The sequence below is a fragment of the Bombina bombina genome, chromosome 4 (genome assembly GCF_027579735.1).
Source record: "Bombina bombina isolate aBomBom1 chromosome 4, aBomBom1.pri, whole genome shotgun sequence".
NCBI classification, from domain to species: domain Eukaryota; kingdom Metazoa; phylum Chordata; class Amphibia; order Anura; family Bombinatoridae; genus Bombina; species Bombina bombina.
In genome coordinates this window covers 995,950,413-996,022,501 of record NC_069502.1, presented here as the reverse complement: position 1 = coordinate 996,022,501, position 72,089 = coordinate 995,950,413, and positions in this window count along the sequence as shown.

Below are 72,089 nucleotides of genomic sequence, written 5' to 3'. Positions count from 1 at the left end.
GACTATAATAGTAGCCACAAGCTGGGTAAATCTCTCCATGATTAAGTTACCAACACTCACCTAGATTACGAGTTTTGAGCGGTATAGACAAATTAACGAACGCAACAAAAGTTACGTTATTTAATTTCCTATAGCGCTGCCATTACAAGTGTTACAGAAGCATTAGTTATTTTGTTGTGAAGAGCTTATTTCCCAGCAGCAATGCCTGAACCAGCAAGCCAGCGCCTAAGAAGGGCTCCAAGAAAACCGTAACAAGTATCATTTCATAAAGAGTTAACTCTTTTTTTTCAGCTTTTAGAAACTATTGCCTAAATACACATTTTTGCTGGCCTCAGCTCTAAGTTTAGGGATAACCAATCCCATTGTCTAATCACCTCTGGAGCCAGACTGCTAATTGATAAGATGAACTTGTAAACTTGTTATCTTAAGTACTGTAATCCTATTGTGGCCTGTCAAAGGACAGTGCTCTCTATCTAAATGTGTGATGGGGGATTTTGTGCTTCCCCCCCCTCTCCCCCTGGGAGTGCCCTGTGTGCATGTAACCTTAATAAAAAGCAGGCTGGGCATCCCAGTGCTGAGTTCTTGTTTGACCCTCAATCGCAGCGTTGACTCGTTTTTGTGGGCAGAAGGGTATCCTAGCTGTACTACAGCTAAGGGAGATTATTCTATATTTGCGAGACTCATATAGAATACTATGGAAAGCAGCTTCTCCCCTCTTTAGCAATAGGGATCCAGGCTACTAAGCGGTCCATCTCTCAGCGAGACTAAGGGTAACCGTAACATTTGGCGGCAGCGGCGGGATTTTCCTGGATTTCCTAGGAGAGGTACAGAACGGATGGAGAGCGCTTACGAAAAATTGAAGCGTACAACCCTAAAGGATTTACTTGAAAGCAGAGGGGGGTACGCCAGCAACCGGCCGAGGAGAGAGCTGATCGCAGAATTGAACGAACTGGATCAGAGCTTCACAATGGCGGTAACACCGACCACGATTAGTGACGAAAAAACCAGGATTGTTCGGGAAAGGCTCTCATTATACGGGCCGAACCCCTCAATGGAATTGGTACAGCAGTTGATGGCGGAGGCGGACGAGGATATACGAGAGACTCGAGCCCACAAACTCAACCTAGCGAACGCACACCGCAATGCTGTAGCCCCGCAGGTAATCATCCCTGTCGAAAATGCTGGGAGGCCCAAGATACCCTATACGGCATTTCGACCCTTTCTAGAGAGCGAGACAGGGATTGATGAATATTTGGCGGACTTCGAAAGGCAATGTGCCCTGCACCAGATTCCCAACAGAGAGTGGCCCACGATATTGTCTGGGAAACTATCCGGGCGAGCCCTGGAAGCCTTTCGTACTCTGGGTGCTAAGGAAGTGACACAGTATGAGCTAGTTAAGGAGACACTGTTGCGACGGTACGCTGTAACTCCGGACACGTATCGCCGACAGTTTCGGGGCACGGAAAAGAAGCCTAACGATACCCATATGGAATGGGCGCACCGAATGCGGAGAGCGGCAAATCACTGGCTGAGCGGAAGTAAAGCGGTGACTGGGGAGGAAATTTTACAATTGTTTCTCTTAGAACATTTTTATAATGGCATGGAACAGCAAGGGAAGGAATGGCTGCGAGACAGGCGGCCTTCTACCTTAGAAGAAGCAGCCAAATTGGCCGATGAACATTATGACTCCCGTCTTCACGAACCCATGAACTACCGAGCTCCAGCACGGGTCGAACCCAGAGAGGTTTACCGTGCACCCCCTCGTGCTGAATTCCGAGCCCCGGTGCCCACAGGGCCCGTCCGACACTCAGGACCACCCAATAACAGCTCTGAGCGTCACAGACCGACTTGCCACCGATGCAAGCAACCAGGGCATTTCATGGCTAGCTGCCCCCTTAATACGCACCAGACACCCAGGAATTACAATTACCCCTCTGGGTCCTATCGTCCGGCCCGGGCCCTCTGTGTTAACCAAGAGGCCCCTATGGAGGGATATGTGGGGCCGCTTCACGAGGCAGACCCTGTATATGCTGCCTCAGATAACCGCCAGCACCATCGGCAGAGGGTATGGCTCGAGGGGCGATCTACCGAGGGATTGCGAGACACAGGGGCTACTATCACGCTGGTACAGAGTCATTTGGTGCCAGAGCACAAGCGATCCGGACAGACTGTGGCCGTTAGAGTGGCGGGGGGGGATGTGTACAAAATTCCAACAGCTAAAGTGCATCTTGATTGGGGAGCGGGAAAGGGGGCTGTGAACGTGGGCCTAATGGATAATTTACCTGCCGAAGTACTACTGGGCAACGATTTGGGCCCCATGACTTCTGCCTATGCTCCAGTATGCAACAACGAGGCGGACCCAGTGACTACACGGGCCCAAGCCCGGACGGAGCGAGAGCTCTCACCAGTGCGGGAGACACAGGTAAGACCTACCCCGACCTTGCCTGACAGGTTAGGCCCCATACCCTGGGACACCCCAGATGCTTTCGAGGCAGAGTCTAAGACTGACCCGACCTTACAAAAGTACCGGGAACGAGCAGAGACCGGAGGGGGCGGGGCAGATAACGAAACATTCTTATGGGAAAAAGGGAAACTATACCGCTGGACAGAGAAAAGGGGACAGCGTAGGCGACAGCTGGTAGTGCCCCACAAATACCGTCAAGAAATCCTCAAAATAGGCCACGACATCCCCTTAGCAGGCCACCTAGCCGTTACCCGTACCCTACACCGCATTACTCACACGTTCTTTTGGCCAGGGGTGCACGCTGACGTTAGAACTTACTGTAACACCTGCGATGTGTGTCAACGAGTAGGAAGGCGAGGCGATCACCCTAAAGCCCAGCTAGTAAATATGCCCATTGTAGAGGAACCCTTCAGCCGGGTTGCTATTGACCTAGTGGGACCACTGGCTACCCCTAGTCCCTCCGGTAAGCGCTACATTCTTACCGTAGTGGACTACGCTACCAGGTACCCAGAGGCTGTCGCCCTATCCAACATACAAGCGGATACGGTAGCGAATGCACTAGTACAGGTGTTCTCCCGGGTAGGATTTCCAAAAGAAATCCTATCCGACCGAGGCACCCAATTTACGGCTGAATTAACCCAACAACTCTGGCAGGTTTGCAAAATTAAGTCCCTCCTGAGCTCCCCATACCACCCCCAGACGAACGGGCTGTGTGAGAGGTTCAATGGGACCCTCAAGCAAATGCTCAAGACGTTCACTCAGGAATACCGAGACTGGGAACGCTTCCTGCCGCACCTCCTATTTGCTTATCGGGAGGTGCCCCAGGAAACGACAGGGTTCTCTCCCTTCGAGTTGCTCTACGGAAGAAAGGTACGGGGACCCCTAAACCTGATCCGGGAGCACTGGGAGGGAGAGATGGAGGCTGACGGTGTCCCCATTGTGCCATACGTGCTGGAACTCAGGGACCGAATGGAGCAATTAGCCAAATCCGTGCGGGCTAATCTCCAGTTGGCCCAGAGAAGACAGAAAGTATGGTACGATCGGGGGGGCCCGAAAGAGAATCTTCACCATAGGACAAAAGGTGTTAGTACTTAAGCCGGTGAAGACAGACAAATTGCAGGCGTCCTGGCAGGGTCCCTACCAGATCGTAGAGAAAAGGGGAGACACCACTTATGTGATAGCTAGCTGCCATGACAACAATCTTAGAAAGACATTCCATGTAAACATGCTCAAGGAATATTTTGAGCGACCAGAGAACGTGACGGCCGTATGTTGTTCCCCTCAGGAAGACCCCGACAGTTTACCCATTCCAGACCTATTAGAAAAGAGTCTCCCCACAGGTATAGTGGCGCAGGTTCAGATAGGGGACCGACTTAGCCCCACTGAAAGGGAGCAGCTCAACCAACTCCTCCAGTCCAAACACCTCACCTTCTCCCCGAAGCCAGGGTACACTACTTTAACCACCCACCAGGTAGATACTCCGGGACAAGCTCCCTTGCGCCAGGCTCCGTACCGAATCCCCAAAGCAGTTAGGACAGGAATGAAGAAGGAGATCGATGAGATGCTCCAGCTCAGGGTAATTGAGCCCTCCGATAGTCCATGGGCCTCCCCAGTTGTCTTGGTGCCCAAGAAAGATGGGACCACCCGGTTCTGTGTAGACTATCGGAGGCTCAATGAAAATACTGTGACGGACGCTTACCCTATGCCCAGGGTAGACGAGCTACTCGATCGTATAGCCAGGGGAAATTACCTGACCACTATTGACCTCTGCAAAGGTTACTGGCAGATTCCCCTGGCCCCGGAGGCTATCCCCAAGTCGGCATTCGTCACCCCATTCGGCTTATATCAGTTTAGGGTAATGCCGTTTGGGATGAAGAATGCCCCAGCTACATTCCAGCGCTTGGTGGATAGGCTCCTGGATGGCTTCCAGAGTTTTGCTTGCGCCTACCTGGACGACATAGCAATCCACAGTGAGTCCTGGGAGGACCACTTAGCTCATGTGGGAATGGTTCTGGATCAGATCCGGGCTGCTGGCCTGACTCTGAAGCCAGAAAAATGCCACTTTGGGATGGCCGAGGTACAGTACCTGGGTCACCGGGTGGGGTGTGGAAAGCAGCGACCAGAGCCGGCCAAAATAGAAGCTGTCGCCAATTGGCCCACCCCCATCACTAAGACTCAGGTCCTAGCCTTCCTGGGCACGGCAGGGTACTATAGACGGTTCGTACCAGACTACAGCACACTTGCCAAACCCCTGACTGACTTGACCAAGAAGAACTTACCTCGACAGGTCCTGTGGTCTCCCCACTGTGAAACGGCTTTCCAGGCTCTCAAAAATGCTCTAATTAACGCTCCTGTCTTGGCGGCCCCAGCCCTTAACAAACGTTTTATCGTCCATACAGACGCTTCCATGTTCGGGCTGGGAGCTGTCCTTAGCCAAGTAGGCGAAGATGGAGGGGAGCATCCAGTTGCCTACATCAGCCGGAAGCTCCTGCCCCGCGAAGTCAGCTATGCAGCGGTCGAAAAGGAGTGTTTGGCTTTGGTGTGGGCATTAAAGAAATTGACTCCCTATTTATATGGTCAGGAGTTCACTCTGGTCACCGACCATAACCCGTTGGTGTGGCTGAACCGGGTCTCTGGAGATAACGGCAGGCTATTACGTTGGAGCTTATCGTTGCAACCCTTCAATTTCACCATTACTTACAGACCTGGGAAACAGAATGGCAACGCCGACGGGTTGTCCAGACAAACAGACCTCAGCCCTGCATAACCAGCGGTCTGGACAGCCTTAGTCTGCCCCGAAAAGGGGTCAGACCGTGTCTGCCAGAGTGTTCCACAGAAAGGGAGCACTGTTACAGAAGCATTAGTTATTTTGTTGTGAAGAGCTTATTTCCCAGCAGCAATGCCTGAACCAGCAAGCCAGCGCCTAAGAAGGGCTCCAAGAAAACCGTAACAAGTATCATTTCATAAAGAGTTAACTCTTTTTTTTCAGCTTTTAGAAACTATTGCCTAAATACACATTTTTGCTGGCCTCAGCTCTAAGTTTAGGGATAACCAATCCCATTGTCTAATCACCTCTGGAGCCAGACTGCTAATTGATAAGATGAACTTGTAAACTTGTTATCTTAAGTACTGTAATCCTATTGTGGCCTGTCAAAGGACAGTGCTCTCTATCTAAATGTGTGATGGGGGATTTTGTGCTTCCCCCCCCTCTCCCCCTGGGAGTGCCCTGTGTGCATGTAACCTTAATAAAAAGCAGGCTGGGCATCCCAGTGCTGAGTTCTTGTTTGACCCTCAATCGCAGCGTTGACTCGTTTTTGTGGGCAGAAGGGTATCCTAGCTGTACTACAGCTAAGGGAGATTATTCTATATTTGCGAGACTCATATAGAATACTATGGAAAGCAGCTTCTCCCCTCTTTAGCAATAGGGATCCAGGCTACTAAGCGGTCCATCTCTCAGCGAGACTAAGGGTAACCGTAACAACAAGTTTTCAAACATACGCCTTTTGCCACTTTGGGTACAGACTATTCTTGTAACTAGTGTACTTATATGCACAAGCACTCGAGCTCATCAGTGATATATTTATTTATATATCGATAAAGAATACAGAAATTACATAAACTTGTATGAGCATCCAAATAAATTTGTATAGAAGGATACTATAATTAAAAAGAATCTGAATATTTTCTGTATATATTTAAACACGAAATTGAGCGTTCCTTTTCTATTAGTGTAGTGCTCTTGCTATTTTGTGCTAAATCATCTCTAATTAGTCTTGACTATAATAGTAGCCACAAGCTGGGTAAATCTCTCCATGATTAAGTTACCAACACTCACCTAGATTACGAGTTTTGAGCGGTATAGACAAATTAACGAACGCAACAAAAGTTACGTTATTTAATTTCCTATAGCGCTGCCATTACAAGTTTTCAAACATACGCCTTTTGCGTGCGATATGGTTGCGTTAAGCTCCATAACGCCCACAATCAGAGCGCAGCTGAGGCGTGCTCGTGCATGATTTCCCCATAGACATCAATGGGAGAGCCGGCAAAAAAAAAAACCTAACACCTGCCATTGCGGAAACAAAAGTTCCGTAATGCAGCCCCATTGATGTCTATGTGGAAGTAAAAATATTGTATAAACCTAACACCCTAATATAAACCCTAAATCTAAACACCCCTAATCTGCTGCCCCCAACATCGCTGACACCTGCCTACAGTTATAAACCCCTAATCTGCCGCTCCCAATATCGCCGCTACCTAAATAAAATTATTAAACCCTAATCTGCTGCTCCCGATATCGCCGCCACTATACTACATTTATTAACCCCTAAACTGCCAGCCCCCCACATCACAACAAGCTAAATTAAACTATATTAAACCCTAACCCTAACGTAACCCTAACCCTAACGTAACCCTAAACCTAACTCTGACACCCCCTAACTTTAACATAATAAAAATATAGCTAAATAAAATTTACAATTATTAACTAAATAAACCTATTAACCCCTAAACCACCACCCCACCCCCAGATCGCAACAAGCTAAATTAAACTATATTTACCCCTAAACCTAACCCTAAACCTAAGCCACCCCCCTAACTTTAACATAATTAAATTAGATCTAAATTAAATTTACAATTATTAACTAAATAATTCCTATTTAAAACTAAATACATACTTACCTGTGAAATAAAACCTAAGATAGCTACAATATAACTAATAGTTATATTGTAGCTAGCTTAGGTTTTATTTTTATTTCTCAGGTAAGTTTGTATTTATTTTAACTAGGTAACTAGCCTAACCTGTCTTACACTAAAACCTACCATTACAAAAAATAAAAACCTACCATTACAAACAATAAAAAACCTACCATTACAAAAAATAAAAAAAAACTATCATTACAAAAAATAAACAAACAAAATTATCCAAAAAATAAAGATTAATCCTATTCTAATACCCTTAAAAAAAAAAACTAAAATAAAAAACCCTACTCTAGAATAAACTACCAAGGGCCCTTAAAAGGGCCTTTTGGGGGGCCCTTAAAAGGGCCTTTTGTAGGGCATTGCCCTGAATTAAACAGCTCTTTTGCTACAAAAAAAGAATACAAACACCCCCTAACACTATACAAACCCCCACACCCCAAACTACCAGGGGCCCTTAAAAGGGCCTTTTGGGGGGCCTTAAAAGAGCCTTTAGTAGGACATTGCCCTGAGTTAAACAGCTCTTTTGCTAAAGAAAAAAGAATACAAACACTCCCTAACACTATACAAACCCCCACGCCCCAAACTACCAGGGTCCCTTAAAAGGGCCTTTTGTAGGGCATTGCCCTAAGTTAAACAGCTCTTTTGCTAAAAAAAAAAAAAAAAAAATACATTACACAAAATAACAAACAAATTATCAAAAATAAAAAAAAATATTCCTATTCTAATACCCAGCAAGAAGCTGAGGTGTGGGCGGACGACAGATTAGGGTTAATAATATTTAAATAGTGTTTGTGATGTGGGAGGGCAGGGTTTAGGGGTTAATAAGTTTATTATAGTGGCGACAATGTCAGGGAGTGGCGTAATAGGGGTTAATACATTTTTTCGTGGCGGTGATGTCTGGAGCGGCAGATTAGTGGTTAATAAATTTTTTATAGTGTTTGCGATGTGGGAGGGCCTTGGTTTAGAGGTTAATAGGTAGTTTATGGGTGTTCAGTGTACTTTGTAACACTTTAGTTATGAGTTTTATGTAACAGCTTTGTAACGTAAAACTTATAACTACTGACTTTAGATGGCAGTACATATCTTGTTGTTTTAGGCTGTAACGCTCACTTTTTAGTCGTACCGCAAAACTCATAATACCGGCGCTATGGGAATCCCATGAAAAAACGTAATTTTTACATGTGCAGGACTGACGTTGCATTACAGGCTAAAAGGTGTGCAGTACACCTATACCGACAACACTTGTAATAGCTGCAGTGCTGTTTTAACGCTGAAAATGCCATATTTTCAGCGTTACAAGCCGCAATGCAAAATTTGTAATTTAGGTGACTGTTATTCCTTTTACTCTGCAACAGATCTTAACGAACCAGGAAGTTGTGTTACATCACATTCACAAAGGCTCAATCCCATTAGAAGCTCGTAATGTAGACACAAGCACTGCAAAACGCACTGTTTTGAAGTAGCAATGCACTCCTGATCCAGATCAGAAAAAAAACTAGTGGATTACAGGAGTTAAATACACAGGTCCTGATTCTAAAAGGTTTGCTTGGTCAGATGTGAAAAATCATGCAGACACTTACAAGGGCTATAAAAAGGGCCTGTGGGGTGCAGGATGTCTCCTATAGAAAGTAATGGAGCTCACTGGAAGGGGAAACTTCACTGGGAAGAGCGAGGTTAGCAGGGAGCAGGGGTTCACTTTAAAAATGTAATTCTGCTGCCAATACAATTCAGATTACTCCGCTTTCTATTAGGTTAACAAGTGTTTTTTGCTTATGTTGACACAATCTCACCACCTTTTAGAAGAAAAAGCAACGAGAACTGCAGGGGGAAAATGTTTACAGAATACACCAGACCTTGCAGAGAAATTTCATCGACACCCATGGGATGCCCCTGTTCAGCCCACTAGGAGAGGCAGGAAAACTCATTTTACAATATGAAAAATAATATGCTTTGAATTTTGTATTATTAATACAAATTTCACACATTTATTGCATGTGCAGTGTAGTTTTATTACAGTTTCTACTGTGCACCTTAAATTGTTTCTTTCCTGCACAATTTCAATACAAATTTAAATTATTTTACAATGTGATGAAACAATACAATTTTACTGTTTATATTTATTTCAATATATAATTTATTCATTTTCTATGATTTTTAAATTACGTTGTTTTTGTGAGTCCTGTTGTAAGCACCACCTTTACTTTTTGGGAACACTCTTTGTGAGACTTTAGAGAATTAAGACAGGGGCTTTATAGTACTGGTAAGATGTCTTATAGAATCTCACATGCCAAGAGAGTTGTATAGATTTGGTCCCATAATTATTTACAAGCAATTATGTAATTAGAAAATCTTCTAATGCGTTAGAGTTTTTTGTTACTGCACTTTGCATATGTCTCTCAGTCGAATACATGAATAATTGTCAGAGCATACCAATTTTATCAGGAGCTATTTACATTCCCACTAAGGTTATTAGGAATGTTTTTTGTATAGCACTTTAGAGACATAAAGAAGTTTCAGACGTTTCTATTTTTGGGCTTTGGCCTGTCTTAAGAACACTTCTTCCTGCCAATTCACCTTCTTGTTATAGTTTCCCAATCAGCTTTTCCTTGAAACAGATTGGCTAGTCCTTCTAGTGCAATGATAATATTAAGCAGTGTTTAAAATCACCTACACTCTGTTTATCAGAAATGTGTTCCCAGGAAGTCACGCTATTCATTGTAGCAGGATGGGGTTAATACTTCAGAATATGCAGAATTTGACCTTGACATTCTGAAAGTTGCTAAGATATTTTTAGCCCAGTCTTACAAGTAAGGAGGTGCTGTTTAACAACATCAATAAACTATATCATCATTTGTAGGGTTTGAAAATTGCATATTTTCTTATTACTACACATGCGTGTTGCTTTCTGTTAGATAATAAAAATGATAACATTCAACATTTGACAGACATCTTGCTAGGATCTTTGATACACCCACTACTTTATTTATTATTACTGTATATATATTTTATATAAATATAATGTATTATTATAATAATATTTATATATGTATTAATATATAATATACTAAAACAACTGCACTCGCTCACACAATCCTGAAACTGCTTCATATCAAATACACCGAAGAGATTGACGGGGGAAGAGGGTTGTACGAGGGGAATCAGTGGAAGATTTAAAGGGGTTAACTGTGTTTCTAAGCTTAAACACTTTACAGGTACACAAATTAATTAATATTTTTTACAGATGCCTTATTATCTCATGTTGTCTTATGGCCCTATAAGTGTTTAAAGAAAGAATTTTTTTTTGGGCCTCTTGACCATCTTAAGATAATGATCTACTGTTGCCAAAGCAAATTGTTATTTTGTTTCTATTTTATCTTTTTATATAATTACCTAATTATCTCTCAATACATAGTTTACTATATATAAATTAGTATGTGATTTTGGTCACTTATTCTACCTCTCTTGCTATTCAAAAAACACATAAATTATATTCCGTTTACATTCATATATTATGCATCACATCAACAAAATTTGTGAAATATTATTTTTTCTGACATTATGGTTAACTTAAACCAAGTATAAGGGGCCTATCTATCAAGCCGTCAACTTTGTTGCATTCAACAGCACCAATACGCTCGCCTAACATCGCGGCCGCGGACCTGAATACGCTCTCCATATTTATTAAAAAAAGCCGGCAAAAAGCCACGCACCAAGTACGGGACGATGAGCAGCGGACTGTTGCTAACTAACAGTCATCGATCTCGCTGCTATTCAACTTTTTTCCAACTTTATTTATATCCTGTCATTAAATGCCGCCACTATACTAAAATGTTTAACCCCTATCCCACCGCTCCCGGACCCCATCACTACCTACATAATGTTATTAACCCCTAACTTACCTGTAGAATTAAATTAAAATATACTAAACTATTAATTAACCTACCCTAACTATTATACTACAATTACATTAAACTACCAATTAAATTAACTATATTACATATTTAAAAAAAACCTAACCCTACTCAAATTATTTAAATCTACAATAAAAATTACTAAGTTACAAAAAAAACTAAGTTACAAAAACAAACAAACACTGTTACAAACCCCCCCCCCACTAAGTTACAAAAACAAACAAACAAACAAACAAACCCCAGTATAAAAAATAAAAATGAATTACACCTAATCTAATAGCCCTATCAAAATAAAAAAGCCCTCCCAAAATAAAAAAATCCCTAGCCTACAACAAACTACCAATGGCCCTTAAAAGGGCCTTTTGCGGGGCATTGCCCCAAAGAAATCAGCTCTTTTACCTGTAAAGAAAAATACAAACACCCCCCCCCAACAGTAAAACCCACACAACCAACCCCCCCAAATAAAAAGCCTATCTAAAAAACCTAAGTTCCCCATTGACCTGAAAAGGGCATTTGTATGGGCATTGCCCTTAAAAGGGCATTTAGCTCTTTTACTGCCCAGACCCTACTCTAAAAATAAAACCCATCCAAAAAACCCTTAAATAAACCTAACACTAACCCCCGACGATCCACTTACAGTTCGTGAAGTTGCGCTTGAAGAATCCATCCAGCCGGGCAAGAAGTCTTCATCCGGGAGGCAAGAAGTCTTCATCCGGGAGGCAAGAAGTCTTCATCCAGACGGCCTCTTCCATCTTCATCCAGACGGCCTCTTCCATCTTCATCCATCCGGCGCGGAGCGGGTCCATCCTGAAGACATCCGATGAAGGAGCTCCTCTTCAATATGGTCTCTGCCGTAAACTGGATCTTGAATGCAAGTGACATCATCCAAGACGGCGTCCCTTGCATTCCTATTGGCTGAAAGGTTCCAATCAGCCAATAGGATTAGAGCCGCTAAAATCCTATTGGCTGTTCCAATCAGCCAATAGGATGTGAGCTCTCATCCTGTTGGCTGATTGGAACAGCCAATAGGATGAGAGATGCTCAAATCCTATTGGCTGATTGGAACAGCCAATAGGATTTTAGCAGCTCTAATCCTAATGGCTGATTGGAACCTTTCAGCCAATAGGAATGCAAGGGATGCCATCTTGGATGATGTCACTTGCATTCAAGATCCAGTTTACGGCGGAGACCGTATTGAAGAGGAGCTCCTCGTCGGATGTCTTCAGGATGGACCCGCTCCGGATGGATGAAGATGGAAGAGGCCGCCCGGATGAAGACTTCTTGCCGGCTGGATGGATCCTTGAAGCAGAACTTCAAGAACTGTAAGTGGATCGTCGGGGTTAGTGTTAGTTTTTTTTGGGTGGGTTTAATTTTTAGAGAAGGGTCTGGGCGGTAAATTAGTTAAATGTCCTTTTAAGGGCAATGCCCATACAAATGCCCTTTTCAGGGCAATGGGGAGGCTTTTTATTTGGGGGGGTTAGTTGTGTGGGTGGTGGGTTTTACTGTTGGGGGGTGTTTGTATTTTTCTTTACAGGTAAAAGAGCTGATTTTTTGGGGGGCAATGCCCCGCAAAAGGCCCTTTTAAGGGCCATTGGTAGTTTGTTGTAGGCTATGTTTTTTTATTTTGGGGGGCTTTTTTATTTTGATAGGGCTATTAGATTAGGTGTAATTCGTTTTTATTTTTATTGTAGTTTTAAATAATTTGAGTAGGGTTAGTTTTTTTTTTAATATGTAATATAGTTAATTTAATTGGTAGTTTAATGCAATTGTAGTATAATAGTTAGGGTAGGTTAATTAATAGTTTAATATAGTTTAATTTAAGTTTTGATTTATTATAAGATAGGGATGTTGTAATTTTAAGGTAAAGTTAGCAGGTTGTTAGGTTTAGGGGTTAATAGCTTAATTTAGTTTATGGCGATGTGGGGGGCTGGCGGTTTAGGGGTTAATAGGTTTAGTTAGTGGTAGTGATGTGGGAGGCCAGGGGTTTAGGGGTTAATACTTTTATTTAGTTGCGGTGGGGTCCAGGAGCGGCAGGATAGGGGTTAATACTTTTATTTAATTGCGGCGGGGTCGGGCGGCAGATTAGGGGTGTTTTGACTCGGGGTTTATGTTAGGGTGTTAGGTGTGTTACTTTACTGGTTTTCTACCTTAGAAATCAATGGGATATCTGGCAGCATCGAACATAAGCTTTTGCTGCTTTCAGACTCTTATTGATTCCTATGGCATCCGCGGCCTCCAGGGGGGCGGATTGAAAACCAGGAACATGGGGCCGGAAATGCCGCGAGCGTACCGGTTAACTATTTGATAACTTTGAAAAAGTGTCAAATAGAGCAGAATATGTATTTGGAACATCTGTAATGATGTAAGCATCGATCTGTGTCGTATTGAGACTAGCAGATCGTATGTTACGTCACAGATTTCAACTTTTGCCGGTCTGTAGGCTTTGATAACTAGGTCGAATCAAGCTCGCCACAATTACGCTGCGGAATTCCAGCGTATTTGCGGTTGACGGCTTGATAAATAGGAGCCTAAGTGTCTTCATTGGTCTTATAGGGCCTCGAAAAAAAAGTTCAATAAAAAAAGTTGCCTGATTGTACAAGCAGGAACCAGTATTCAGGGAATGGTTCAATGGTGTGTGCTCTTCTAACAAAAAATACCTGGAGTAATATAGGTCCTCCAAAATAGTGCATAGTTGTTGAACGACTTTACTGTATGCAGTACCAAGGAATCACACAAAAGAGTAACCAGGCTATATTCCATAGCCAGTAACAGGAAGACAGTAAGATCAATCTTCACTGCCAATGGATTTAAACAGAAAGGTCAACTAGTTGAGGAAACAGACCAGGAGGCAGAATGTCACAGAAGCGGCATAGGAGAAACACAGAAATGAGGGTTGAAGGGAAGATCGTCACTATCGGAAACTGATTTTTCTGGTAAATATCAAATAGAATATAAGAGCACATATGACAGGGCATCCTGGGTACTTATAAGGGAAGCTTCTTCAAGGATGAAGACACCATGCTGGAAAATCTGTATAATTTCTTATACACATGCTAGTAGTCGTGATGCCATTACCATGATTAGGAGTCTTTCCATTTTACACTTGTAAATTAAATATGATGGGCGTCCTCAGGGTAGGGCAAGGGGGGGGCAATTGCCCCCCCCCCCGGGTTTTTTAGCAGAGCTGCACCTCTTCCTCTGTCCTGCAAAAATATCACTACAGCAAAGTTCTACAATTTTAGAGGCAAGAACTGCTACTTTTTAGCAAGTGCAAATGGACTTCCTGCACTGGTTGATTGGCGGCAGTGGCACAGAGGACAGCATGTTATGTGTGAGCTGCTGTCCTAAGCTAGCGTTTGTGTCACCTCTCAAGGAGTCAGATCCTGCAGTTATAGCAACTGCTTGTGTGTATAGGGTCTAATGTATACATTTATCAAAGGGGTTCAGTGTTTTAACATGCAGCACCACTTCTTTAGCAGATGTGGGTCATTCGTATTTATGAAACTGTAGTAAAGTTTGTTAATAGTGATCGTCAGTTACATTAACTTATTGTCTGTTACATCTGAAACTGTGGTTTTAATCTGTACTGTGCTGTGGTGTTTTTGTGCATTAAATGCCCACTTGTATGTTAAATATGTTATATGGCTGTGTTTAAAACTTTTGTTTTATACTTGCGTGATAATAGAAACCGGGAATTTATTCTTTTTTTTTTACTAGCAAACAGCTGATGCTCACTTCTTTACTCCCCCTCATTAATATACAGCAGCAAGCCAGGAAGTTAACCAGGGTGAGTGACAGTTTATCCCTGGCCCCTCCCCTTGACCTAATGAGTCATTGAGTAATGAGTCATTGAGTTCCGGGCCTCCCTTAACACCACAACACATTTATAACCAATTCCCTCATTTAACAATTACTTGAATAAAAACACAAGGCTTCTTTCTTGGCATAAAATCTTTGGCCGCAACAAACTTTATTAAATAATTAAAACTCTTTTATAACCATATAAATAACAGTATAACAACAATATACATTAAACACACTCACCTAGATTACAAGTTTTGCGTTACGGCTTGTAACGCTGAAAATATGGCATTTTCAGCGTTAGAACAGCACCGCAGCTATTACAAGTATTGTCGGTATTTTTGTACCGCACACCTTTTAGCTTGTAACGCAACATCAGTCCCGCACACGTAAAAATGACGTTTTTTCATGGGATTCCCAAAGCCGGTATTATGAGTTTTGTGTTCTGGCTAAAAAGTGAGCGTTACAGCCTAAAATTACAAGATCCGTACCGCCATGTAAAGTCAGTAGTTATGAGTTTTACGCTACAAAGCTGTTACATAAAACTCATGACTAAAGTGTTAAAAAGTACACTAAACACGCATAAACTACCTATTAACCCATAAACCGAGGCCCTCCCGCATCACAAACACTATAATAAATGTATTAAACCCTAATCTGCCGCTCCCGACATCGCCGCCACTAAAAAATGTATTAACCCCTATTCCGCCGCTCCCCGACATTGTCGCCACTATAATAAACTTGCAATCGAAAGATTAGGAGCAAAACACAAATGAGTTGTTGTTGTATTCTTGACTTTGGGGACTTATTTTCTACTGAGGTACCTTGTCTTGTTATTTTAACGATAAATGGGTGGCCTATAGGAGCAGTGCTTAAGCATAAAAATGCAAATTAATACTTGAATGACATAAGTCACTAGTGTGTGAATTATGTCGGAAAAGGTTATGCTTTTATACACTGTAATAAAGTATATTAAATGTCAAAAATTGAATAAATTGGTGCTAAAATATAACTTTTATTATGGTTAATAAAAAGAGACAGCTGTTTATATGTAGTACATTGCTGTCCTCACTTGGAATTTAAAAACACATCTCCTTCAGTTGACATATGTTTTAAGTTTTAATCTGTAGTTGATTAAAGTGATAGGAATTGTTAAGAGTAATATCAATAGCCTAATAACCTTTCAATTATTTTTCTAAGTTATTATAGCCTTAATTCATGGCTTGTTTTTAGAAATTATTGTATTTTGATTATAGGCTAAGAAAAGGAATTTAGAATTCCTATGTAGTGCTTATATCTCTGGTATTAGTATAAGTTAAAAGGTGACTGAAGATTGGAAATATCAATTGTGTGGCTCCTTTGTGTTAGAAATGACTTTTGATAGACTTTATTTCAATTATATTTTTAGTGTGATGTTTGTGCACACTTGTTACTGCAATGTTATCTTGACTTGTGGTTTCTTTCTTGATGTAACTTTATCAATTGTGACTTTTAAAATACCAAGTTACATCAAGAAAGAAACCACAAGTCAAGATAACATTGTAGTAACAAGTGTGCACAAACATCACATTAAAAATATAATTGAAATAAAGTCTATCAAAAGTCATTTCTAACACAAAGGAGCCACACAATTGATATTTCCAATCTTCAGTCACCTTTTAACTTATACTAATACCAGAGATATAATCACTACATAGGAATTCTAAATTCCTTTTCTTAGCCTATAATCAAAATACAATAATTTCTAAAAACAAGCCATGAATTAAGGCTATAATAACTTAGAAAAATAATTGAAAGGTTATTAGGCTATTGATATTACTCTTAACAATTCCTATCACTTTAATCAACTACAGATTAAAACTTAAAACATATGTCAACTGAAGGAGATGTGTTTTTAAATTCCAAGTGAGGACAGCAATGTACTACATATAAACAACTGTCTCTTTTTATTAACGATAATAAAAGTTATATTTTAGCACCAATTTATTCAATTTTTGACATTTAATATACTTTATTACAGTGTATAAAAGCATAACCTTTTCCGACATAATTCACACACTGGTGACTTATGTCATTCAAGTATTAACTATAATAAACTTATTAACCCCTAAACCGCCGCGCTCCCGCATCGCAAACACTATTTAAATATTATTAACCTCTAATCTGCCATCCGCCCACACCGCCACTATAATAAACCTATTAACCCCTAAACCGCAAACCTCCACAACGAAACATACTAAAATAAACTATTAACCCCTAAACCGAAAGCCCCCCCACAACGAAATAAACTAATTTAAGCTAGTAAACCGTAAACCTAACGACCCACTAACTTTATATTAAAATTACAATTTCCCTAGCTTAAAGGGACAGTCAAGTCCAAAAAAAACCTTTCATGATTCAGATAGGGCATGCAATTTTAAACAACTTTCCAATTTACTTTTATCACCAATTTTGCTTTGTTCTCTTGGTATTCTTAGTTGAAAGCTAAATCTAGGAGGTTCATATGTTAATTTCTTAGACCTGGAAGGCCGCCTCTAATCTAAATGCATTTTGATAGTTTTTCACCACTAGAGGGCATTAGTTCATGTGTTTCATATAGATAACATTGAGCTCATGCACGTGAATTTACCATGGAGACAGCTCTGATTGGCTAAACTGCAAGTCTGTCAAAAGAACTGAAATAAGGGGGCAGTCTGCTGAGGCTTAGATACAAGGTAATTACAGAGGTAAAACGTGTATAATTATAACTGTGTTGGTTATGCAAAACTGGGGAATTGGTAATTAAGGGATTATCCATCTTTTTAAACAACAAAAATTCTGGTGTTGACTGTCCCTTTAAATTAAATTAAAACTTACCTGTCAAATTAAAAAAATAATTTTAAACTAACAATTAAACTATTATAATTATTAAACTAAAATTAAACTAACTATCAATTAAATAAAACTAAACTACCAATAAAAAAATCCTAACACTACTCTAAAAATTACAAAAAGTATCTAATTGCAAAAAATAAAACCAAACTAAATTACAAAAAACTAAATCTAAAATAACCTAAGCCCTTTTAAGGGCCCTTGGTAGTTTATTCTAGATTAGGCTTTTTTATTATGGGGTGTGTTTTTTTTTGGTTTTTTTTTAAAGGATATTAGAATAGGAATAATCGGGTTTTTTTGGGATAATTTCGTTATTTTTTTTTGTAATGGTAGGTTTTTTTATATTTTGTGATTTTAGTGTTTTTTTATTTTTTGTAATGTTAGGTTTTAGTGTAAGGTAGCTAATGTTTTATTTCACAGGTAAGTTTGTATTTATTTTAACTAGGTAGGTATTAAATACTTAATAACTATTTACTAACTAGTCTACCTAGTTAAAATAAATATAACCTTACCTGTGAAATAAAAATAATACCTAAGCTAGCTACAATATAACTATTAGTTATATTGTAGCTAGCTTAGGTTTTATTTTACAGGTAAGTACGTATTTAGTTTTAAATAGGTATTATTTAGTTAATAATAGTAACTTTAATTTAGATCTATTTTAATTATGTTAAAGTAAGGGGGTGTTAGGGTTACGTTAGGGTTAGGGGTTAATAGTTTAATTTAGGTTGTTGTGACGTGGGGGGCTGGCGGTTTAGGAGTTAATAGTTTTATTTAGTGGTAGTGATGTGGGAGGCCAGAGGGTTAGAGGTTAATAGCTTTATTTAGGTGGCGGCGATATCGGGAGTGGCAGATTAGGGGTAGTAACTGTAGGCAGGCATCTGCAATGTCAGGGGCAGCAGATTAGGGGTGTTTAGACTCAGGGTTTATGTTAGGGTGTTAGGTTTAAACTGTATTTTATCTTCCCCATAGACATCAATGGTGCTGCGTTACGTAGCTTTATTTCCGCAATCGCAGGTGTTAGACTTTTTTTTTGCCGGCTCTCTCCATTGATGTCTATGGGTAAAGCGTGCACAAGCACGTCAAACACAGCGCTTGTTTTGGGAGCAGTATGGAGCTTAAAATCTCCATATTGCCCGCACAAGAAGTGTTTTTTTAAACTTGTTATATCAGCACTATAGGGAATTAAATAACGCCTCACCCTAAAAAAGTTCTTCAAGCAAATTCCTGATATGAATAAGAGTGCAGAAGGAACACAGGAGAGTGGATGTCTCCTTTAATGAGGCTAACGATTACTTGAAACTGTTGAGATTAGAAATAGAGTCTAAACAGAATGAGAACCCTAATATAAAATTCAAACAATCCTCTAGCTTTTATCCCACAAGTACAAGGGGTATATGTCTGGAAGCCTTCCACAAGCAGTACTTGAAAAGTTACAGCATACGCCTCCTACTATCAGAAAAAATCTTACTAAAGAAGAGATCAAAGCTATAAATGATTGTAACGGTACCAACCGGATACCAAGGGTTAACACCAGGGAACAATGTCCTGCATAGGGAATCAGCAGTTCACAACCCAGCCAGTTTTCAGGTTTTAAACAGAATAATACTTTATTTGAAGGCAGCATACAGATTTATACAGGTTTTTGACCCCCCCCCCCCAGATGGGGGTTGAAAGAATGTTGTACATTAGATAAAAGGGAGAAGCGCCCTGGACATGATACAATAGGATTATATTACTTAAACACTTCAACCACAGGACACTCTTGACTCTCCTTATCACTTAGGCGTTTCTCTCTGGGGGTGATCAAACAATAGAATGCTAAGCATTAATTAGATTGTAGCTGGAGCCAGCCACTTGTGGTTAGAAAATAAAGTTAACACTTTCAGTCCTGACCGAAGGGTCTGTCACAGACAACCTTTCTTACGTTATAGTCCAGAAGTGGCTAGGTTTGCCACAATGCTCCCCCAGAACCAAGCCGGCATACACAGTCTGATCCCAACGGATCGGCTTGGGGATGTCCGGGGCAACAACTTTCGGCTCAAGTAAGCTACGGGGTGTTCTCCGCCATCTGCTCCAACTTGGCTCAGTACTGCCCCCACCCCAAACATGGAAGCGTCTCTTCCCGGAGGGACTGGGCTTGGGTAGTCACAGGGTTAACATTAGCGGGATCCATGGGAGCATAGGCAGAAACAAGGGGGGCCAAGTCATTTCCAAGGAGAACATCAGCAGGTAAGTCCTTCTTGACCCCCACATTCACAAGTCTAGTGCCCACTCCCCAATCCAAATGTACCCTGGCAACAGGTAGGCGGAACACAGTGCCCCCTGCTACCCTCACAGCCACAGTGTCTCCAGTGTGCTGTTTCTCAGGCACCAAGTTCTCTTGAAGCAAGGTCATGGTAGCACCAGTATCCCGTAGACAACTGACCTCCTTCCCATTCACTTTAACCCGTTGCCGGTTATTCCGGTGGGCAGCTTGCACGGGGTCTGCTTCATGTAGGCTGCCCCAGCATTCTGGCGCCTCTACGTAGCGGGCCACAGGCTGAGGATTATGTGGGATTCCGCCAGCGGGTCTTCTCCAGGACTGGGCTTGATTCGCTGCATTTAGGGGACACTCTGGTCTTTTGTGCCCTAGTTGCTTACATCCAAAGCACCGAATAGGTTGTGAGTAGCCCCGCGAATTGAACCGGGCTCTCTGAGGGTAGTTCGTGGCCGGAGGCCGTGTGGTATAGCGGTGCGCCGGGGGTTGGTAACTGGCAGCTGCTGGGGTGACTGGGGGTCTGTACTCCACTCTAGCAGTGGGCAATCGGTATACTGCTCCCCCTGCCCCTCGTACTGCCACGGATCCGCCAGTGGGTGCTGTATCCGGCACCAAATGGGGAGCTATCAGGGTTAAAGTAGCTCCCGAATCCCGAAGTCCCTGGACCGACATCACCTCATGCAGAATTCCCAGGGGTTCCTCGGCTTGGGTGCTCAACACCTCATGAGCGGCTGGCTCCGTTTGGTAATGGTGAGCAGCCGCCCTTGGGGCCAGGTTCTGTCTGACCTGGTTCCAAGCTTGTCTGCTCCGATTTTGGGTGCACTCACGTGCCATATGTCCCCACTGCTTGCAGGTGTGGCATTGTATATTAGCCCGTCCGTTGTTAGGCTGTAGTCCATGGTGCCTCCTGGCATCAAAATGCTGGTCTGCTAATCTGGCTGCTTCGGTTAAGGTGAGGGGTTTTCGATCTCTCACCCATTCTTGGGCTTCTGGGGACAAGCCGTTAAAGAATTGCTCCAACAGCATCAGTTGTCGCAATTCTTCCATGGTGGTAGCTTGGCTGGCCTGTATCCACCCCTGTGATGCTTGATCCAGCTTGTGGGCCCACTCTGCATGGGAATCTCTTTCTGGCTTGCGCAGGCCTCTAAACTTGCGCCGGTATGCCTCTGAGGTAATGGCATATCTTTCCAAGATCGCTCTCTTCACTTTAGCGTAATCCTTGCTGTCCTCCCTGGGTACAGCGCGATACGCTTCCGCTGCCCTACCGGCTAGCTTGCCTGCTAGCACCGGCACCCATACGGACTGCTCCAAATCATGTAACTCGCACAGTCTCTCAAAATCCTGTAAATACCCATCAATCTCATCCTTCTCCTCACAAAACATTTTAAATGCATGGTATGGGATTTTGGGTCTTACTGGGTTGCTGAGTGCGTCCAAAATGGATTCTGCTCGGGAGGATGCATTCCGCGGACTGTGTGCCATCACGTACTCCTGCACATCTGCCATTACCACGGATAGCATATCCCGTGGTACAGGTTGGGGTAAAAATTCCAGCCTGGTCCTCATTTCCCTCTGGTATAGGGTCTCCTCCATGGCTGCTGGAGGCGTAGCGCTGCGAGCTCTGTCTCCCTCCATCAGCTCAGCAATTAATATAGCCTTGGGTTTGCTGCTGCCTATCTTTCCCCTGGCTTCTAGCAGTTCCTTTTACGTTTGTCTCTTTAGCTTAGAATAATCCATCTCCATTCACTTCGGTCCCTGGTACTCCTTCCATCTTAGTCAGTATTGTAGTAATCCCCCTCTTCCTGAGGTTACTGCTTGTGTAGTTGCTCTTCTGGGCGATAAGGTTCATTCCGTCGCTTGCCACCAATTGTAACGGTACCAACCGGATACCAAGGGTTAACACCAGGGAACAATGTCCTGCATAGGGAATCAGCAGTTCACAACCCAGCCAGTTTTCAGGTTTTAAACAGAATAATACTTTATTTGAAGGCAGCATACAGATTTATACAGGTTTTTGACCCCCCCCCCCAGATGGGGGTTGAAAGAATGTTGTACATTAGATAAAAGGGAGAAGCGCCCTGGACATGATACAATAGGATTATATTACTTAAACACTTCAACCACAGGACACTCTTGACTCTCCTTATCACTTAGGCGTTTCTCTCTGGGGGTGATCAAACAATAGAATGCTAAGCATTAATTAGATTGTAGCTGGAGCCAGCCACTTGTGGTTAGAAAATAAAGTTAACACTTTCAGTCCTGACCGAAGGGTCTGTCACAGACAACCTTTCTTACGTTATAGTCCAGAAGTGGCTAGGTTTGCCACAATGATCTCAAGAGCAATGATTTCATAGTGATACATCAAAGTGATAAAGGGGGCAATGTAGTAGTTCAAAATAAGGTGGATTACGTTCAGGAGGCCCTAAGACAGTTAGAAGATACTGACGTTTACACACCACTTGACTTTGACCCTACTATTAGCTTCCAGAAGAGCCTGTTTACTATCCTTGATGAAGGTAGGGAATTAGGTGTTATGGATGCGGAGACATGCAAGTTTTTGAAGGTACAGGATCCCAGGGTACCCATCTTCCATCATCTCCCCACGACACATAAGTCTTTGGAAAATATGCAGGGACGACCCATTGTTTCAGGCATAGGGTCCCTGCTAGAACCCTTGGGGAAATGGATGGAAAATATATTACAGCCCTTGGTGAGAATTTTTCCTTCTTTTTTGAAAGATACTAAGGAACTATTGACTATGTTGGGGAGTGTTGAATGGAAACAGGATTATATATGGATGACCATTGATGTGGTTAGCCTCTATTCCAGTATTCCACTTGATAGAGGTATGGAGGCTATTAAATTCTTCCTTGAGGAATTTACAGGATATGAAGTATTACATATATGCTTTATACTGAGGGTACTGTTCTTCCTTCTAACACACAATTATTTCTCCTTTGGGGACCAGTTCTATCTACAGAGGCGTGGGAAGGCAATGGGGGTAACTTTTGCGCCAGCTTTTGCCAACCTTTATATGGGTTGGTGGGAGCTGTCCCACATCTTTGGGGATGGCTGCCCCCAGAGGGGGAATATTGTGATGTACAAAAGGTACATCGATGACCTCCTCTTCATTTGGAGGGGGTCAGTGTTGAAAGGAAAGACTTTTGTACATGACATCAATGTCAATACAGTGGGCTTGAAATTCACTAGTGTAATCAACATTGATCAAATAGAATTTCTAGATTTGGTACTTTTGGGTAATGGCAATATCATAAATACAACACTACATAGGAAACCGATAGCTGGGAATAGCTTATTACATGCTAGGAGTATGCACCCCAAGCACACACATTATGGGATGCTAAAAGGAGAGTACATGAGGCTTAAAAGGAACTGCTCAACAGAAGCGGAATACTGTGAGCAGTCAGCTATCTTTAGAGAGCATTTTTGGAAAAGAGGTTTCTCAGAAATTTTGATCGATAGGGCCTCCAAAGAAGTAGACTTATTGAACAGACAAGTACTGCTGTCCAGAAGCAAGAATACCAATAAAGACAAGTTTAATGATACACCAATATTTGTGACTGATTATAGCAATCAATTTGATGATATAACCAAAATGATCAAAAACAAAATCCTATCTTACAAGGGGACCAGGATCTTTACCCCTGGGTTCAGAAAGGATGTAAATGTGTTTCCAGGAGAAACAAGACAATAGGTAATATCCTGGCCCCCAGTGAGATAAAAAACAAATAATGACAAGGCAGTAGTTGGCTCCAATGCAAAGGTCATTACAGATGTGGATATGGCAACTGTAAGGCATGCACATATACTCAAGTAGGCAAACAATTTCAGTCAACAGTGACACAAAGGGTTTTTTCCATTGATGCATGTACCAACTGCCGTTCCACATTTTGAATTTATCTAGTTACATGTATCATCTGTAAAGTGCAGTATGTTGGGCTTACTACAAGGGAGGCCAGGGAAAGGGTTAAGGAGCATCTTAGGGATGTAAAATCAGACTCCCCTGACTCCCAGGTAGCACTTCATTTTAAAAATGCCCATGCTGGTAATATAGAATATCTAAAGTGGCAAGTGATCGAACATGTTAAGATGCCATGGAAAGGAGGGGACAGAAATAATTTGCTACGAACTAGAGAGGCCTTTTGGATATTTAAACTTAAATACAGGGCACCAGATGGTCTCAACATACAGACCGATCTCATAAATTGTTGGAGATAAATCTCCGTAATTTCAACTTAACCTTAACATCCCCATATAGTATTTATATGGGGCACGGGATGATCATATTGCTCTAACCGCTACAATATGTTGGAGTTCATTATCCTTAGGATATTGGTTACTTTAGCAAATGCATCCAGTGTTATATTCTTTATTATTATATATTTTGTCCACCTCAGTTTTATTTATCTGTTGAATTTTATCCGTTGAATCTTTATTTGTAATCTGTCTTGTACATCTCTATAAAAATTATTATCATGCATAATATCATGTATACTTGTGTATATACAGTAAATGTGCTTTTTGGTATATAAGTGATTCTGTAATTTTTCATCTTGTCCTCAACAAAATACTATGTCCCCACATAAGAGGCTGAGTGAATTATAGATGTTCCAGACTGGTTCTTTTTACTAATGTTCTATGTAACTAGATCTTTCTAAGCCTATGCTTTCATATATCACTGTTCGTAATCAGGAATTTACTGATGTTGGACACAAAATATTGAGCTACCACACAGTTTAACACTGTATATTTTGGGCTATAGGCTAATGTTTATGTTTCTTTTAAGAGCACATTTAATTGGCGCTCTGAGACTCCATATGACCAGCCATATTTATTTCCACAGCTCTGTCTCCTGTCCATTGCCAATTGGAACAGTGATTAACATATATGTATCTGCTGGCTTTAGAATTAGCCATATTATGCTTACTTTCATTTTTTTTTATAATACAAGTAGTTTTGGTATCTTCATTTCCAGGGCTTGTTACAAATATATTATATGTATTCGGCTACATCCCATTCCAGTTGCAAGAGACAACTGTACATAAGCATATTAGTTATCGTCCATGTTTAACGTTTACTTAGAGCAGCACAGGTATACAGTAGGGTATGTCTCTTTAAGGTTCAGCTGATTACGTAGAATATGTAACAGGTGTTAAGCAATTTTGAGAGTACTTATGTTGCCGCCAGGGACTGGTCACGGTCTATGAGGAATGCGTAAGCTGAAATGCGTAAGACCTCTGCTACACCGGCTTTTTTGTACCATTTATGATTTGACTGTTGTCATTTTATCCTTTTTGTTTAATAAACTCTAGGTGACTGTTCTTAATGCAAACCTTATTTTTCTATTGAAACCAGTAAGCGGTGCTAGTTCCCCTATTCGTATTCTGGCCATCCTTCCTCTGGACACAACCTTTCCCGGTTGAGTCCGTTAACTCCACATCTAATAATTTACCTATAGAGGACCCCTTGCCCCTATAAGTACACCCATGTACTCCCACCCCATGGGGAGGCAAAAATTACCCTTATCCTTATGGCCATATTTTACATCTAAACCCGAACTAGCACCCCCACCAACGACTGGCCTGATTTATCAGCCCAGTCCTGCCACCACCTCATATAACCTTCAGAACCGCATTAAAATCCAAAATAAATAGCTGCAAACCACAATCATTTAAATGGACCCCATCCTTCAAGTAAAATTTCCCTTGACCAACCTCTTCCAAATCCCTATGATGGACCACTACCCCTCCAATCCTACTAATAAAGGACCCAATTAATTTATTCACTTTCTTCCTACTGCTATCCAGTTTAATTGGGTTCCATGCCTCCCTCCACACCATTCTAAGAACAATATCGGACCAACCAATTGTTAATTCGGGAAACAAATCCTGCAATTTACCTAAGTTCCGTTTTATTATTCTCACTAGTTTCTTCTGGGGCATGAACCCCAAGTCATTGATACCTGCATGTACTATTAAAACATCCTGGGGTGTAAACCTCCTACAGTAGTCCACAACTAGTGGTAACACACAACCCCATGTCAGACCCCTCACCCCCAACCATTTTACCTCCCAGGCCGAAGCCAACAAACCTAACTGTAGGCTGTCTACTTTTATTGCCGCTGCTCTCCTTGCCCAATAAATAAATGAATGTCCCACCAACCAAATTCTCTTGATACCTAGAACAAAATAAGTAAATATAACCTTTTACACTCTCATTTCCAGCCGTACATGCAATTAAAATCTTTTAGACCAGCATCTCCCAATGTTTCTCAACACATTCTCACTCAACCCCAACATTGACGCCTCCATAGTGGCCCTAATCCTAAAGGAATGGGACCCAAACTCTGAAGACTTCACACCTACTGTCTCAAGAGCTTTAGAGAGCACTGCCCTAAATTGGAAATGTGATAGGAAACTCCCATCCCCATGAATTAATAATGGGCCTCCCAATTGTGGGCACAACTGCAAAAACTGCCCCAACATTTTGCAAGGACAAACCCCCATTCCACTTGGAAACAGCACAACAGTTTTTCCCCTACCATATTAGTCAGTTTTGCTTCCTCTTAGCAAAATATCCACCCTCGCCTCTGAAAATGACACATCCTCCACTCTCAAATCACTTTGCCTCTGCTTACTTGCACAAATCAGCTCAGAAATACGAAATGCCCCGAAAAAGGCCAAGACAAAGGCCGTACGAAATAAACAAACCTCAAACTCTGAGGTGCAAACATCTTCTAGAGCCCCATAAAGCCGTTCCAATAAAACAAACGTAATAGGCCTTCTGCTGTCCCTCACTGAGCCCTTCTTTTTCATGCCTTTCAATACCTGCCTCACACAAAAAGACTTGGTTACATCCTCAAATCCTAAAAGTTTAAAGCAAAATGCTAATGCAGCTAGTTTATGATCCATAGTTGAGGCTGACAACCCTAAGCACTTCCAATGCCACATCCATTCTAGCAAAAAACCTACAAGCCTGTACTGAACCTCATGAACACCTGCCTTAGCTAACCGCATGTCCCATTCCCACCAAATTCTAGAATACGAAGACCAGGTACCAGGTGCTAAAGATGACCTCACCAATCCAGCCAATCCTCCTTCCCAATCCTCCACAGCTGCTACGGACACTGCAACCCTTCCACATCTGCTTGCGGAGCCAAGTCTCGAAACCGCTGCCACTGAAAACGAGACAAAGCATCTGCAATTGAGTTACACACACCCGGAATGTGTTTAGCCCTAATTAACACATTCAACTTCAGACACTTAAACACAAGCAACCTCAACAAATGCAGCACTGGTGGAGACGAGACCGACAGGCTGTTTAATGCAGACACAACACCCATGTTGTCTGAATAAATAACCACCGCCTTGTTAAAAAAATCCGCCTCCCACACATACAAAGAGACAACCATGGGAAACAGCTTCAAAAAAACTAGGTTTTGCCCCAAACCACAAGAATCTCAAGAGTCTGGCCAAGGTGCCACGCATCAGTACTTTGGAAGTAGGCCCCAAAATTATGAGCCCCAGCAGAATCACTAATCCCAATTCTGTATTGGACATCTTCCTCTCCTGAATCGAGGATGACCCATTAAACTGCTTCAGAAACATACTCCGGACCTTCAAATCATCCCTATGCTCCTTATTCAGTCTACAAAATGAGGAGGCAATGCTACTTTTGCCGTAGCCATAGACAATCGCCTACAAAACACTCGCCCAATAGGAATAATTTTGCAAGCAAAATTAAGTTTTCCAACCAAAGACTGCAGTTCCCTCAGGGTAACCTTTTCTACTACCAAGAAACTCTCAATAATGCAAACCAAGTCCACAACTTTATCATCAGGAAGCCTACACTACATTCTTACAGAATCAATAATTATCCCTAAAAAAATAAGAGACGTGGTCAGGCCTTCCGACTTCTTTCTCGCAATAGGAACCCCAAAATCCATAGCCACCTGACAACAAACGACTCTCAACGATTTACAAACCTCCGTACCTGCCGGACCAACAAAAAGGAAGTTGTCAGGTAGTGAACTGACGACTGTAAACCAGACTGGACTCGAATCACCCATTCCAAAAAAGAATTAAAGCATTCAAATAGCGAACAGGATATAGAACACCCCATGGGCAGGCATAAGTCAATATAATACGAGCCATCAAGTGATGAGACATTTGGGGAACCGATAACAACCTGAAAGCAGGCTCAATGTTGAGTTTTGCTAATAGAGCAAATCAACCAGCCTCCCTAACCAACCGAATTGCCTGATCAAAGGATGCATACAATACAGATGACAAGTCCTCGGGAATGCCGTCATTCACCAACTGCCCTTTTGGAAATGACAAATGGTGTATCATTCTGAACTTGCACTGATCCATCTCTTTTAACCTCACTGGGGTTGCCCCCCTTTTCAAGCCCATCTGAGCCTCCAGCTGGCTTGCCCCTCTTAAAACACTTAACATAAGGGTGTGATCCACCACATCCTGAGAATTCATGCCTTAATTTTCAGGAAGCTCCAAATTTACACCCTTTGTCATTGAATGGGAAACAAAAACCTTTTTTAACTGTTGCCGATGACCCTGCAGTATATTGACTGCCGGCACCACCCCGAAATGGCTGAGAGATCAGGAGAGCGGTCATAATTTTTAACCAGAGCCCCATTTCTCGGTCATCGCTTTTCATGTCAGGCTTGACTGACAACCTCTGACAAAAATGCTCGTCATGAGCCCCCCAAGCCATACCCCCAGTGTCCTCTGCGCCACTGCTATCTCGTCGAGGTAGCAAAAAAGTGGGGCACCCTGCTCTGAAAACTTAACTGCTAAAACGCTAGCATAAATCACGAACACCTGAAACCAGTTTTAGGCAATTGTCTATATCGCTTTTTTCTTTCCTCCTCCTCCTTTTTTATTGAGTCTTTTTTAGAATCCCCTGGGATCTCAAACAATTGATCCAAGGGAAGGAGAAAAAAAAGTTCAATAAACTCCCTATTCCAAAATTCTTTAACTTCAACAGTTAAATGCATACCCAGCGGGTCAATAGAGCACAAACACGACCTGGACATAGCGGTGTCAGCAACCTTAATTTTGCCCCTGAGGCTACCTTGGAAACCCCACTTGCCTCTACCCAACTAGACTGAGTCACAGGGGGGCTAATATGCCAGCCACCAAAGTCCGGACCATTTCAGTGGAACCCTGTGCTGCAATACTAACACTAGAGCTCTCACGCACCTGCTCAGGATTGGCAATCCATGACCTAGCCACTGGTGGGACACTTGACGTACTAACATCATCAAATTTAGACAACAATTCCCTGGCGCCCTTTTTGAGTAACGCCGTCAACATTAGCCTCTGTCCATGAGCTATACTCGCCGGAGGCAGTCCCCTCCTGGCCGTCATCTCCAGTTCCACCCAAAAGGCCCACTTGAACAGCCGACCGTGACCTTGAATCCATTCTTCCTGCAAAAGATAAACCCACAGAAGATAAACCTGCCCCCTCACCACCCCTTTTCTGAAATCTAACTGACCCTCTGTGAAAGGCCGTAAGGTCCAACCCACCCTGTTTATGAGATGCACCCATTGAGGGCCCAGACAGGCTACCCCCACCCACAGGCCTACGATTTTCAGGAGTCTGAGGGACAAACTCCTCAGAAGAAGAATGTAAATAAAGAGACATGCCACCCACAACTCCTCTTCTGACACCTCAGCATTCCCCACCTGCCATTCCCCAATGTTACCTAACTCCCTGTGACAACACATACCCTCCTCACTAACCTGAGAAGCCACCTCTGCTATTTCTAGATCCTCCTCAGATATTCCCTCCACCCTAACTCCTTCCCCCAAGGCATCAAATCCCCCAATTGGCTCTAAGGCAGAAGGCCCAACCGTTACCCCAGCCACATGAATGAAGTCATCAGGTCCAATAGGACCGTCACCCTTGTCCTACAAAGGCCAAACTCCAGCCCGCAACACATTTCCCTCAGGCCCCTCCAGGCCGTTTAGTACAACTTTAGGCCCAGCCTTACCCTTCACCTGCTTTTTTGCTGAGGACGCTCCCCGCCGCTCCTGTCTACTGCCACCTCAGCTCCCTCAGCCAACACCTGACCTGCCACCGGACCTGGCCTCCCAGATCCTCTACCAGAACTTGGGCTCCTTCTTCTGCCTTTTCCAGGCCCTCGCACCCTCTCAGGGCTTAGTTGTGTCGGCGGCTTAGCCCTCCACCTTGGCCGGGACTTTACTGCTCCACCTCCTGAATCCGGGAACTGCTTGGCATCCCAGCATCTCCTTCACCTGGCTTTCTAGCCAAGCCGGGCCCTTTGACTCTGCTGCTTCATTTAATAAAGAGAACATTTCCTCCACTAACGCCATCCTGAGATAAAAGGGGGAGGGAGAACTCGCAGACAAATTCCTAAGATTCCGATGTGAGGTAATTTGATCTGTGGCTCTTCCCGCTCAGCCTATCCTAAATGTCACATACACTGTTTGTGGCCCATACAAATGTATGTACCACAGCCTGTAGACAGGTTTCAAGAAGTGTACAAACCTGTTAAACAGATGAGTGATGTCTGTATATGTGCCGTGTATTTACCAGCCAGTGACAGTGCTACCTCTGCTGTGTATTTTTTATCTCTAGCTATTTTTTTCTGTGACTTTTTAATCTCTTGCTTGCAATGTTGTTAAAAGGGACAATAAACACCTTGCAATTTTAACAGAAAATGTTTAGTTCTGTGTAGTAAACAAAGTTTGCAATATACTTGCATTAATTATTCTGTCCCCTTTCATGTAATTCAGCTATGACAAATGTGGCTTTTCTAATTCTTATAACTGGAAATGTGCCCTGGTGACTTTTCAAGACTAACCCTGCTATATATGTTTCCCTAACTGGCTTTAGCAAAAAACAACTGCAAAACAGTTCACTTTATACTAACATAATGACTGTGGCTATCTTTGTATTATCCTTAAAGGGGCATTAAACATTAAATAAATACCAGATAGAATTACCCATTCAAAGAAAAGATTAGTCTGAGAATAACCTGTAGATGTATTTTGTAAAGTTTCATTAGCTGTTTAGACAAATTAAGTGTAAAGTTTTAGTGTCTATAAAACAATGGGAGGTGCCATGTTGTAACTTAGGTTACCTTCTCTGCTGTGGCCAATTAGGGACAGTTAAAAATAGGTCACTAGAGTGTGCAGCCAATGGCTTTGTGGAATATAACAGTGTTCTGCACTTCCACTTCTAACAGGAATTGAAATGCTCATAATTTCAGAATGGAATTACAAGAAAACGGGACAAAATAAATAATGAAAGTATATTGCAGAGTTTTTTTTATATACAATTTATCATGTTATATTATCATCTCCAAGTGCTTAATGCCCCCTTAAGCACGCCTGATTGGCTTCACATGCAGTTAGAGCAAATGAGATGTTAATGATTTTTTTTTATTTATAAATGATACCTGGTAAATCCTTTACACCTTTATAGGGAACATACAAGACTAACTGTGCCCATTTCACTGAATAATTAAACCTAATATTACAACTTTTATTCTGTTAAAAATCTTCAGCCCCTGGCATTATCATTACATGCAATTTCCCTACACAAATATTTTATATATAAAAAAAACATAAAAAATATATATTTATTCACATTATTCTGTTCTGCATAGCAAACTCTAAATCCCTGCCCCCAAAAGTGTTATTGTATATCACTATTGTATATAGAGGAACTTTTAGAGGATTTTTGTTGTGTGTGTGTGTGTGTGTGAGAGAGAGAGAGTTATCTGTGTGAATATGTGCAGGTATGTATGATGTATGTGTGTCTGGTTAAATTATTTGTGTGTCACTATATGCTTTATTCAGTGTTCCTGTAAAAGTGTTTTACAGAAGATGTCAATAGGCAATATGTATTTTGCGTATCTGTGTGGTTGCCTGAAAGGATGTTAGTATATGTGTATGAGGGAGTATGTCTTGTTAATTATGATTGTCTTTGTGGGCATATGTATTAAAGTGTACTTTCTGATTGTGCGCCTATCAGCATGTCTTTGAAATTAAATTATGCAGCATAAAAATAACAAAAATTGCAGTATACCGGAGTCCTTATCATTCTCCAGTGAGAAAAAGTGCCCAGCCAAGCTTGCACTGCATTCTGTCACTGGCACTGTCATGACATATAGCGGCATGCTCTGGTGACAAAATGCAGTGCATTGTGTCTCTAAAAAATTAGCTGTTTCATTTTGAATTGCCCCCCCCCCCTGAAAAAATCCTGCGGACGCCCATGCATTACCATTGGTGTGAGCCCATTGCTTGCCACTCCAATGTGATTCTGATGATCATGACAAGGATACTGAGGACGTGGTTAAGTCCAGACCTGCAACCCTGACATATGCCTTCTTATTGAAATGTTTAATGTAATTGATAATTAAAAATGTGTTACACCAGCTATGAAGCTACTCCGTTTATTGTGATTACTGCCAATTTAACAACCCTCAACATTGAAAATTACCTTTCTTTCCTAAGATATGGTAAGTCTACGGCTTGAGTAATTACTGTTGGGGAATATCACTCCTTGCCAGCAGGAGGAGGCAAAGAGCACCACAGTTAAACTGCTAAGTATCACTCCCTTACCTATAACCCCCAGTCATTCTCTTTGCCTTCGGTGCATGGAGGAGGTGAAGTTTAGGTGTCTGAAGAATTTTTTTTATTTCATCTACAAGCAAGTTTTGTGGTACAGCCGTATTCCACGTCATTCCTTGCAGTCAGGTAGTGGTGGTTTTAAAGCAATTAGGAACTTGTAAAGAGGTACTTACTGTGTTTTCCTTAACAATTACTGCCCTAGTTTAGAAAACCAGAGTTGGCTACTCTGTTCTTTCTTTTTCAAAGGTCTCTGTGAAGAACTGTGTCTTCTCATACCTTATAACTGTCTAAATGCTGGACAGCGGAGCAGGTAAGTGCTTTTTTTCCAGTTGGGGAGATCATGCACTTAACAAATTTATAGACACTGCTTTTTTATTGGGACATAGATAATCCTGTTGTATGGGTTACACTGGGGAATGAAGCAAGCACTGTAGCATGTGTGAGACTAACATTTAAACTCTTTTAAAAAGAAAGGGTAAAATGTTTTTATTAGGCTTTATTTTCTGACACATATTTACTTGATAAAACAATACAAGTTTAAACTGAAAGTAAGGTTGTATTTTCTATGTCAGCAGCTTATTCATTTCCCCTTTTCTTTAAATAAAACGATGCAACATTTTAAACTGTCTGGTTTGAAAAACTGATATTTCTGGTACTCAGTGTACCAGGAAGTGATTTTTAGTGTCTCTCTGTGTCGCAGCAGTAATTTGAGCTCGGCAGTTGAGGTCACACAAACGGCTTTACTTCATAACGTTTCTGAGGGAAAAGTTGTTTTTCTCCATTTTCCGAGTGATCCGGTTTCCAGTCTTAATTAGTAGCGGTAAGGCACCTCAGTAATTGAGGTGTGGGGTTGCCTGAGAGGTATTTTAGAAGTTTATTTGATGTTTATTAAATGTTTATTCTTAACTTTTCTCACATAATTTTAGCTGGGGATCAATCCTAATTTGGGGGGGGGGGGATTCCTTGGTTTATTTTAATTGAATATTAAAACCTTTTAAACTTATCTGTACAAGTTTATTTACTGTTTCATAACATGTCTGATATGGAGCAAGAGCCTGCTCTCATGAATTCATGATTATTATGTTTAGATGCACAAATTGCTTTCTTCATGTTCTTCATGTGTCAAGAAAACCTTGCAAAATAAAGGTAACATTTTTTAGCCTAATGTATCTCAGGATGATGCTGTTAAAATAATACCTCAGCTTTCTCCTGCTACGTCCCAAACCTCAATGGTGTCACATGCAGTACCTTGCGGTTCCTCTATAACTCCTAGTGGATTTATTTAAAAGCAGAAATTGATGCCCAGGTATCTTCAGCTGTATCTGCAGCGTTAGCTGCCATTCCCAGATTACAAGGAAAACGCAAGAGGAAATCTAGAAATTCAGAAAGTAAGGTGCCTGTCCTCAGTTCTGCTTCCCAAATTGCCCTTTCTCGTAGGTCTGATGAGGAAGATACATTGGGACTTTCTGAGGGTGAAATCTCAGATTTGGACAGCATAATTCCTTCTTCTGAGACTGAGGTGGTATCCTTCAGATTTAAGCTTGAACACCTTTGTGTATTGTTAAAGGTGGTTTTAGCTACTTTAGATGATTCTTATACGCCTGTCGTTGTCACTCCTAAAAGATCTAGTAAACTTAATAGTTTCTTTGATGAACCTTCCCCTTCGGAGGTTTTTCCTGTGCCAGACCGTGCTAGGGAGATTATCTCACAGGAATGAGAGAAACTAGGGGTGTCTTTTTCCCCCGTCTCCCATTTTTAAGAAAATGTTTCCTGTCGAGGACTCCATTAAAGACCCTTGGTATACTGTACCCAAAGTTGAAGGGGCCATTTCCACTTTGGCTAAGAGAACCACTATTCCTATTGAGGATAGCTGCTCTTTTAAGGATCTGATGGACAAGAAGCTGGAGGCTTATTTGAAAAAGATATATGTTCATCAAGGTCTCCAATGGCAACCTACGGTGTGTATTGCCACCGTGACTACTGCAGCACCTTATTGGTTCGACACCTTGTCTGATTCTCTTCAAGTAGAGACTTCCTTGGATGTAATTCAAGATAGGATTAAAGCTTTAAAAATGGCCAATTCCTTTATTGCAGATGCCATTTTACAGGCTGTTAGACTTGGAGCTAAAACTTTTAGCTTCGCTGTCCTAGCCCGCAGGGCGTTATGGATGAAATTCTGGTTTGCGGACGTTTCCTTTAATGTCAAGTTTCTGGCGATTCCTTACAAATGCAAAACCTTGTTTGCACCCGGTTTGGCAGAAATTATCTCTGATATTACGGGTGGAAAAGGGTCTTTTCTACCTCAAGATAAGAAGAATAGGCCTAAAGGACGTCAGAGTAATTTCCGTTCCTTTTGTAACTTCAGAGAAAAGCCTTCCCCTTCTTCTTCCAAGCAGGAACAATCCAAGTCTTCTTGGAAACCCAATCAGTCTTGGAACAAGGGGAAACAATCAAAGAAACTCGCAACTGATTTCAAATCAGCATGAAGGGTTTGCCCCCGATCTGGGATCAGATCGGGGGGGGGGCAGACTTTCTCTGTTCTCTCAAGCCTGGATACGAGATGCCCCAGATCCCTAGACTGTGGACATAGTATCCCAGGGTTACAAATTGGAATTCAAGACTTTTCCTCCCAGAGGCAGATTCCTTCTCTCAAGATTATCTGCAGACCAGATAAAGAGAGAGGCGTTCTTGAAATGTATACAACATATTTCCTCCCTGGGAGTGATAGTTCCAGTTCCAGTGCAGGAACAGGTTCTCAGGTTCTACTCCAACCTATTTGTGGTTCCCAAAAAAGAGGGAACTTTCTGTCCCATTCTAGACTTGAAGTGTTCTAAACAAGTTTCTCAAAGTTCCATCCTTCAAGATGGAGACTATAAGTTTTATTCTTCCTTTAGTACAAAAGGGTCAGTTCATGACAACCATAGATCTAAAGGATGCATATCTTCATGTTCCTATTCACAGGGACCATCACAGATTCCTGAGATTTGCCTTTCTTGACTAACATTTACAGTTTGTGGCCCTTCCATTTGGTCTAGCCACAGCTTCCAGAATTTTTTCAAAGGTTCTGGGGGCTCAGTGATCCTTTCTCGTGGAATTGCTGTGGCAACCTTCCTGGACGACATATTGGTTCAGGCGCCATCTTTTCAACAAGCAAAATCTCACACAGAGATATTGTTGTCTTTTCTTCATTCCCATGGATGGAATGTGAATCTGGAAAAAAAGCCCCCTTTCCCCTGCTACAAGAGTAGTGTTTTTAGGGACCATAATTGATTCTCTATTGATGAAGATTTTTCTGACAGAGGTCAGGAAAAACAAAATAATTTCCTCTTGCCTTTCTCTTCAGGCTACTGCTCATCCTTTAGTGGCTCAATGTATGGAGATAATTGGTCTGATGGTGGCTTCCATGGACATCATTCCTTTTGCTTGATTCCATTTGAGAGCTCTCCAGTTGTGCATGCTCAGACAATGGAATGGCAACCATGCGGATCTATCTCAGAAAATAAAGTTAGATCAGTCGTGAAGGGATTCTCTTCCATGGTGGATGTCTCAGGGCACATGCTTTCGGAGAAATTCCTGGGTGATCGTGACCACAGACGCCAGCCTGCTGGGCTGGGGAGCAGTCTGGAACTCGCTAAAAGCTCAGGGCCTTTGGACTCGGGAGGAGTCTGCTCTTCCCATCAACATCTTGGATTTGAGGGTGATTTACAATGCTCTATTGGCTTGGCCTCAGTTGTCCTCAGCCCAGTTTATCAGGTTCCATTCAGACAACATAACCTCTGTGGCTTACATCAATCACCAGGGAGGAACTCGGGAATTCCTTAGTCATGAAGGAGGTTACTCAGATTCTTCAGTGGGCAGAGACCCACAAATGCTGTCTATCTGCCATCCACATTCCAGGAGTAGACAACTGGGAAGCAGATTTTCTGGGCAGAAAGACTTTTCATCCCGGGGAGTGGGAACTCCATCTGGAGGTGTTTTCCAGCTTAGTCCTCAAATGGGGGGTGCTAGGAGATGGGGAGAAAGATCTGATGGCGTCTCGTCAGACCGCCAAGCTTTCAAGGTACGGTTCAAGGTCAAAAGACCGACAGGCCATTCTGATAGATGCTCTGGCGGTTCCTTGGGTTTTCAGGTTGGCATATCTGTTTACTCCGTTTGCTCTCCCTCCATGAGTCATTGCTCGTATCAAACAGGAGAGGGCGTCAGTGATTCTAATAGCCCCTGCATAGCCTCGCAGGATCTGGTTTGCAGACCTAGTGGAGATGTCATCTCTCCCACATTGTAGACTACCTCTGAGGAAGGACCTCCTGAATCAGCGTCCCTTCCTTCATCCAAATCTCGTTTCTCTGAAATTGACTGCTTGGAGATTGAATGCTTAATTCTGTCTAAGCATGGTTTCTCTGAGTCGGTCATTGAGATCATGATTCAGGCTTGCAAGCCTGTTACTAGATAGATTTACCATAATATATGGCGTAAATATCTTTATTGGTGTGAATCCAAGGGCTAATCTTGGAGTAGAGTTAGAATTCCTAGAATTTTATCTTTTCTTCAGGAAGGCCTGGAGAAGGGATTGTCAGTCAGTACCCTGAAGGGTCAGATTTCTGATTTATAAGTTTTACTACATAAACATTTGGCGGATGTGCCAGATGTGCAATCTTTTTGTCAGACCTTGGTCTAAATCAGGCCTGTCTTTAAGTCTGTTGCTCCACCTTGGAGCCATTACCTTGTTCTTAAAGTTTTACAGCTGGCTCCGTTTGAGCCGTTGCATTCCATAGACATTAAGTTGTTATCTTGGAAGGTTTTGTTTCTTGTTGCTGTCTCTTCTGCTCGAAGAGTCTCGGAACTCTCAGCTCTGCAGTGTGATTCCCTTTATCTTATTTTTCATGCTGATAAGGCGGTTCTTCGTACTAAGTTAGGTTTCCTTCCTAAGGTTGTTTCTAATAGAAATATCAACCAGGAAATTGTTGTTCGCTCTCTGTGTACTAATCCTTCTTCCAAAGAACATTTGTTACACAATTTGGATGTTGTACGTACTCTTAAATTCTACTTACATACAACTAAGGATTTTCGCAAGTTCTCTGCCCTCTTTGTCTGTTTCTCTGGGAAACGTAAAGGTCAGAAACCTACTGCTTCTACTGTTTCTTTCTGATTACGAAGTATAATTCGTTTGGCTTATGAGACTGCTGGACAGCAGCCTCCTAAGAGAATTTATGGCTCATTCCAGAGCTGTTTCCTTTTCTTAGGCTTTCAAAAATGAATCTTCTGTGGAAAAAATTTGCAAGGCTGCAACTTGGTCTTCTCTACATACTTTTTCAAAATTTTACAAATTTGATACTATTGCCTCGGCTGAGGCTTCTTTTGGGAGAAAGGTTTTTCAAGCTGTGGTGCCTGCTGTTTAGGACTGCCTGTCTTGTCTCTCCCTATTTATCCGTGTTCTCTAGCTTGGGTATTGGTTCCCAACAGTAATTACTCAAGCCATGGACTCACCATGTCTTAGGAAAGAAAAACAAAATGTATGCTTACCTGATAATTTTTTTTATTTCCAGATATGTTGAGTCCATGGCTCCACTCTTTATTTTAAGACAGTTGTTATTTTGACTATAACCTCAGGCACCTCTACACCTTGTGTTACTCTTTTTTCTCCATTTCCCTTCGGTCGAATGACTGGGGGTTGTGGGTAAGGGATTGATACTTAGCAGTTTAACTGTGGTGCTCTTTGCCTCCTCCTGTTGGCCAGGAGTTATATTCCCCAACAGTAATTACTCAACCCGTGGACTCACCATATCCGGAAAGAAATACATTTATCAGGTAAGCATAAGTTTTGTTTTTCTTGTTTTATAATTTCATCCTGTATTTGGACATACTCTTATAAAGAAACAGATAAGTTAATTTTAAGAAGCAAAGATCTTAAAGGGATATTAAACCCTAAATACATTTCATGTACCTCCCTCTGATTATAAATGTTGCCATTTTGGGACCTAGGTTACACTGCAGGCATCTGAAGGAGAGTTGCTGCACATCTCCAAACACATTAACACTGTAACTGAGTGAAAGCTAGATTTCAAAATGGTGGCACCCATGACTAGAAGGTGAGGAAGAACCTCAATAATATGCTTATAATATGTATTTAAAGTTAGATTATGAGTGGAGTTTAAAATTGCGCTTTAGCGAGCTCGATATATGTGCTCCACTCAGTAATACCAGCGCACGCAAATTTACGCTGGTATTACAAGTTGAGCACAATGTAAATGCGGCCTCACATTCGCACTGCATGGAAGCTTTGCGCTCACAAGAGCTCTCTTCCATAGGCTCCAATTAGAGCTTTGTTCTGATGCCAATAGACACGACACAGAACCTAGCACAGCGTTGGGCAGCATATTTAAAATATATATGCTCGCAGTAGCATTAACCAGCCACTTGTAATGGGTGGGTATTTAACGTGCGCCCGTAAACAGGCAAATTTGCCCCTTTACAGGTGCATGTTAAATTAGCGCTCCACTTGTAATCTAGCCCTTAGTGTTTAATGTCCCTTTTAAATGTGAAATGTGATTATAGCTACTTCAGTAAAGTTTTATTATGATCAAGTGTCTTAGTGGCTTCCTGATTACTTTGCATTAAAGCCGTTACCTTTTCTCCCTCCTAAGGGAAGAATACTAACTGAAGCCTACAGGAAGTGTTCTGGAATAGATGCATCTATTGGATGTTGTTGTTAAGATGCTAGACAATGTTTGTTTCTGTTTGCTTATGGTTTGAGGGGAGGAGGATAAAAAACTTTCTTTAAATTAAAATACACGTGGCTAAAAGACAAAAGGACTGTCAGAAAGTCATAATTATTTGTGTGAGATGTATTTTGTATATGTCACCTTTTTCTCTGTACTAATGTAATTTACCATAGTACATACTCATGACATGATGTTCTTCAATAAAAAAATCATTATAAAAAAAGATGTTGCTCATTCCAGTAAATACACCTAACATAGTGCAAGTCTTGAGACCAGTACTGCAGTTGACAGGGCTTATAGTGTGTACACAAGAAATAAGGGGCCATGGAAAGGACAGTACAATGTATGCAAGACTATGAGGACTATCTATCAAGCTCTGTATGGAGCTTGAAGGGCTGTGTTTCTGGCGAGTCTTCAGACTCACCAGAAACAGCAGCTGTCAAAAGACCGCTGCTCCATAACCCTGCTCTGAGCAGGAAGACAAAGATCGTCGCAATTCAACCCGATCGAGTACGATCGGGTTGACTGACACCTCCCTGTTGGCGGCCTATTGGCCCCAAGTCTGCAGGGGGTAGCGTTGCACCAGCAGCTCACAAGAGCTGCGGGTGCAATGCTGAATACGGAGAGTGTATTGCTCTCCGCATTCAGCGAGGTCTGGCGGACCTGATCCGCACTGTCGGATCAGGTCTGCAAGACCTTTGTTAAATTGGCCTCTATGAGACTAGCACTCACTGCTTGGTTGTTCTTTAAAGATGATCCTCGCATTCCTGATTTCTGCCCCCCCTCCATTCTAGACTGATCTTGAACTGACTTCTCTGAATTATGATTAATGCCTGGCCTCTTGCTGTGTTGCTTGGCGTCTACTGGACTTCTGGCTGTGAATAATTTGGAACTGTGCATCTGAATTTCTCTCTGTTTGGTGTTGCTCGATTACTGAATAAACTTTAAGCTTCTGACTGTGGCCTGCATAAGTAACAACTATTTATCTTTACAGCTTGTGTGTTTTGTATGTGTGTTTGTGCATTGTGTATCTATTTTGGGTGTTTTATCTATGTGCATAATTTATTTGCATCCTTGTAATTTGTGTCTATCTGCATATATTAATGCGTGTATTGTGTTTCTCTGTGTGCATCTGTGTATTAGGCATCTTTATGGGAATACTTTTCTGTTTATAACTGTACCATCAAATTCTAAGATCTAGGATCACCAATGCATGCACCCTGGTTTGAATCCCTGATAAACATCATTGTATAATGACGATCACCATGCCAAATAGATACACTCATCAGTAAGTAAATAGGACATGGTCCTTGGTGGAACAGACTTTTATAAATGTGAAATATCCAGAGCAGTCAAACAAATGGCTTCTTGTTAACATACATCCTGGAAACATTGACGGCTTCTGCAAAACCAAACAACCAATAACAAAACAAACAAAACAGAAGGAAAAAAAAGCTGTGTGCCCTAACGTTTGAGTTTTATTGGTCTCAGATGCTTAAATAATGATATATGATAAAGGCTTCTTGCTTTATAAAGATTAGACTTTAGTGAGAACATTATGGGCTTTATTACGAGTGGAGCACTAACTGTTGCACACAAACAAAAAGGGATTTATTGCGGTTCTTTGCACTCATTGGAAATAGCTTGAGTATTACAAGTTGAAAGTAAACGTGTATGCTTGAGCACAATTGAATTTAGCCCACGTCGGTATTGCACAAACACGTCAAAAATACATTTAAAAGTACAGTTGCACTCATAATAACACTATGTAATAAAAGTAATTTTAAAAATATTGTATAAAAAAGTTATAAAGGCTCAAAGATATCAGGTCTCAGGTGTTAGAAAAAAGACATGCAAAGGGTGTGTGTACATATGTATTTAGGTACTTATGTGTGTGTGTGTATATATATATATATATATATGTATTTACAGACATATATACAAATAAAAACACATAAAAACATATGTAAACATATATATATATATATATATATATATATATATATATATATATATATATATATATATATAGAGAGAGAGAGAGAGAGTACTGGTAAGGAAGGAGGGCACTCACAGGACTTCATACATAGGGTAATCTTTTATTATAGTTCTTAACATTGTCAACGTTTCGGCCTTTTCTTAGGCCTTCTTCAAGACAAATTTCATGATCTGAGCTCGTGCAGAACTCAGCGTCCGCGTTATACTCCTGAACGACTGAGACATTACTTCATTACTTCATTCATTACTTCATCACTAATGTCTCAGTCGTTCAGGAGTATAACGCGGACGCTGTGTTCCGCACGAGCTCAGATCATGAAATTTGTCTTGAAGAAGGCCTAAGAAAAGGCCGAAACGTTGACAATGCACTTTTGTTAAGAACTATAATAAAAGATTACCCTATGTATGAAGTCCTGTGAGTGCCCTCCTTCCTTACCAGTACTCTATACATATTAATTGAGGATTGCCCCCAGGCATTGGAAACAGTAATGTGGATGGAGTGCTAGGCCACCGGCTACTACTTATATATATATATATATATATATATATATATATATATATATATATATATATATATATATATATATATATATATATATATATATATATATATATATATATATAGCATATGTGTGCGTGTGTGTGTATATATATATATATATATATATATATATGTGTGTGTGCATTGGAGCCCTTTGCCGTCAAGTAGCACAAAAAGAGCAACTGCACGCAATGCGCAAAAAATTTCAATGGAAACCTGGTACTAAAATAGAGCCGTAAACTATTTTTAGCTGTCGCCCGCTTCGGTAGCTTATGGCGCCATTTTTAATGGCTTAATGGAAACAACTCCTTAGTGGTTAAAGTTTCTGCCTAAACTCTTAACAGAAGTAAAGCTTCAATAAATAAATAAATAAATAAAGTTTCAACAAAATGAAATAATGTTCTCCAATACTTGGAAAGACATAAAGAAAAACAGGGAGTACAGGGGGATAATTAAGTAAGGGATGGGACTCTACAAGGACAGATCCAGAAAAAGAAAAAGCTAGGTTGTCAGTATCCATGTTCAGTTGAGATAAACATGTTTCTTCACATTTGGTCAGGTGTTTTTATGTCACTAGAATAAATTGATGGCTTTATAGACCTAAAATGAAAGGGATATGAAACCCATTTTTGTTCTTTCATGATTCAGATAGAACAGGCAATTTTAAGGAGTCTTCTATTTTACTCCTATTGTCAATTTGCCATTGTTATATTAATATACCCATATATAACATTTAAACCTCAACATGTCTGCCTGTTTCTAAGCCACTACAGACAGCCTCTTATCACATGGTTTTTTATTAGCTTTTCACAACAAGAGACTGCTCATTTATGTGGGTCATATAGATAACATTGTGCTCTCTCCCGTGGGTTGTGGATGACACTACACTAATTGGTTAAAATGCAAGTCAATAGATAATAAATAAATAGCCATGTGATCAGGCGGCAGTCAGAAGAGGCTTAGATACAAGGTAATCACAGAGGTTAAAAGTGTATTAATATAACGTTGGCTGTGAAAAACTGGGGAATGGGTAATAAAGGGATTATCTATCTTTTTAAACAATAAACATTTTGGAGTTGACTGTCCCTTTAACAATTTCATTGAGACTACCTGTCCCCAAGAACTATGCATTCTGTGAAAGAAGAAGAATCACATAACAGAAGGAAAACAATTTACTTTTAATTAAAATCCACTTCAAAGCATTTGCTTAGCACATTTGAAATTTAGGCAGTAAAGCTTGTCATTGATAGAAAAATAATAATATATGTTTTCACCTGAGGCTAAAATATTATTTTTGGAACAATATATGATATGTTGCTTTGGAGCAACAATTTCTATTATTAACTTTTTTAAAGAGTAACTTTCTCATCAGTTTAGTGGCACAGTGAAATCACGCTATACAGATGTTTGACTTTAAAGGGACAGTATACTGTAAAATTGTTTTTCCCTTGATGTGTTTCCAATTACTTTAGTATAATGTATAAGAATTTGCTTTATAAGGTTTATCTGTGTATATTAAATATCTGATTTTGTGTTTTGAAGCCACAACCTAATAAATTATATCTGCTTCTTTATCTTATATCTGTCCGTAAACTAAAGTCCAATACTTGGAGAGAACACCATGAAAAATTAATATTTTATTACCATAGTTCTTCTACACCCCACTGGGAGTGTTATTTCTTCTGCTGGCTGCCTTAGCTTGGACCCAAGGCCAGAAACTTTCAGAATAGGTGGGCATACCACAGGCTAAATAAACTATTGCAAATGCCAATGTAAGGGTAAAGGAAATACTTGTAAACAATTGAATACATTCCAGCAGATAAAGTGGATAATTGGGAACAAAGTAAATGGAAGAATATTTTTAAGTAAACGGTCTCTTTAAGGGTTGGATTGCAAACCTAAGTGTATGTACATTTTACAAGGCTTTACTTTATTGACATTGTAACTGTAAGCTAATTTGTTTCAAAATAAAGAGACACTCATATTATCTTCCCAAATGCATGTCTTTATAATTGCAATTAAATTATAAACAAACAAAATAAATCTATTAAAACAAATTCTTGTCAGTTTATGTGCATGTTTAAAATTAGCATTGATTTCCAAAGCAAATATGTTAGTAATTTTACTGTTGCAGAATGTACTGTGATCTAAATTTAGTACAGTTCATAGTTGTAGAATAAATAAACTGTTAATCTCTAGTAAAGAACGTAAGTTTTGCAAGGATAGAAAAGAAAATACCATCAGAAAGACATTCGCCTAGATTACAAATTTTGCGCTATAGAGGGTGTGAAACAAAGTTGCGTTATTTCACCCTCCATAGCGCTGCCATTACAAGTTTCTGAAAAGCCTCCTTGTGCGTGTGATATGGTGGCGATAAGCTCCATACAGCACAAAATCCAAGGGCTGAGAATAAGTGCTCGTGCACACTTTCCCCATAGACATCAATGGGGAGAGAGTGATAGAAAAAAACACCTGAAGTGCGGAATGAAAAGCTCCGTAACGCAACCCCATTGATGTCTATGGAGAAAATAAGTTACGTTTAAACCTAACACCCTAACATAAAACATGAGTCTAAACACCCCTAATCTATAATAAAAGTTTTTAACCCCTATTCCGCGACTCCCTGACAACGCCGCCACTGTAATAAATTTATTAACCCCTAAACCTCTGGCCTCCCACATCACCGCCACTAAATAAACCTAATAACCTCTAAACCGCCAGCCCCCCAAATGGCAAAAAACTAAATTTAACTATTAACCCCTAAACCTAACAATCCCCTAACTTTATATTAAAATTACAATATCCCTATCTTAAAATAAATAAAAACTTACCTGTGAAAAAAATGTAAGTCTAGAATTACAACAACAAAAAATACTAGATTACGAAAAATAACAAACACTAAATTACGAAAAATAACAAAAGAAATTATCAAAAATATAAACAATTACACCTAATCTTTTAGCCCGAAAAAAATAAAAAAGCCCCCCAAAAATACAAGAAAACCCTAGCCTACAAAAAACTACCAATAGCCCTTAAAAGGGCCTTTTGTAGGACATTGCTCTAAAGAAATCAGCTCTTTTACCTGGAAAAAAATACAAAGACAACCCAACACCCAACCAACCCCCCAAAATAAAAAACCTAACTAACAAAAACCTAAGCTTCCCATTGCCCTGAAAATGGCATTTGTATGGGCGTTGCCCTTAAAAGGGCATTCAGCTCTTTTACATTGCCCTGAAAAGGGCATTCAGCTCTTTTACCTAAAGCCCAAACCCTAATCTAAAAAAAAAAACACCCAAAAAGATTTATAAAAAACTAACACTAACCCCTGAAGATCCACTCACAGTTTCTGAAGTCCGAACATCCACCCTCATACAGGCGGCAAGAAGTCATACAGGCAGCTACTTCTATCTTCATCCCGGCAGCGTCTTCTATCTTCATCCTGGCGGCGCAGAGCGGATCCATTCATACTGAAATTCTATTGGCTGATTTGAATAGCCAATAGAATTTCATTAGCTCTCATCCTATTGGCTGATTTGAATAGCCAATAGAATTTCATTAGCTCTCATCCTATTGGCTGATTTGAACAGCCAATAGGATTTAAGTAGTTCTCATCCTATTGGCTGATTTGAATTTCAAGAATCAAATCAGCCAATAGGAATGCAAGGGACGCCATTTTGAAAAGGCTCCCTTGCATTGAAGATCCAGTGTACAGCGGCGACCGTATGAAGAGAACGCTTCCCGCTGGATGTCTTCAAGGATGGATCCGCTCCGCCGGGATGAAGATAGAAGACGCTGCCTGGATGAAGACTTCTCGCCGCCTGGATGAAGACTTCTCGCTGCCTGGATGAGGATAGATGTCAGGACTTCAGAAACTGTGAGTGGATCTTCGGGGGTTAGGGTTAGGTTTTTTTTTTTTAATCTTTTTGGATGCGTTTTTTTTAGATTAGGGTTTGGGCTTTAGGTAAAAGAGCTGAATGCCCTTTTCAGGGCAATGTAAAAGAGCTGAATGCCCCTTTAAGGACAAAGCCCATACAAATGCCTTTTTCAGGGCAATGGGTAGCTTAGGTTTTTGTTAGAACTTAGGTTTTTTATTTTGGGGGGTTGGTTGGGTGGTGGTTTTTACTGTTGGAGTTTTTTGTATTTTTTTCCAGGTAAAAGAGCTGATTTCTTTAGGGCAATGCTCTACAAAAGGCCCTTTTAAGGGCTATTGGTAGTTTATTGTAGACTAGGGATTTTTTTATTTTGGGGGGGCTTTTTTATTTTTTTTTGTAGTTTTAGGTTTTTTTAATGTGTAATTTAGCTTTTTTAATTGTTAGTTATTTTAATTTTAGAATAATAGTTTAATATAATAGTTATGTTAGGTTAATTGTTAGTTTAAATTTAGGTTTATTTAGTAGTGGCGATGTGGGGGGCTGGCGGTTTAGGGGTTAATAGGTTTAGTTAGTGGCAGCAGTGTCCGGGAGCGGCGGAATAGGGGTTAATAACTTTATTATAGTGGTGGGGATGTGGGCGGGCGGCAGATTAGGTGTTAATAAGTTTAATATAGTGTTTGCGGGAGAGTCTCGGTTTAGGGGTTAATAGGTATTTTATAGGTGTGTGTGTACTTTGTAACATTTTAGTTATGAGTTTTGTGAAACATTTTTGTTACACAAAATTCATAACTACTGCTCTCAGATGGCAGTATGGATCGTGTTGGTACAGGCTGCAACGCAAGCATTTTAGACTCACCGTACAACCTGTAATACCGCCGCTATGGAAATCCCACGCAAAAACGTAATTTTTTTAGTGCGGGATTGTCGTTGTGTTACAGGCTAAAATGCTTGCGGTATAGCAATACCGACATGACTCATAATGTCTGCATTACTGTTTTTACGCTGAAATGGCAATTTTTTAGCATTAAAACCGTAATGCAGAACTCGTAATCTAGCCGATTATTTCTTAAAAACAGATTAAGGGAAAGACAAAAAAAATCTGTTTTCCACTTTTTTTAAGGTTTGTGGGATATAAATATAAACTCAGAGAGCTCACAATCTTTAAAATAAGGGGCCTCATTGAAATTCAATTTTGTTAAAATAGGTAAAGTAAAAGTGGGAGAAATTATAGAACTAATTTGAACATTAAAAGGTTTGTGGAAAACTAATGCAAATAAATTTTAATTGATCAAATGAGGAAGGCAGTCTGAAATGCGTTAGGACGGTTTAAATGGAACTTTATTATAAATATAGTTCCCTATGTGTAATTTCCATTAGACAGACACTATCTTTATATATATATATATATATATATATATATATATATATATATATATATATATATATATATATATATATATATATATATATATATAAAAATATAAATATATATATATTATTGTTGTTTATTTTTTGCAATATAACCCTATATGTGGTTATATTTCTTTCATATTTGGAATACCATTGACAGTTGTGAGAACAAATATGTTCAGTATGCCAAGACTCTTATAAGTTAAAGTCGCCAGGTGGGTGTGAATTTTTATCTCTGCTGTTGGTGATTTCAGAAATGTTACTATTAAACATTACATGCACCCCAAATGCTCTTGGTATAATTTATTATGTGTGCATAATTAAAGCACAGGGAATTCTCTATTGAGAATACTTTGCAAATTAACACATTTTACCTGTGTCTGTGATGAACCAAAGGTTTATTTCTCTCATTATAAAATAAAATTGTCAATAGCTAAATTATGCAAGAGATAGAATGCCTTGTTCTTATTTTAAACTTTAGGTTCATACAAGTACACGTAAGAGGTGTTTTAATTTTTGGGAACCTACATTTAAACGAAAAACAAGCAGCTCATGCAGAATGGACACATAATTAAAAAATGATATATTGTTGTACCATTTATAGGAGCAATTAAACAACCATAAGTTTACATGTTTTTCAAGGTGCGAAGAGAAAGAAAGTCAGGAAGGTCAAAGTGGGACATGTTTGTGAGAGTTGCATTGATTCCATGAAGCTTACAATGAAGACCGACATACAACTTTACTGTAACTGGATATTAAATATAAAAATGATATAGACAATAAACACAGTATTTTTTTATTAAAACAGTGTGCATGTTTGGTCAATTGACTGAGGCGGTCAATAATAAGAGAGGGGAGAATAAATGAGGTCAGAGAGAGTGATGGAGTGAATAATGGGCTGGTGAAGGGGTCAAGGCCGAAATAAGTATAAACATAGTAGTTCAGGGGGAAATGCAGAAAACATTTGGAAGTGTGTTTCCCCCCCCCCCCATAAAACTGGTTGGCAGGAGTGAAGTAATGAGTAAGACAAGGGTGGTCTCACAGAAAACAAATCCAATTGAGGAGGCTTTATCAGCAGAATTTGATTTTGTGAAAATATAGAAAAAAATTAGGCCAAGATCCTCCTGGACACTAGAAACAGAGCCATACAAGGACAATTACATAGAATAACTTGCAACTATAAAGCCAGGATTGTAGTCCACACCACAGGCTCCCTGAAAGGTATAAGAAGGGTCTACATAATAACTATGATGAATATTTTGTATTGGTACATAGTGCTCTTAATTATTACAAAATGCTGGTTACTGCCCAGAATTATGTTATAGTTTGACAAATACAAAATGCTCTCTGTCATGTGTGAAGACACATTTTTTTTTTTTTACAATTTGTTTTGCATATAATATCAGGATTTATCCATACATTTTCGAATCCAGTGAATATTTATTTATGTTTGTGAATATTTTTTAAGTAATGCATTAATGTGTGAGGGTAAAATTCATAATAAAGACAAATAAAGGCTGTGATTATCTGCAATTGTGCTTCATCATATTTCTACTGAGCATTAGCAGAAGCTTAAATCCATGCTCGTGCATGATTTCCCCATAGGAATCAATTCTATCAGCCAATCGGAATTGAAGGGACGCCATCTTGGATGACGTCATTTAAAGGAACCTTCATTCAGTCTTAGCCGTCGGAAGGAAGAGGATGCTCCGCGTCGGATGTCTTGAAGATGGACCCGCTCCGTGCCGGATGGATGAAGATAGAAGATGCCGTCTGGATGACCACTTCGTCCGGCTTGGATGAAGACTTCTCCAGGCTTCGTTAAGGACTTCGGCCCAGTTGGATGAAGACTTCTCCCGGTAAGGTGATCTTCAAGGGGTTAGTATTAGGTTTTTTTAAGGGGGTATTGGGTGGGTTTTAGAGTAGGGTTGGTTGTGTGGGTGGTGGATTTTAATGTTAGGGGGGATTTGTACTTTTTTTTACAGGTAAAAGAGCTGATTACTTTGGGGCAATGCCCCGCAAAAGGCCCTTTTAAGGGCTATTTGTAATTTAGTGTAGCGTAGGGCTTTTTTATTTTGGGGGGGCTTTTTTATTTTGTTAGGGGGATTAGATTACGTGTAATTAGTTTAAAAATCTTGTAATTTGTTTATTATTTTCTGTAATTTAGTGGGGGGGGTTTGTATTTTAGATAATTTAATTTAATTGTATTTAATTGTATTTAATTTAGGGAAATAATTTAATTGTAGTGTAGTGTTAGGTGTAATTGTAACTTTGGTTAGGTTTTATTTTACAGGTACTTTTTTATTTATTTTAGCTAGGTGGTTATTAAATAGTTAATAACTATTTAATAACTATTGTACCTAGTTAAAATAAATACAAACTTGCCTGTAAAATAAAAATAAACCCTAAGCTAGATACAATGAAACTATTAGTTATATTGTAGCTAGCTTAGGGTTTATTTTATAGGTAAGTATTTAGTTTTAAATAGGAATAATTTAGTTAATTATAGTAATTTTATTTATATTTATTTTAATTATATTTGAGTTAGGGGGGGTTAGGGTTAGACTTAGGTTTAGGGGTTAATAACTTTAATATAGTGGCGGCGACGTTGGGTGCGGCAGATTAGGGGTTAATAAATGTAGGTAGGTGGCGAGTCGATGTTAGGGCCGGCAGATTAGGGGTTAATAATATTTAACTAATGTTTGCGATTCGGGAGTACGGCGGTTTAGGGGTTAATATTTTTATTATAGTGGCGGCGATGTCCGGTTCGGCAGATTAGGGGTTAAAAAATGTATTTTAGTGTTTGCAATGTGGGGGGCCTCAGTTTAGGGGTTAATAGGTAGTTTATGGGTGTTAGTGTACTTTTTTGCACCTTAGTTAAGAGTTTTATGCTACGGCGTTTTAGTGTAAAACTCTTAACTACTGACTTTAAAATGCGGTACCAGTCTTGACAGGAGAGGGTGTACCGCTCACTTTTTGTCAGACCGGCGCTATGCAAGTTCCATTGAAAAAAGAGGATACGCATTTTATGTAAGTTGATTTGCGGTATTTCCAAGTCTGACCAAAAAAGTGAGCGGTACACCTGTACCTGCAAGACTCGTAATACCAGCAGGCGTTAAAAACCAGCGTTGGGACCAGCATTCAGACAATTCATGATGACCCAAATGCTGAAGAAGGCGGCCACTTGCGGCATTTGGCTCTTTTCAGAGACAGATTTCTTCTTTTGAAAGCACAACGCACTAAGATCTGGATTTGCACAGATCTTAGTATACAACACTATTACAGCACTTACAGAGGATAAGACACACATTTCTGGGCTTGGTATTTAGGTATAAATATATAACAAATATCTGAAAGTATCCCTTTAAGGTCACAATAGCAGTGTTGTGTGCAAACCCAAGGGAACAAAGTTATGTATTCTTGTTACTTATCATAAAGACAATGTTAAAGGGACAGAGTCCACAATAGAATTGTCAGGTTAGGTGATGTCCAGTAAAAGACCCAAATGCTAGGGCAAACTAAAATAACACCCTTGCACTCTGAGTTTAATCCAGGACGTGACCCCACGACAACTACTATAAAACAAGGTACTCACAAAATGGAGCAGTGTTGGTCTGGGTCCTCTGGAGGGTTTGCTGCAGGTTAAAACTTCAGAATAGGGTACCATAAACAATCAGTCAATAAGGAAGGATTAGGTACTTTGAAATCAGGCACTTTAAGGGTTAAGCCTGGCGTGGAAAATGAATGAAAAATGTTTGTCAACTTGAAATCAGGCAGTTTGTGGGTTAGTAATAGAGTAGTCGTATATGCAGAGTCTGGCAACTTGTAGTCAGGTAGTTTGAGGGTTAAGCAACAGAGTAGTCGTATAGGCAGAGTTTGGCAACTTGTAATCAGGCAGTTTGAGGGTTAAGCAATAGAGTAGACATATAGGGGGGTAGTTATCAACGTGTCAACTTTCCTGCCTTTGCCGGCCCAATACGCCCGCCTAAGCTCGCCTACCATCGCCGCCCCGGACCTGAAAAAATTCGCCTGTTATCAATAAATCTGTCAAAAAGCCGCGCACCAAGTACGGGGCGATAAGCAGCAGACTGTGAGAGTTATCACTCATCCGATCTCGCTGCTCTTTGGCTTTTTTACAGCTTTATTGCTAGCCTGTCACTAAGCACCCACACTAAACTACACTGTTCTACCCCCTATACCGGCGCCCCCGGAGCCCCCCGCAACTAAATAAAGTTACTAACCCCTAAACCGCCGCTCCTAGACCCCGCCGCAACTCTTATAAATGTATTAACCCCTAAACCGCCGCTCCTAGACCCCGCTGCAACTCTTATAAATGTATTAACCCCTAAACCGCCACTCCTAGACCCCGCCGCAACTCTTATAAATGTATTAACCCCTAAACCGCCGCTCCCGGACACAGCCGCAACCTACATTATAATAAAGTTATTAACCCCTATCCTGCCGATCCCGCACCTCGCTGCAACTAAATAAATAGTTTAACCCCTAAACCGCCGCTCCCGGACCCCGCCGCAACCTATATTAAATTTATTAACCCCTAATCTGCCCCCCCTACACCGTCGCCACCTTAATAAATGTATTAACCCCTATCCTGCCCCCCCTACACCGCCGCCACTGTAATAAGTTTATTAACCCCTAAACCTAAGTCTAACACTAACCCTAACACCCCCTTAACTTAAATATTAATTAAATAAATCTAAATAATATTTCTATTATGAACTAAATGAATCCTATTTAAAACTAAATACTTACCTTTAAAATAAACCCTAATATAGCTACAATATAAATAATAATTATATTGTAGCTATCTTAGGATTTATTTTTATTTTACAGGTAACTTTCAATTTATTTTAACTATCTACAATAGCTCTTAAATAGTTATTAACTATTTAATAGCTACCTAGCTAAAATAAAGAGAAATTTACCTGTAAAATAAAAACTAACCTAAGTTATAATTACACCTAACACTACACTATCATTAAATAAATTATTCCTATTTAAAACTAAATACTTACCTGTAAAATAAACCCTAAGATAGCTACAATGTAATTAATAATTACATTGTAGCTATTTTAGGATTTATATTTATTTTACAGGTAACTTTGTATTTATTTTAGCTAGTTAGAATAGTTATTAAATAGTTATTAACTATTTAATAACTACCTAGCTAAAAGAAATACAAAATTACCTGTAAAATAAATCCTAACCTAAGTTACAATTAAACCTAACACTACACTATCATTACATTAATTAAATACATTAACTACAAATAACTACAATTAAATACAATTACATAAACTAACTAAAGTCCAAAAAAAAAAAAAGCTAAGTTACAAAAAATAAAAAAAATAAGTTACAAACATTTAAAAAATATTACAACAATTTTAAGCTAATTACACCTAATCTAAGCCCCCTAATAAAATAACAAAGCCCCCCAAAATAAAAAAATTCCCTACCCTATTCTAAAATTAAAAAAGTTCAAAGCTCTTTTACCTTACCAGCCCTTAAAAGGGCCTTTTGTGGGGCATGCCCCAAAGAAAACTGCTCTTTTGCCTGTAAAAGAAAAATACAACCCCCCCAACATTAAAACCCACCACCCACATACCCCTAATCTAACCCAAACCCCCCTTAAAATAACCTAACACTAATCCCCTGAAGATCATCCTACCTTGAGTCGGCTTCACTCAGCCGAGCCACGATGGAACAGAAGAGGAGATCCGGAGCGGCAGAAGTGATCCTCCAAGGGGCGCTGAAGAAGTCTTGCATCCGATTAAGTGATCCTCCAGACGGCGCTGAAGAAGTCTTCCATCCGGGTGATGTCATCTTCCAAGCGGCGCTGAAAAGGTCTTCTATCCGGGCAATGTCATCTTCCAAGCGGGGTCTTCAATCTTCTTTCTTCAGGATCCATCTTCATCCCGCCGACGCGGAACATCCTTCTTTCCCGACGGACTACCGACGAATGAAGGCTCCTTTAAGGGACGTCATCCAAGATGGCGTCCCTTCAATTCCGATTGGCTGATAGGATTCTATCAGCCAATCTGAATTAAGGTAGGAAAAATCTGTTTGGCTGATTGAATCAGCCAATCAGATTGAGCTCGCATTCTATTGGCTGATCCGAACAGGAACAGCCAATAGAATGCGAGCTCAATCTGATTAGCTGATTGGATCAGCCAATCGGATTCAACTTGATTCTGATTGGCTGATTCCATCAGCCAATCAGAATATTCCTACCTTAATTCCGATTGGCTGATAGAATCCTATCAGCCAATCGGAATTCGAGGGACGCCATCTTGGATGACGTCCCTTAAAGGAACCGTCATTCTTCAGTTGGACGTCGCCGGAAGAAGATGGGTCCGCGGTGGAGGTCTTCAGGATGGAGCCAGTCGTCATCGGATGAAGATAGAAGATGCCGCTTGGATCAAGATGGTTGCCGGTCCGGATCGCCTCTTCTTCCCGGATAGGATGAAGACTTTGGAGCCTCTTCTGGACCTCTTCAGCCACCGGATGATGGATCGCCAACCCCCGCTTGGGTTGGATGAAGATTTTGGAGCCAGGACGGATCGGTGATACCTGGTGAGGTGAAGACAAGGTAGGATGATCTTCAGGGGCTTAGTGTTAGGTTTATTTAAGGGGGGTTTGGGTTAGATTAGGGGTATGTGGGTGGTGGGTTGTAATGTTGGGGGGGGTATTGTATGTTTTTTTTTTTACAGGCAAAAGAGCTGAATTTCTTGGGGCATGCCCCGCAAAAGGCCCTGTTCAGGGCTGGTAAGGTAAAAGAGCTTTTAACTTTAGTAATTTAGAATAGGGTAGGGCATTTTTTATTTTGGGGGGCTTTGTTGTTTTATTAGGGGGCTTAGAGTAGGTGTAATTAGTTTAAAATTGTTGTAATATTTTTCTTATGTTTGTAAATATTTTTTTATTTTTTGTAACTTAGTTCTTTTTTATTTTTTGTACTTTAGCTAGTTTATTTAATTGTATTTATTTGTAGGAATTGTATTTAATTAATTTATTGATAGTGTAGTGTTAGGTTAATTGTAGGTAATTGTAGGTAGTTTATTTAATTAATTTATTGATAGTTTAATTGTAACTTAGGTTAGTATTTATTTTACAGGTAATTTTGTAATTATTTTAACTATTTTAGCTATTAAATAGTTCTTAACTATTTAATAGCTATTGTAGCTGGTTAAAATAATTACAAAGTTGCCTGTAAAATAAATATTAATCCTAAAATAGCTACAATGTAATTATAATTTATATTGTAGCTATATTAGGATTTATTTTACAGGTAAGTATTTAGCTTTAAATAGGAATAATTTATTTAATAAGAGTTAATTAATTTCGTTAGATTAAAATTATATTTAATTTAGGGGGGTGTTAGTGTTAGGGTTAGACTTAGCTTTAGGGGTTAATCCATTTATTAGAATAGCGGTGAGCTCCGGTCAGCAGATTAGGGGTTAATAATTGAAGTTAGGTGTCGGCGATGTTAGGGAGGGCAGATTAGGGGTTAATACTATTTATTATAGGGTTAGTGAGGCGGATTAGGGGTTAATAACTTTATTATAATAGCGGTGCGGTCCGCTCGGCAGATTAGGGGTTAATAAGTGTAGGCAGGTGGAGGCGACGTTGAGGGGGGCAGATTAGGGGTTAATAAATTTAATATAGGGGTCGGCGATGTTAGGGCAGCAGATTAGGGGTACATAGGGATAATGTAAGTAGCAGCGGTTTACGGAGCGGCAGATTAGGGGTTAAAAATAAAAAGCAGGTGTCAGCGATAGCGGGGGCGGCAGAATAGGGGTTAATAAGTGTAAGGTTAGGGGTGTTTAGACTCGGGGTACATGTTAGAGTGTTAGGTGCAGACGTAGGAAGTGTTTCCGCATAGCAAACAATGGGGCTGCGTTAAGAGCTGAACGCGGCTTTTTTGCAGGTGTTAGGTTTTTTTTCAGCTCAAACAGCCCCATTGTTTCCTATGGGGGAATCGTGCACGAGCACGTTTTTGAGGCTGGCCGCGTCCGTAAGCAACTCTGGTATTGAGAGTTGAAGCTGCGTTAAAAATGCTCTACGCTCCTTTTTTGGAGCCTAACGCAGCCTTTATGTGGACTCTCAATACCAGAGTTATTTTTATGGTGCGGCCAGAAAAAAGCCGGCGTTAGTTTTTCGGGTCGTTACCGACAAAACTCCAAATCTAGCCGTTAGGGTTTATTTTACAGGTAAGTATTTAGTTTTAAATAGGAATAATTTATTTAATGATAGTGTAGTGTTAGGTGTAATTGTAACTTAGGTTAGTTTTTATTTTACAGGTAAATTTCTCTTTATTTTAACTAGGTAGCTATTAAATAGTTAATAACTATTTAATAGCTATTGTACCTAGTTAAAATAAATTGAAAGTTACCTGTAAAATAAAAATAAATCCTAAAATAGCTACAATATAATTATTATTTATATTGTAGCTATATTAGGGTTTATTTTAAAGGTGTATTTAGTTTTAAATAGGATTAATTTAGTTAATAATAGAAATATTATTTAGATTTATTTAATTAATATTTAAGTTAGGGGGTGTTAGGGTTAGTGTTAGACTTAGGTTTAGGGGTTAATAAATTTATTACAGTGGCGGCGGTGTAGTGGGGGGCAGGATAGGGGTTAATACATTTATTATAGGTGGCGACGGTGTAGGGGGGGCAGATTAGGGGTTAATAAATTTAATATAGGTTGCGGCGGGGTCCGGGAGCGGCGGTTTAGGGGTTAAACTATTTATTTAGTTGCAGCGAGGTGCGGGATCGGCAGGATAGGGGTTAATAACTTTATTATAGAGCGCGGCGGTATAGGGGGGGCAGGATAGGGGTTACTAGGTATAATGTGGGTTGTGGCGGGGTTAATACATTTATTATAGTTGCGGCGATGTCAGGGAGCGGCGGTTTAGGGGTTAATACATTTATTATAGTTGCGGCGGGTCAGGGAGCAGCGGTTTAGGGGTTAATATGTATAGAGTAGCTTGCGGTGGGCTCCGGGAGTGGCGGTTTAGGGGGTAATAACTTTATTTAGTTGCGGCGGTGTAGGGGGGGCAGATTAGGGGTGTTTAGACTCGGGGTACATGTTAGGGTGTTAGGTGTAGACAGCTCCCATAGAAATCAATGGGATGTCGGGCAGCAGCGAACTTGTACTTTCGCTATGGTTAGACTCCCATTGATTCCTATGGGATCCGCCGCCCTGGAGGTAAACCCCTAATCTGCCCCCCACAACGTCGCCTCCACCTGCCTACACTTATTAACCCCTAATCTGCCGACCGGAGCTCACCGCTATTCTAATAAATGTATTAACCCCTAAAGCTAAGTCTAACCCTAACACTAACACCCCCCTAAATTAAATATAATTTACATCTAACGAAATTAATTAACTCTTATTAAATAAATTATTCCTATTTAAAGATAAATACTTACCTGTAAAATAAATGCTAATATAGCTACAATATAAATTATAATTATATTATAGCTATTTTAGGATTAATATTTATTTTACAGGTAACTTTGTATTTATTTTAACCAGGTACAATAGCTATTAAATAGTTAAGAACTATTTAATAGCTAAAATAGTTAAAATAATTACAAAATTACCTGTAAAATAAATACTAACCTAAGTTACAATTAAACCTAACACTACACTATCAATAAATTAATTAAATAAACTACCTACAATTACCTACAATTAACCTAACACTACACTATCAATAAATTAATTAAATACAATTCCTACAAATAAATACAATTAAATAAACTAGCTAAAGTACAAAAAATAAAAAAGAACTAAGTTACAAAAAATAAAAAAATATTTACAAACATAAGAAAAATATTACAACAATTTTAAACTAATTACATCTACTCTAAGCCCCCTAATAAAACAACAAAGCCCCCCAAAATAAAAAATGCCCTACCCTATTCTAAATTACTAAAGTTAAAAGCTCTTTTACCTTACCAGCCCTGAACAGGGCCCTTTGCGGGGCATGCCCCAAGAAGTTCAGCTCTTTTGCCTGTTATCCTTATGTACCCCTAATCTGCTGCCCCTAACACAGCACCCCCAGTAGGGTTGCCGCCTCTTCTGGGAAAAAATACAGGTCAAGCTCATTAGCATACATTTGCATAAATAATTATACAGCATAAATCAAGAACTGGATCAGCCAATAGAATGCGAGCTCAATCCTATTGGCTGATTGGATCAGCCAATAGGATGAAAGCTCAATCCTATTGGCTGATTGCAAAAGCCAATAGGATTTTTTCAACCTTAATTCCGATTGGCTGATAGAATTCTATCAGCCAATCGGAATCTAAGGGACGCCATCTTGGATGACGTCATTTAAAGGAACCTTCATTCTGAAGAAGACGTCGTAAGAAGAGGATGCTCCGCGTTGGATGTCTGGAAGATGGAGCCGCTGCACGCCAGATGGATGAAGATAGAAGATGCCGTCTGGGTGAAGACTTATACGGGCTTGGATGAAGACTTCGGCCGCTTGGATGAAGACTTCTGCTGGCTTCTTGGAGGATGGATGTCGGATCTTCAAAACTGTAAGTCGATCTTCAGGGGTTAGTGTTCGGATTTTTTAATGGTGTATTGGGTGGGTTTTAGTTTTAGATTAGGGCTTGGGCTGCAATAGAACTAAATGCCCTTTTAAGGGCAATGCCCATCCAAATGCCCTTTTCAGGGCAATGGGGAGCTTAGGTTTTTTTAGTTAGTTTTTTTTTATTTGGGGGGTTGGTTGTGTGGGTGGTGAGTTTTACTGTTTACTGTTTATATTATTTTTTTTACAGGTAAAAGAGCTGATTTCTTTGGGGCAATGCCTGCAAAAGGCCCTTTTAAGGGCTATTTGTAGTTTATTGTAGGTTAGGGTTTTTTTTTATTTTGGGGGGGGGGCTTTTTTATTTTCATAGGGCCCTTAGATTAAGTGTAATTAGTTTAAATCTTTGATAATTTATTTTTTATTTTTTTGTGTAACTTAGTGTTTGTTATTTTTTGTAACTTAGTTTTTATTTTTTGTAACTTAGTAATTTTTTAGTGTAGATTTAAAATATTTGAGTAGGGTTAGGTATTTAAATATATAATATAGTTAATTTAATTTGTAGTTTAATATAATTTTAGTATAATAGTTAGGGTAGATTAATTTTTATTTTAATATAGTTTAATGTAATTTTAGTATAAAAGTTAGGGTAGGTTAATTAGTATAATACAGAAATACAAAAACATAGAGAGGCGCATGTGTGTATGAGTATTAAATGGTGTGGGATAATTGCAGATAAACCCCTGTGTCAGGGTACTCACATTTCCCAGGAACACTCAGACAGTGCTATTAGGTGCAGGCTGGATATTATTACAGCAATCCAGCTTACTGTTCTGTCGAGTGCAAACACTCCCAAATGTGAATGCCCAGGAAAGCAGGATAGCAGGAGCTCAATTCAGGAATCACAAGAGCACACAGCTGCAGGGTTTCCAGCAGCTTATTACTTCCAGTGGAAGTGATTGGTAAAGGACAGGTGAGGCAGGTTCCAGTTAAAAAGGTTCAACAACCAATTTATTATAAAATCATAAAAGCTATTTAAAAACAGTCAGGAACCAAAGCTAGGTGGGGTATAATGACAGACCCCCCCCTAAAAAATGCTACGCGTTTCTCAGCACTTCAAACGCTGTTTCATCAGGTATACAAAATAGGGCTATGATTAGCCTTTAAATACATGCTTTACTAAACCTTTACCAATCAGAATAAACAGAAAAAGCACCTGAGCACCACCCTCACACACAAGGGAGTGGTCTCTTCAAATTAACCCTTTGTTTGGGACACATATTCTCATCCAAAATATAAAAATAGGTCTATCTATAGTGTGTAAAATATTTGTCTTAAAGGCTTCATTGTGATCAAATATATTTGTAAAATCTTGAAGGTGTGAATACAGTGATTCGCTACTAGGTAGTGTTACAAAAATAAAGTGTAAATATAAAGTAATAGTCACTTTGTGTCATTATCTTAGCAATGACACAAAGTGACTATTACTTTATATTTACACTTTATTTTTGTAACACTACCTAGTAGCGAATCACTGTATTGACACCTTCAAGATTTTACAAATATATTTGATCACAATGAAGCCTTTAAGACATATATTTTACACACTATAGATAGACCTATTTTTATATTTTGGAGCCTGGAGCGGTAGATTAGGGGTTAATAAGTATAATGTAGGTGGCGGCGGTGGCGGGGTGGCAGATTAGGGGTGTTTAGACTCGGGGTACATGTTAGGGTGTTAGGTGTAAACGTAACTTTTATTCTCCCATAGGAATCAATGGGATATCGGGCAGCAGCGAACATGAGCTTTCACTGCTTTCAGACTCCCATTGATTCCTATGGCATCCGCCGCCTCCAGGGCGGCGGATTGAAAACCAGGTACGCTGGGCCGGAATAGTGGCGGGCGTACCTGTTAGATATTTGTTAACTAGCAAAAGTAGTCAGATAGTGCCAAATTTGCATTCGGAACATCTGTAATGACGTAAGCATCGATCTGTGTCGGACTGAGACCGGCGGATCATATGTTACGTCACAAAATTCTACTTTTGCCGGTCTGTAGGCTTTGATAACTAAGGGGAATCAAGCTCTCCACAATTACGCTGCGGAATTCCAGCGTATTTGCGGTTAACGGCTTGATAAATAGGCCCCTTAGTGTTTAAGTTTCTGTTCACAAACACACATAGGATTTTCACTCAAACGTCAGTAACTGACCTGTAAATTGGGAAATTTACCCCTCAGTTAGTTTACTATTCTTTATTAATTTGCTTCCCCAGATATATGAGGATATAACAGAGGGCACAATTAATTACAGAGTGTTGTGTACATTATTGTTCATGAATATTCTCTCTGGAATACGTATATAAATCTGTATCATAATAGCTTCCATGAAAAGCCTTAAACCTACAAACATTATATGCACTACAACTTCTCAGGGTCAGTCTGTCAGCTCTTACTTTAATACTGTGGAACAAAGTACAAAAAATTACAAGCCTCACATCTGATACTTCAGTACAGATATCCTCATCTCAAGGCAAACCGGAAACTCCTTTGAGTGAGTTAACGCAGAACAAATTTATTTGGAAATTAGATGATTCACTTTTAAGATCTCCGTGAATATTTAGCAACATCCCTAAAATAATTTTTCTCTCTAAATTCCACCCCAGATTTAGGTTGCTACTGTTATGTGTTACATGAGAGGGGAATTGATAAAAAATAAAGCACGTGTTAAAAATCTTGACCGTCAGAGATATTCAAACATAAACAAAACCTGCTTAATTTAAAAAAAATTACAGGACTTACAGTCTACATGAAATTAATTAAAAGAGTTACTAGCTCAGGATTATCAAATGACAACATTTAAATGCAGACAGAAATTCTTCCATGAAGGTAAAAAAACAGGCAGGGTTTTGGCAAGAGCTATTAAAGTAAGAAACTGAGGTCCTTTGACTTATTTATGCCTCAAAAAGCAAAAGTATTCTAGAGCAATGTTATAATTACTATTCTGCTCTGTAAAATATAAAGGCGTATGAATTCTGACAGATTAATCACCAAGACCTTAACCATTATATACAAAATTCTACTCTGCCAACCTTATCAGGGGACCAATTGGAGGAACTAGATGCCCCTTTTTCCTTCACCAAACTATTTATGGGTTTAAAGACTTTGAACGTGGGAAAGAGCCCAGGATCTGATGGGTTTACAGTCCAGTATTATCCCCTATTCATTGAAATCCTTACCCCATACCTACTGTACCCTTTTCATAAAATAGGTGAGGATACTCATATCACTGTGATCCCTAAATCTGATAAAACACCCAATATACCTTCTAATTTTAGACCAATTTCCCACCTTAACGTTGACACTAAACTTTTTGCTAAAATACTGGCCATGCGTATCAATAGAATATTACCATCCCTTGTACAACTTAATCAGGCTGGTTTTACCCCTTATCGTGAGGCAAGAGATAATACAAAGATAATCGATCTACTAGATTATGTAACTAAAAAACATAACCCCAAAAAAGCCTTTGATAGGCTTAGTTGGTCTTTTCTACAAGCTACTGTCAGGTGCCGCTCCATGCAGCCATTGCATAACGTCATGTTGCTAGGCAACCTAATGTAGTTCTCCTTGCCGGCTGCTCCGATTACATCAGGCAGTCTATTTTCGCTTGGGCCAGTGGATCCTTGGTGCCCAATTGTTGTTGCTGTGGCTCCTTTCAATCTTCTAGCCGATCTACCCTCTATGTCTGTGAGTACCAACATGCCTAAACTGCTTAACTTCTGTCTGACTGAACTCTGCAACCATTGTCTGTCAGTCCTGCCTGCTGTAGTAACCCCCTAACCTCTGCCTGTCTGAACTTTATAATCTTCACCTGTCAGAACTGTCTACTGGGGTATTCCCCTTATCTACAACCTGCCTAAGCCTCCTAAACCTCTGCTAGTCTGATCCACAAAACCTTAGCCTGTCTGGCCTGCCTACTGCACTTCACCGTTGCCTTTCTGTGATTATCCATCTGGCCTATCCTCTGCCTGCCTGCCTGCCTGCCTGATCTGCCTGCTGGAGTTTACCTCAATTCCTCTGCACGTGAGTTTCTACTTAATTTACTTTGTCTATTTCATTTGTGCCACAGTTGTCTCTGGGGGTCACATCCTGGTATATATTTAGTGAACTAGAGTGTGATATTCACTTCACTCTAGCCTTTGGGGCCTATCTATCAAGATCCGGATAGAGCTTGAGGCCCCGCCAGAAACACCAGTTATGAAGACTGCTGCTCCATAACCTGTTCGCCTGCTCTCAGCAGGAGGACAGACATTGCCGCAATTCAACCCGATCGAGTACGATCGGATTGATTGACACCCCCTGCTGGCGGCCCATTGGCCACGATTCTGCAGGGGGCGGCATTGCACCAGCAGCTCTTGTGAGCTGCTGGTGCAATGCTGAATACAGAGAGCGTATTGATCTCCGTATTCAGCAAGGTCTGACGGACCTGATCCGCACTGTCGGATCAGGTCCGCCAGACTTTGTTAAATAGAGGCCTTTGGGTCTACTTCAGGACCGATTCCAAACCTGACAGCTACTTTGCAAATTTTTAGCTTTTACCCAATTTTGATAGAGAGAATATTTGCATTATATAAGCATCCCATAGCAAGACTTAGACTCAATGATTCCTTATCAGATTCCATTGTCATAGGCAATGGCATGCATCAGGGATGCCCCTTGTCCTCCCTATTATTTGTATTAGCAATAGAAGTCCTACCTGAAAATATACAATTAAACATGAAAATACAAGGAGTAAATATAGGTACATCCCAATACAAAATGGCACTATAGGTCAATGACATTATGCTCTTTCCTCACCACTAGAATCACTTAAAGAACTTTCGGTAGAGTTTGAGGCATATAGTATTTTTTCTTATTTTAAAATTAAAATCAGATGGCTAGATTACGAGTCTTGCGTTATGAGCAAAAAAGCAGCGTTAAGCCTTATAACGCTGCTTTTTTACTACCGCTGGTATTACGAGTCTTGCAGATTTAGGGACACTGCACACTTTTTTGGCCTCACCGCAAATCAACTTACGCAAATTGCGTATAGTCTATTTTCTATGGGACTTCCATAGTGCCGGTATTACAAGCTTGTCCTGGGAGGCCAAAAAGTGAGCTGTACACCCTACCCCGTCAAGATTCGTACCGCATTTTAAAGTCAGAAGTTATGAGTTTTACACTACAAAGCTGTAGCATAAAACTCATAACTAAAGTGCTAAAAAGTACACTAACACCCATAAACTACCTATTAACCCCTAAACCGAGGCCCTCCCACATCGCAAACACTAAAATGAAATTATTAACCCCTAATCTGCCGCTCCGGAAATCGCTGCCACTAGAATAAACATATTAACCCCTAAAACGCCGCACCCCGCATTGCAAACACTAGTTAAATATTATTAACCCCTAATCTGCTGTCCATAACATCGCCGCCACCTATCTACATTTATTAACCCCTAATCTGCCGCCCCCAATGTCGCCGCCACTATATTAAATTTATTAACCACTAAATCTAAGTCTAACCCTAGCCCTAACACCCCCTAACTTAAATATAATTAAAATAAATATAAAAAAAATTGCTATGATTACCTAAATTATTCCTATTTAAAACTAAATACTTACCTATAAAATAAACCCTAAACTAGCTACAATATAACTAATAGTTACATTGTAGCTAGCTTAGGGTTTATTTCTATTTTACAGCCAAGTTTGTATTTATTTTAACTAGGTAGAATAGTTACTAAATAGTTATTACCTATTTAATAACTACCTAGCTAAAATAAATATAAATTTACCTGTAACATAAAACATAACCTAAGTTATACTAACACCTAACACTACACTACAATTAAATAAATTTACTAAATTAAATACAATTGACTAAATTAAATAAAATTAGCTAAATTACAAAAAAAAATCACTAAATTACAGAAAATAAAAAACAAATTACAAGATCTTTAAACTAATTACACCTAATCTAATAGCCCTATCAAAATAAAAAAGCCCACCCAAAATAAAAAAAAACCCTAGCCTAAACTAAACTACCAATAACCCTTAAAAGGGCCTTTTGCAGGACATTGCTCCAAAGAAATCAGCTCTTTTACCTGTAAAAAAAAATACAAACAATCCCCCCAACAGTAAAACCCACCACCCACACAACTACCCCCCCCCCCAAATAAAACCCTAACTAAAAAAACCTAAGCTCCCCATTGCCCTGAAATGGGCATTTGGATGGGCATTGCCCTTAAAAGGGCATTTATCTCTATTGTGGCCCAAAGCCCTAACCTAACAAGAAAAAACACCCAATACACCCATAAAAAATCCTAACACTAACCCCCGAACATCCACTTACCGGGAGAAGTCTTCATCCAAGTGGCAAGATGTCCTTAAAGAAGCCGGCAGAAGTGGTCCTCCAGACGGGCAGAAGTGGTCCTCCAGACGGGCAGAAGTCTTCACCCAGATGGCATCTTCTATCTTCATCCTTCCGACGCGGAGCGGCTCCATCTTCAAGACATCCGGCGCGGAGCATCCTCTTCAATCGACATCTTCTTCTGGAATAAAGGTACCTTTAAGTGACATCATCCAAGATGGCGTCCCTTAGATTCCGAAAAATAAGATTGAAATCCAGCACTCAGACCCAAGGTGTGTGCAAGCTAGCACAGGATCACTGCAAGGATCCAAACAGTATCCAAAATCTTCAAAGAATGCAGCAGCACCACTTCTCATATAAAAAGTTCCTTTATTAAACACATAGTAGGAGCAGGTAAACTTTACCTGCTCCTACTATGTGTTTAATAAAGGAACTTTTTATATGAGAAGTGGTGCTGCTGCGTCCTTTAGATTCCGATTGGCTGATAGAATTCGATCAGCCAATCGGAATTAAGGTTAAAAAAAATCCTATTGGCTGATGCAAACAGCCAATAGGATTGAAGTTCAATCCAATTGGCTGATCCAATCAGCCAATAGGATTGAGCTTGCATTCTATTGGCTGATTTAAAGAGCCTTCTTTCAGCAAGAAGACGTCGTTGGAAGAGGATGCTCGGCGCTAGATGTCTTGTAGATGGAGCCGCTCCGCGTTGGAAGGATGAAGATAGAAGATGCCGTCTGGGTGAAGACTTCTGCCCGTCTGGAGGACCACTTCTGCCGGCTTCGTTGAGGACATCTTGCTGCTTGTGGATCTTCGGGGTTAGTGTTAGGATTTTTTAAGGGTGTATTGGGTGGGGGGGGGGTTTAGGTTAGGGCTTTGGGCTGCAATAGAGCTAAATGCCCTTTTAAGGGCGATGCCCATCCAAATGCCCTTTTCAGGGCAATGGGGAGCTTTAGTTTTTTTAGTTAGGGTTTTATTTGGGGGGTTGGTTGTGTGGGTGGTGGGTTTTACTGTTGAGGGGATTGTTTGTATTTTTTTTTTACAGGTAAAAGAGCTGATTTCTTTGGGGCAATGCCCCGCAAAAGGCCCTTTTAAGGGCTATTGGTAGTTTAGTTTAGGCTAGGGTTTTTTTTATTTTGGGTGGGCTTTTTTATTTTAATAGGGCTATTAGATTAGGTGTAATTAGTTTAAAGATCTTGTAATTTGTTTTTTATTTTCTATAATTTAGTGTTTGTTTGTTTTTTGTAATTTAGCTAATTTTATTTAATTTAGTTAATTGTATTTAATTTAGGGAATTTATTTAATTGTAGTGTAGTGTTCGGTGTTAGTATAACTTAGGTCAGGTTTTATTTTACATGTAAATTTGTATTTATTTTAGCTAGGTAGTTAATAAATAGTTAATAACTATTTAGTAACTATTCTACCTAGTTAAAATAAATACAAACTTACCTGTAAAATAAAAATAAAACCTAAGCTAGATACAATATAACTATTAGTTATATTGTAGCTAACTTAGGGTTTATTTTAAAGGTAAGTATTTAATTTTAAATATGAATTATTTAGGTAATGATAGCAATTTGTATTTAGATTTATTTAAATTATATTTAAGTTAGGGGGTGTTAGGGTTAGTGTTAGAATTACGTTTAGGGGTTAATAACTTTAGTATAGTGTCGGCGACGTTGGGGGCAGCAGATTAGGGGTTAATAAATATAATGTAGGTGTCGGCGATGTTTGGGGCAGCAGATTAGGTGTTCATAAGTATAATGCAGGTGTCGGCGATGAGGGGGCGGCAGATTAGGGGTTAATAAGTATAATGCAGGTCTCTGCGATGTCGGGGCGGCAGATTAGGGGTTAATAAGTGTAAGATTAGGGCTGTTTAGACTCGGGGTTAATGTTGGGGCGTTAGGTGTAAACATAAAATGTGTTTCCCCATAGGAATCAATGGGGCTGCGTTACTGAGCTTTACGCTGCTTTTTGGCAGGTGTTAGACTTTTTCTCAGCCGGCTCTCCCCATTGATGTCTATAGGGAAATCGTGCACAAGCACGTACAACCAGCTCACCGCTGACTTAAGCAGCGCTGGTATTGGAGTGCGGTATGGAGCACAATTTTGCTCTACGCTCACTTCTTGCCTTTTAACGCCGGGTTTGTAAAAACCTGTAATATGAGCGCTGTAGGAAAGTGAGCAGTGACAATAACGTGCAAGTTAATACCTCACCCCTCATAACGCAAAACTTGTAAACTAGCCTAGAGTTTCTTAGTTTCTGTAACATTTTAGCAGCCAAGTACAATTAGATTATTATTAGCAAATTAAAACAAATTCAATTAAATATTTTCAATAAACTGCCAGGTTTAATTACAAAATATACAAAAGGACTTATGTAGATGGGAACATAAACATTTGTCTTGAGAAGAGAATCCAAGCTGTCAAAATGTCTATTTTACCACATATCTTATATTTCTTTCAAGAACTTTGTATCCCTCTACCTGACAACTATGTAATAAACTACAAATAATAAAAAATTCCTGCATATGGTTTAACCGTATAGCTAGAATATCCTTAAAAACTATATGCAGACCAAGAGATACTATAGAATCACCTCTCACCTAATTAGAATTATAGATTGGAGTAAGAATGTGCCAAATAAAGAGTACTCTTAGAACACTACATCTCCAACTCTCCACGACTGAGCTGAGTAGCTTGTGTTGGTTAATGCAGACACAACAGAAATCCTTACATACTCCTTCTACTATAACTTTAGAAACTTACAAGGTATGGAGCTGAGTGGTAAAACACTTTCCTACTATATCATCCGTACCCTCTCCCTCCTATCCTTCACAATCCATTATTGCCAGCTGGACGAAATGTTCACCCTATAAATTCTTATACTATTTACACACTAATACCATGCTATGCAGTAATAGAGGATGGTAAACTGAAGCAAAAATACTGATTTGAAACACAGTTTTTTAATCATTGGTAAAAGTATTTCCAATAGTCCCATTTTCCTTATAGAAACCCTGAAAAATAAATAAACTATGCTGGCCTTTAACACCATTCAAACATCTTTGTCACATACAACAAACTACTAGAGGAAACCTATCCATTGTGTATAAGTAACCTCATATATCATTCTCAAAAGTTACCCTCTTATGTACATACTTGGGAGGGAGAACTTCAGGTTAAAGTTTCTGAGAAAGATTGATATACAATCTTTTACCAAATGGGTACATCCTCCTCGTCAATGGGAATTAAATAAACAAAAATGTTATGTCAATGGTATGTCACTACACAAAGGGTAACCAAGATATCTATCCGAATTCTTCAGCATTGTGCTGGAGAGTTTGCAGACAGAAAGGAACTATGTCACATATCTGGTGGCATTACCCACATATAGTACCATACTAGAAAATAGTAATCAGGGAAATAGAAAAGGTAATTTATTTTAGTATACCATATGATACCCTATAATGCTTGTTTAATAAAACCCCTAAAATTAAATGTAGATTACGCATAAAACTTTTGAGCATAATGCTCAATTGTGCTAAACAATTCATCTCTAGGTTATGGAAGAATACGGTACCATCTCTTGAAGACTGGATAAATGTTGTTGCTTTGGTTTTGACAGTAGAAAAATATCATTACTTACTGCTGCATAAGCGTGATGGCTATCTAGCCATGAAATTTATATGGAACCAATATGTTGAATATATTGGACAAATATAAGCTTGTTTCACTCTCCCTTTTTCCTTATATCGCCTTTATTTGATGTATAACTTGATTCCATATTATATGATTGTATAATACTATCAGCCACCTCTGTGAAACTTTGTAAAATGCTATAGCACTATAATGTTATACACTATCAAATCTTAATAAAGTTTTTTTTTTAAATAAATACAAAAATAAGAATTTGGCATGTATATTATTATTATTATCGTTTTTTTGTAGAGCGCCACAGATTCCGCAGCGCTATATATATATATATATATATATATATATATATATATATATATATATATATATATATATATATATATATATATATATATATATATTGTAAACATTTCTTTTAAACCTATTACTTGTGTTAAAGGATTTGTGAAATTTAAGTATTAAACGAACATATTAGTAGGAAAATGATTTTGCCTTTAAATGTTAAAAGTCCTGAATGTGGAGCTCAGAACCACTGTATGTCTTCTGGTTATGTTTGTTTCCCTTTAAAGGGACATTGACAGTGGCAGTTAAAGTCAGAAAAGCTTGGGTGCAAAGCTCATAGGAAAAATTACAAAAAATATATCAACACAACACACAGAATGTTCAGTACACTTGCATGGAGAGCTAGATTAAAATCAAATTGGGTTAGTTAGTTAGTTAGTTAGTTAGTTAGTTAGTTTGTTGCATTGCAGCACATCTGTGGAAAATATCACACTTTGCTTTACGATACCTCATGGGATATTGCCATAATCTAATGAAATTTCAGCTTTATCTTACAAGATTTTACAGTAAACTTTCTTGAAACGAGGAGGAAAAGAGTGACTGTGTCTGCATTTGCCAGATGCATGCTCCCTTGTAAATCCTAGTACAAGCATCCTGAATGGATGCTTATAGTTCCTCTACAATGGGATGTGGCTTCTGAGGAAATTTTGAGGAGAAGTATCTTCCTCTTTTAGATACAGATGTTATATATATATATATATATATATATATATATATATATATATATATATATATATATATATATATATATATATATAGTCATGAAGATCTCATTATTTTAGGAAGTCAGCGGTTATTTTTTTCTTTCTTTGCTTTTTCTTCTCAGCTATTTACAGCTGTTTAAAATAGCCTAGAACTCTAAGGGATCAATGATTTTTACTACCTGCATCTGGTTCAACAGGATACATGGGGGCAATTAATTCCTCTCACTAAAGTGATCTTTAGGGGCAGAGATGTCCAAGAGTGACAGAAAAAAAAGTGTCCCTATGAAGACACAAACCTGAGGTCAATAAACCCCTTAACGACACAGGATGTGCCAGGCACATCCTACAAAAAACGGTCGTCCTCTGGGGTTTCAATCATTGGAAGTGATCGTGATCGCTTCCAGACAATTGCGGCGATGCCTCAATATTAAGGCATCCAGTGATGTGCGGTGACTTCAGAGGCTGGTGAGGCAGTGTCTAGGAATCGGATACGCCTTCATTCTTTAGATATCCTTTGTTGAAGAAATAGCAATTGCACATGGGCGAGCCAATATCTATATGCAGCCACCATTCAGTATCTACTGAGCATATTTAGATATGATTTTCAACAAAGGATATCTGATTTTCTTCATTCTTTTGATATCCTTTGTTGAAAAGCATATCTAAATATGCTCAGTAGCTATTGAGCATATTTAGATATGAATTTCAACAAAGGATATCTGATTTCCTTCATTCTTTTGATATCCTTTGTGGACAAGCATATCTAAATATGCTCAGTAGCTAATGAGCATATTTAGATATGATTTTCAACAAAGGATATCAAAAGAATGAAGGAAATCAGATATCCTTTGTTGAAATTCATATCTAAATATGCTCAATAGCTACTGAGCATATTTAGATATGCTTTTCAACAAAGGATATCAAAAGAATGAAGAAAATCAGATATCCTTTGTTGAAATTCATATCTAAATATGCTCAGTAGCTACAGAGCATATTTAGATATGCTTTTCAAAGGATATGTGTGTGTAGTGTATATCTGCATGTGTATGTATATGTGTGTAATTGTATACATGTGTGTGTGTTTAGTGTATATCTGCTTGTGTATGTATATGTGTGTAATTGTATACATGTGTGTGTTTAGTGTATATCTGCATGTGTATGTATATGTGTGTATACATGTGTGTGTGTTTAGCATATATCTGCATGTGTATGTATATGTGTGTATACATGTGTGTGTGTTTAGTGTATATCTGCATGTGTATGTATATGTGTGTATACATTTGTGTGTGTTTTTGCCTTTACAACAACACAAGTACATTAGTTATCATAATATCTAGTTGCAAGTTCAACACATACAAACCAAAATAATGTAACATGTCTATCTATTGTACGTTGTATTATTTCTATCTAGAAATAAATCTCACCTCCATCTTAGCAAAAAGAAGAAAAAGAAAAAAGAGAAAACTTTGTGGCCCTTTGAGACAGAAGTTTGGACACCCCACAATCTACAAGAACACAAGTGTGTGTGTTATAAATAATATCAACTAACTAACTTCATCAAGTGCCGCCAGCCGCCACCTACCTAAAAAAAGAATGTGATTCAATAGATTGGCAGCCTCAGTCTCTCACTATAAGTCAGACTCAGAGTCACACAAAGCTCCCTCCCAATAGCCCCCACTCTTCATTTAACCAGGTATATTTTTCACAATTGAGCAGTGACAGCCATTTTACCCCATGGCTGCTAGTAACATAAAAATCAACATTTTGTCTCTCTGCAGTCTGCACTCTGCACCACAAATGAACAGCAGTTCGACCCCCTTGACTGCCACTTATTTACTTCTGCTCCATATTTGTAATGCAGTGATGCATATGAGATATTTTACATTAATTAAACCTATGGACTTTAAAAAACTGGACAAATAAATAACTAGTATCAATAATTTCCACTACATATTGCCTATTATTTAAATACACCTCTCCTCATTTACATCTTGCCTTCCCTAGGTAGAACAAAAAATTGACTTGCAAATTTTTGGATATGGACAGTTGGACACCATTAATAATTGGGGGTATTTCAGTAATTATTGGGGTTCTTAGCAGCCCCAAGATCCCTCTTGAGCTGACTCAATAGGTGAGAGCCCCAGTACTTTATGTCACAGACTACTGTGGTCACTTTATAGTCCTGCCCCCCCATACTGTATATAGTGGTACTGTATAGTGACACTGTTTACCCCCTCCCCTCATGCTGTAGTAACAAGGTCTGTAATTTGATGGTTCCACAAACAAACACAATTGCGACCTCAGCACCCCCTGTAGCTTTGCCCCTGGACAGACAATAAGCACTGTGATATTACTGTGACACTGGCACCAATTAGCTCAGACAATAAGCATTGTGATATTACTGTGACACTGGTACAAATTATCTGAGACAGATAATAAGCACTGTGATATTAATGTGACACTGGCACCAATTAGCTCAGACAATAAGCACTGTGATATTACTGTGACAGTAATATCACAGTGCTTATTGTCTGAGATAATTGGTGCCAGTGTCACAGTAATATCACAGTGCTTATTGTCTGAGATGCTTGGTGCCAGTGTCACAGTAATATCACAGTGCTTATTGTCTGAGATAATTGGTGCCAGTGTCACAGTAATATCACAGTGTTTATTGTCTGAGATACTTGGTGCCAGTGTCACAATAATATCACAGTGCTTATTGTCTGAGATACTTGGTGCCAGTGTCACAGTAATATCACAGTGTTTATTGTCTGAGATAATTGGTGCCAGTGTCACAATAATATCACAGTGCTTATTGTCTGAGATAATTGGTGCCAGTGTCACAGTAATATCACAGTGCTTATTGTCTGAGATGCTTGGTGCCAGTGTCACAGTAATATCACAGTGCTTATTGTCTGAGATAATTGGTGCCAGTGTCACAATAATATCACAGTGCTTATTGTCTGAGATAATTAGTGCCAGTGTCACAATAATATCACAGTGCTTATTGTCTGAGATGCTTGGTGCCAGTGTCACAGTAATATCACAGTGTTTATTGTCTGAGATACTTGGTGGCAGTGTCACAGTAATATCACAGTGTTATTGTCTGAGATACTTGGTGCCAGTGTCACAGTAATATCACAGTGCTTATTGTCTGAGATACTTGGTGCCAGTGTCACAGTAATATCACAGTGCTTATTGTCTGAGATACTTGGTGCCAGTGTC